Consider the following 72,089-nt stretch of genomic DNA (forward strand, 5'->3'; position numbering starts at 1 on the left):
TATGGGTTTGTTTTTTTGTTTTGTTTTAAATACCTTAAAAACTGCCAAACTGGTGACGTGACATTTCCTCTTTTATCCACAACAAACAGTTTTTCCTCTCGAACTGTTTTTTTTTCCCTGTCACTCCACGCTGCTCTTTTGTGTTGTTTTTCAGCAGTGACGAGGCCCGGTAGCCGCGCAAGCTACTCAGCGGGCTGTTGCTAGGCAACCAAAGAGCGAGTGAGTTGCTAGGTAACCAAAGCGCGAGTGAGTTAGCTGACGCCACCAACGTAGCTTAGCTAGCCGTGAGAGCGGCAGGTTTCCCTCCTGGACTTATTGAATCACCAACTGAATCCAATATTTTAATAAGAAAAACAAACTGCACAGTTTTGACCATTTTATTTATACTATATTTTTTACTGGAATCCAAAGGCACCAGTTACATTTGTGCAAAAAGTAAAGGACATGTGCAGAAGATTCAGTTACAGTACAGCTTTAATATCACATTAAAACAAGAATAACACTGATTACATTTCCTCTGTTAAACAATGTACTTAAAATTTTACACAGAAGTAAGATGTTTTCTTATATTATCTACACATTCTTTTATCCAAATGGAAATATAAAACTGTTTGTTGCAACAGATTTTAATATTTTAGCTACTCTTATGTGGTTTACTGAGCTAAAGATGGTAACATGTGGTTGGATTTTCTTTTAAAATCAACGAACTGGTCAAATTTGATCAACACTTTCAGATTCCGCTTATTAATCTGAAAGTGTTGATAAGTTCGCCAAAAATCAAACACCTGCTGAATTCTAAAGTAAACAAATGACTTACTTATAGAATGTTGTTTTTCAGTTGTGCTTTAGATGTCACCTAGTCTAATTTACATTACAAAGCCTCACAAATTGAAGTATTTAGAAAAAGCAGCTCAGCAGAAACTTAGATGTTAAGTGTTAATATTTACGGCTGATGTTCTCGGGGTAAACATGCAGCCCTGCCGCGCTCATGCCTGCTTCTTGGTTCGCAGCGGGAGGTGAAGAGGCGACGATTTTCGTGAAAATGCAGCCGTGAGTTTATCAAAGAGAAGCACTGAGCTCATCATACCTGAGACAACAGGGAGAAAGAAGATAAAAATAAAGTAAAAAGGATTAAAAAAGAGCTGCATACAAAGCATGTGTACATGTAATATGTATTTAGTCATTTTGATTCTGTGTGCAATGAGTCTTGAGAATCCAGTATTTAATCAGTTTATAAGATTTATGTCAACACTTTGCTTGTAAGCAGGCAGGGACACAAAGCTGATTTTAATTTCTTTAACGTTGCAAAGATTCAGCTGAATAATTTTATATGTTAATGTGAAATAATGCATTTCTGATAAAGAAATAACAAAATTGAACCTAGAGGTGATAATCACACAGGTTGCTGTACTTCTAAGCCTTATTTTATCAAATATTAACAGTGTTAAACCCAGTATAAAGCAAAACAATACATGAAGAAATAGAATAATTTGGAGTCTTTTGCATTGAAAAAAGGACACAAATGCACAAAAATATAACACATAAAGACAAATCCATAAAATGTGACCTTAGTTGGTGAAGTTTCAGACTGTTTTCCAATTGGTCTTACCCAGAAGTGGACCCAACCAGTACACATAGCAGTACTCCAGGAATGAGTTCCCACTGCAGGGGAACTGGGTGGAAAAGGCCAGTGCCGGGTTAAACACGGCTCCGGTCACACCCCCGCCTAAATACAAACACACACTTATCAAGGAGAATTTATTAAATTACGCACCAATTTATTCAGAATATACAACCAGTAATATATGGAGGACCAAAACTGACATAATAAAAAATAAAAGCATATTTTTTATTATGTCAGTTTTGGTCCTCCATAATACAGGGCCTGTATTGCTGATACTAATACTCATACTGATATTTAACTAAATATTTAGCTCAGACTTAAACATTTAGATAGGAACGAAATATTTAATTTGAACGCTAAATATTTAGTTAGTTACTCCGACTTCCTCCCACAGTCCAGAAACATGACCGTCAGGTTAATTGGTCTCTCTAAATTCTCTCTAGGTGTGTGTGTGTGTGTGTGCATGGTTGTGTGTCCTGTCTGTCTCTGTGTTGCCCTGCGACAGACAGGTCACCTGTCCAGGTGACCTGTCCAGGTGACCTGTCCAGGTGACCCCGCCTCTCGCCCGGTAGGGACAAGGGTGTTAGAAAGTGGATGGATAGTTAGTTAGTAAAATAATTTTTCTATGTTGAATTAAATATTTAGTTAGGAACTCTGACATTTATAAATGTGTGAATAATTTGATGAAAATATGACTTCTGAAAAATAAATACCCCCACATTTTAAATAAATAAAATTATTGCTGTTAATTGTTCACAGACGGGACCCCATATATAACAGCGGATAACAAAACAAACCAACCCACCTGCATAAACCGCTGTTGTTATGGCAGCAGCTACTGCGGGCACGCGGTATTTCTCCTCCACAGACTGCGTGTGCGTGATGACAGTCTGAACAGCGAAGGCGCACATCAGCTCCACCGCAGCAGCCTGCGGGAGAGATGCGTGGATCGCGCTGACACACCGGAACCCCAGCAGCTTATGGCGGCTGTGGAGTCCCGACATCCCCGCACCCCAAATCACCGGCACGGCCGCGCGCGCCGCCACCGCCGCGGCGAACTGGCACGCGATCCGCCGCACTGCGCACCCACCCGATAACCTCGCGCGGTACGCGTGCTCGAGCGCACCGCAGGGGTTACCCACGGCCCCTCGGAAGGTGAGCCCGTGAGCCACTGACGTCACATACGTCAAGGTGAGCGCGAGCTGAGGCGGGATGCCGCCGGACTCAGAGAGCAGCTTCAGCTCGTGCGTGCAGCAGCAGAGCTGGAAGGTCGACACGAGCTCCACCGCGTACGGTGAGAGCCCGGTGTTCCCGAGGCCCCGCACCAGCAGCCTGCGGGCCACGTCGCTCAGCAGGACCACCACCGCGAGCACCGACAGAGACACGGCCACGTCGGCAGCCATGGATCCGGTCTCTGGGCGCGGGGTTTTAGCCGCGCGGTCCCCCGCTGGAGGTCACCGAGTTAAAAACGCTCCTCAATCCCGGAGGATGCGGGGTCCATCCGGGACAAAGTATTCTTCAGTCCCGGTGCTGCTCACATGGTGCGGAAGTGACTGAGCCCGTTTCTCTCCTCCTCCTGCCCCTCCTGCCTCACCGCTGCTCATTTTCCCAATCAAACCTCCTTCAGCGCAAACAAACATCCCTTCACTTTTCAGCTGTTTAAAAGACAAATTAATCCTCTAATTATTAACAAGCTTCATCACTTTGAGTCTGTTGGTCGACTTTCTGCTTTACAGATCTCACAAAACCAGGGTTGTGTGGTAATTAGTTACATTTACTCAATTAAAATTACTTGAGTAACTTAAGAAATTACTTTTAGGAGTATTTTCACTGTACTTTTTACTTTTACTAGAGCAATTTTGTTGTGATTATGATATGATTATGAAAGGTTAGGATAATTTTGCTACTCTTACTTGTGTAAAGTTTCTGGATACTCAATGTGAGAAACTTAACTGAATGAAAAACAAACATGTTTTAACAAAAAATTCACCAGACATAGACACACCTGCAGTTTTGTTAAAGTTTCATAAGTTTTTTTTATTGAAAATAACTGATTTAGGACATTTTTTGCTTGATTTAATTTTTTGTTACTTATATGAATTATTGTAATATTCATCCTTAAAATACAAAAATGTTCACTTTATATTTTGATCTATCTGATTATGTAATTTGTGAATATTAAATGATTGATAATTTGATCAGTTACTCAGTATTTGAGTAGACTTTTTACCAAAGACTTTTTTTCTTGAGTAATTTCTTGGACAGCTACCTTTTACTTTGACTTGAATAAAAATATGTGGAAGTTCTACTATTACCTCAGTGCAATTTTTAGGAACTCTGCCCACCTTTGCACAAACGGAGCTATAATTACACAAAACTGGTATGTTCTATGGAGGATGGATCCTGCCAAAATTTGCCAATATATAGAAAAATAGAAAATAATACATGGCTTGATAGTGTGATGGTGTATTAAGGTCGTTGTAAACAGAAAAAAGAGGAGTAAATTTCCATCAGAAAACTCTGACATTTATAGATTAATCTAGGAAATTTTCTAGAAAAAAATGAAAATTGTGAGTTTGAAAAGTTGAATATTGGCTTAAAACATCAGAAAAGTGTAGCTCAATCTCAGAAAGTTTTGAAAAACAAAACTTGAAAAGCTTCACAAGTTTACAATTTTGACTTTTGAAACTCAGAAATTTCCGTGTTTTATTTCGAAAATGTCTGTTTTTTGTAGCAAATTTTCAAACTCAGAAATTTCCAAGTTTTTTTCAGAAAATTTCTGATTTTTTGGCAGAAATTTAGTCTTCTTTTTTATGTACAATAACCCTAATACACCATCATATGATAGAGTAATTAATATTTATTTATTTAGTTTGAACAGACAATAAAATGTAAAAACAGAAAAAAATAAAATAAAACAAATGTCGATTGACATGCATTATTAGACAATGTGTTCGAATTGTTTTTAACGATAAGTATCTATGATTTCCTGCCTCTCTCAGACACATCAACATCAATATCCCAAATATTGGATACAAAAAATAAAAACGTTCAGAACTTATCTTATTATACATTATAATGAACATTAATATGTATTTGTCGTTTCCAACAATATTTATTAAACATGATCACTACTATTTGATTTTCCATTTTATTTCCAATCCAGCTATTAAAACTACTTTTCTTTTTTACTTCTTAATTTCTTCAATTTTTTTATATTCGGTATGTAGTAAGTTCATTTTTTATTTACTGTAATTTCATTATTTGTTTCCTCATTTCATCATATCAAATATTATTTATTTATTTATGTATCCTATTGTATCTTGATTTATTTTCTCCTTTATTTTCTCTTTGCATTCACCTTCCTGTTTTCTCCTTTGTCCAATTATTTACATACTTCTTTTTTCATGTTTTTTTTTAAATTGGCAGCCTCTGTGTTAAATAACTATTTGTGCCTTCAATTATATTGTTATTTAATAGGAAGGTAATACATTGTTTAGCAGTTTAATTACCTTGATATGCACTCCACCTCTCTTACCGCCAGATGTCACTACCTCCCCAATCTTTAATCTGCATCATCAGTCATGGACTTTTATATTGTCTATGGTCAAAGTTCTAACAGATTTTAATATTACTTTATTTAGATCTAGTTTTACTGGTGTGAAAAAAGACATTCGGCTTGTAATTAATGGAATTAATATTTAATCAATTTATGTTTTATTAATTGTGTAATTGTTAAGTTATATTTTCACTCAAGTTGAGCGCTAAAATAAATGAAGTTTTATAATTTTTCTTCATTTTCATTTTGTAAGGATACGTTGTAGTAGTGTAGAAGTTTCCTTCATGATCTGCAGAGAAAGAAGATTTTTACCGTCTTTGAACCAGTTGATTTTTTTTTACACAATTAAATTCAAAAGTTACACCTGAACGCAACGCCATCCATTCTAATCTGTGGTAGAGCTGAAATTTCGGACATTTCGTCATCGACTTTGAACGTAACACTGCTGAATCTTTACCGGCAAACTTGGACCCGCCCCGAGTTTAGAACGAACATCTGTATCAGCCAATCAGAAGCTTGAGTGTCTCCTGATTGACCAATAACGTTCTTGGAATCACGTCACTGCAGGCGGGTCTTTCTTTGCAGCAGGCTTCGCTAACAATAGCCTGGGCTCGGCAAGTTTTATCGTTAAAAAGGAGCAACCAGGAGGGCGACGGAGCGGAGCAGGTCTGAATCGACAAATAGGGAGAGAGACGGGGGAACAGAGTTTGTTGGATACATGAGACGGTGTGACACGGTGACGGAAAATTACAAAAAAATCATTCAGGGATTTGTATTTGCTGACAGACCAAGTGGTGAGTGATCTTTTTCTACTTTATACCTTACCGTTAAATTAGCCGTTGGTGCCACGGGCGCGTGGTGCGCTGTGATTTAAGGGGCTAATTTCCCTGATAATAAGATGGAGTTATGGCTCACTACACCACACTGGGAGCACAACATCATCTTTTTGTTCATTATCTGCATCCATGGCACCCTGCTGGTTCATGAACATCCACTTAGTGTGGACTTTAAGTCTGTCACGGTGAGGTTACACCAGCCGGAGGCGTGGGTGGTGTGATTATTTTTCTTTATATTACCGGGTTACCTCCCAGATCTGAGTTTTACTGGAGAACTGGAGCCATGGCAGGCCGAGTTCAAATGAATGAATGAATGAACTTTTCTCTTTTTCATTGCGTATTTGTTATCTCCTGGTTTTTCCAGAGAGTATTAATTAGTCCATGTGGTTTAAAAATGGGATCTTTTAAAAGAGAGAATTTAATTGCACAGGCATTTGTGTTTTACATACACATCTTTTGAGGAAATACTCCAAAATAGACAATTAATAACTTTAAATATATCATAAATTATAGTGAGTTAACAAAAAAGCAGACAGCCACCTTGCAAGGAATACTCAAAGGATTATTCTTTGAGTATTCCTTTTTTATTTTGCTATATTAAAACCACAAATTTCAGTGTATTTTATGTGACATTTATGTGATAGACACAATGTGGTGCTTAATTGGGATTAAAGTAATATACAGTCTTTAAACTTGTTTTTAATCTGATATTTTTTTTAATTTGGCATTGACAGCAGTAAGTGTTTTGGGGCAAATTTCTATCAACAACTGATATTTTTGTCCATTCTTCTTCCTTGCAAACTCAGCCAGAATGGATGAGATTCTCTGTGCAAAGCATTTTTTGAGTCTTGCCACAGATTTTCAGTTGAATGTTGGTTTGGACTTTGACTAGATCATTCTAATTCATTGATTTGCTTTACTCTAAACCATTTCATTATGGTTCTAGCAGTATTTTTAGGGTCTTTGTCCTGCTTTAAGGTGAATCCCTGCACCAGTTGCTGGTCTTCTGCAGACTGGTTTTCCTCCAGGATTACCCTGTATTCATCTTCTCAACTCTGAACAGCTCCCCTATACCTATTAAAGAAAACTATTCCCACAGCATGATGGCACCACCATCAGGGTGATGGTTTTCTGCCACACATTGTTTTCCTTGTACAAAAAGCTCAATTTTGACCTTATCTGACAAGTAGACCTTCTTCCTGTTTGCGGGGTCCAAATGAGACTGCTTATTGGCTTTCACCAGTGACTTCCAGATTTGTACAATGGACAACCAGTTGTTCTCTTGATATCAGATTTTCTTAAGAACAGTCATGTTGTTTTATTTTTGCAATTGTTTGATAATCTTTCCCTTTTCAGATGATTTCCAGAGTTCTATTAGTATTTCCAAGCCTGTGACATTGTCTTCTTGGGTCTTCGATGCTGTTTGATGATGCCTAAGGGTTCATTCACACCAGCCATGTTGAGTCCACTTTAATCAAACTGTAGTACATCTGCCCAGAAAGTCTGGTTTGTTTGTGAAAGTGTGAATGCGTAATTTAACTCAGATGCCGACCAAAAAAGCGAACTCTGGTCATCCTACAAACCTTGGTCTCGGTTCGGTTGAAGTGAACTCTGCTTTGGTTCGAATGCAGATGTGAACACAAAGCGGACCAGAGGCCGCTCCAAAAGCAGGAAGTGGACTGCAGCGCAGGGCGATCTGCGATCTACTGGGTAAATACAACTAAAACAAAGGTGCAATTTTAGCACTAGGCTAAATGGGAGGAATGGCTTGTGACTTTTTTTTTTTTAACCATAAACAAAACAGAAAGCGTACAACCTCTAAAATCCGACTCTACTCCATTTTTGTTTACATTTTGTAAAGAAGGAAGTTGTGCTCAGTGTCTTCTTCAGAGGTTTTTGTGTCGTTTCCTTCAGTGGTTCTTGGCGGAGCACCACCGCAGGCGAGGAGGGGAACAGGTTTTTCAAAATGTTTGGATCATTTGACACAGAGCATTGTGAAAGAAAGCCATACCACTTGAAAATGTAACAAATGTTGCAATTTTGGTCCCCAATCAAACAGAATCTACTGGACTAACAGGTGTGAAAACACCTTGAGAAATTAAATTACTCTCAGGTGGACTCTATTTAATAATTAGAAACTTGATTTTATTGACGGTTAACAGAATAAAGGGTTCTGCATTCCACATTTTTAAATTTTTTTCTTTGTGAAAACCATAAAAGCTATGAAGTCTTTGTCCGTCATTTTAGTTCTGAATCGCTTTTTGTTGGTCTGTTGTGTAAATATTCCAATAAAATACATTGAAGTTTGTGGTTGAATTCTTTGGCAAGGCACTGTGTATCTGGAAAAGTGTCCAATTTAAAAGGTAATCAAACATTCCTGTAAAGCCAACGTGTTACTTTACCGTAACCTCATTGTGCTTTTGCACGGCCTGCTGTGTCTTTGAAGGTAGAGAAGCCGTTCTCTAGGTTTCTAGGTTTTGTGCAACACTCTGCACAAGATGCACTAACGCTCTTCTTTCCACAGGGCTCAGCAGAATCCTTGTACATCCTCACAAGTTAACTCTGAGGGTTTGGCCGCTCTGCTGCACATATATCTGCTGCGTCGCATTGATTGGAAACAAACCAGGATACTTTTGGCATTTTTATTAGATTTACAAGTTAGATCTGCTGTTATTGCTGCTTCCTGACCCTTTAAAGTCAGCCAAAGCCTTTAGTCAGCTGACACATTTTCTCTGAGTGCATACTCACTGAGGCAGATGATTCGCCTCAGCTGTTCTAGATTTGGGTTAAGAATGAACAACTTTAAGGAATGATTCTGTCTTTTTTTTAGGTTGTTTCCTTTATAAACAACAAAACTGTTAGACTGGTATTTCTGATTTCGCCAATGTGTTTTTAACATCTGTATGCCTTTTGTAAAAGGTTTCAATCCAGCAAAGACCTCATAGGACCTAAAACATTTTCTTCAGCTGTTATTTCTTTGGGAGCCAACATGTTGGTGCTAAAATCCTGTTTTCTTTTATCTTGGTAATTATCGTGGATTAAACTATGATAGAACAAGCTGTGTCTTTATGAGCGGCTGTCTGAAGATCCAGTTAAAAATAGCTAATTTCTGAAAGTCACAACTGATTCATCTCTTAAACTTTTGAGCATTTCTATTCCTGAATGATTCAAAGGTCAGAAAGTTGCAACTATGTTGTTAAGTGAGTACATACACCAAAAATAACACTGTTCCAGCTCTTAAAGGGAGTTTTTTATTGTAAACTTTTGCGTTCTTCTTATTTTTGGACTTTATAACAGCATAAACATCTGAAGATATTATTTGCATGCTAGTTGTTTGAAACCACTTGCACCCACTGGATAACATGCAAGTGCTTTTGGAAGTGACAGTTAAAGGGTATATAGAAAGGGTAAAGGAAAGTTCATCTTTCTACACTTCCTTCAATCCCAGGGTTTTTGGTAGTGAGTCAATCAACCAGTTATCAAAATTTCCATTTGCTGATGCATTTTCTGCCTATAAATGCCTAAACATACATGATGTTCTATGAATCACTTTCTTTGAAGGTTAGTAAAATCAGGTAAAGGTCCAGGACATATTCTCTGATGCCTAAGCAGTGACAATCAACATGTAAGACATCTGTGAATCCTGCAAATGGACAGTAGCTAGCTATCATATTATCTTCATGCAGGTGACAACATCGTTACTTTCAGAACATTCTTCTAAGTGAGCTCACCCATCCATCATGGAACAAATTGACTGAGTTGAGTCATCTCTCCCTCCCGTTGCTGACCAGTTGTTGCCTGTAAATGCCATCAATTTAAACCACTTATGCCTTTCTTGTCCATTATGGTCCAGCAGTTGCTTTGCAGTTTTGGTGTTTTCTGATAACAGTCAACAGAGTCACTCCTATGATGCAACTAGTGCATCCACCACTTAGTCCATCAGTGACCGACAGTTTTCAGATGTTGTTTTCAGGCCGACGTCACTCGCTTGGAAAGAAACAAAGTAGGAACTAAAACAAGGGGCTGGTACCACTCTACCATTACCAATGGAAAACCCTTAGTCCCAAGTAAAACTGCGTTGAACCAGGCTGAGTGAAAAATGTTCAATTTGTTCAAACATGATTGGACCATCTTTACTCGAACTGCAGTCTAGGAGTGTTTTCACGCCTGGTAGACTCTGTTTGATTCGGGGCCAAAATGTAACAACATTTGTTACATTTTCACCTGGTGCGGTTCTCTTTCTCACTGCGCTGTGTCAAATGACCCAAACCCTTTGAAAAAACTGTTCACCTCCTCACCTGTGGTGGCACTGCAACAAGAACCACTGAAGAAATGAACGACATGAAAACCTCCAAAGAAGACATTGAGGCAACTTCTTCCTCCATGGAATGTAAACAGAAATGGAGCAGCATCAGATTTGAGGAATTGTAGGATTTATCTTTTGTCTATTTCTCCCGCTCGCGCTACTGGGTCGTTAGTTTTGGTTGTATTTACCCAGAATGCCCTGTGCACTTCCTGCTTTGGAGCGGTTTCCAGTCCACTTGGTGTTCACATATGAACTGCACCAGAATTCATTTAAACCAAACCGAATCCTAGGTTTTTATATGGACCACTGTTAGGTATTTTGAAAGTGTGATTACCTGTTCACACTTCCCCAGATAAGCTGAACTTTCCAAGCAAACAGACTGGAGTTCGACTAAAATGGATCAAGCAGGGCTGCTGTATGAATCTAAATCTAAAATTAACTTTTCAAATCACACAGGAAATGGAAAAAGTTGGCCAAAACGCCTCGACAATAATAAAGTCAAAACATCTACTTTGATAACCCATTGAACTTTTTTTCTCATACAATCATTTCATTCCATTCTTACTTAATAAACAATGTGAAAGTTATAGATTTTGTCTGCATTTAAGGCTGGAGTCAAATGTTTTTAGAACCTGGATAATTTTTATTGCAGAACCTTATAGCTGAAAGACGGTGCAGTATACCAGCACACGCTTCAGACCTATAATCTGTACATGTAACCAGTGCTGGTTATCCTGTAGCTCCTATCAGCTTTACAGTATTTTCAAACAAGCGAACATCAAGGACAAAACCTCTAAAACCGACCAATGAGAGAATCCGTACTTCAGGAACATGCTACCCGGAGCGCGGGGTTATGGCTTAGGGCTGATATCGGCCCGGTTGTTGCCATGGATATCTGGGTGTGGTGAAAGGAGTGTTTTATTGTCCCATGTGAGGCATGAGGCCACACAGTTGTCGCTCTGACACGGCGGCGGCAGCATGAGGGAGGGCTTAACGACCCATTTGTCTCCTGCTGCTGTGACTTGGTGTCTCCAGGAGACAGCAGACTGTTGTCAGAGCTTGTATGTGTTAGCACTTCACGATTCTGCTCCACCTCACCTGTCATTGAAGATATTTTTAACAGTTTGGACCCTAACGAGCCGCTTATTGCAAGGTATGAACCAGAACAGAAGAATTTTGTTCAGTTCCTGGTATTTATAATCTCCTAATCTCTCAAGATGAAGGCAGGTTTGTTGCTGCTGAGCGAAAGGAGAATGGTTATCATCTGTTTCCAGTCTTGTGATATTTTTTTTTTCTCCCCCCAAATGCCAAGAAAGCCACAAAAACGGTGAACAAGCATATTTCTCTGCATGTGTAGCTATTCTTCTACATGCAGTCTGTTTTATATTACTCATCAGCTTGCTCTGGTTTTTAAGATGAACATTTCAAAACATAATTAGATTTTAAGTGCAGAATCATTTCCACAACTAATACTGACACAATGCTGTAATTACCACTGATATTCCCTTCTGCTGCGCTCACTTTCAGACCAACATAAATAGCAGGATTGGCTGTGCAGCAGCAAAAAGCCAGCAGCTGAATAATACATAGACTGTCTGCTTGGAAGGCTGCTGGCACGGCGGCTAGACCAACCCCAGCACCAAACTACAAGCTTTCTGCTCATTTTCCCCCCATGAAGCCGCTGGACCACATGAGTACAGGTGAACGTTTTGATCCGGGATCAGTTCTTTTTCCCCACTTGAAGTAAATCCACTGCACTGATGAGAAAGCGGATAAACAGCCAGGTTGGGTTGGGTGTGTAAGTTGGAAATAAATGGTTTGATTCTGCGGTGGGCGTGTTTATCATGCGGATACATTCTGCATGAAAAGCAGAACTTTAATTCAGTTTCATTAAACTGAAAATAGATGGAGGCCCTTTATTTGTTATCTAGAGGGGCGCCATATGATCTTGTTTACAGTAAAACCAGTGGATTTCTTGACACCACTGAAAACAATTATGTTGCTAAAAACCGAAACACTGCCAGGCATTAACTTTGATGGAGATTTTCCATGTGACGGATGAAAAAAAGTGAACAAAGTTACTGATCAATAGGAAGTGTGCACAAGCTTTTGCTTTTTACAGCTATTTTCATGTTACATATTTTTGGTGTTGGAAAAAAATAAACAAGATTGTTCTTGTTGTTAAACAAGATTTTTAGTTTTGCACGTTTGAGTTCTTAAAAAAAACAACTTTTTAACATCTTGTAAAACTAATGCTCTGATGAGACACGAGTTTTTCATGTGTTTATTTAAGCATTTTTATTTACACCTGGCAGCTGATTTCAGACTGGCTTTTTATTGGACAAAATTGGCTTACATTTTTTATTTATTTATTTTATTTTATGTTTTCTGACAGACTAAACATATTGTGATTCTTGTATACATTTATATATAAATACATTTGTTAAGAACAATAATTTAAAAATTATTTTGAAGTTACATATTTGGCCAAATCCATTTTTTAAAAAAAGCTGAAAATGTGGAATATTGACTGTAATATTGTTTCTGAGTTATTTAAAAATATATATCATGATTTAATTCTTTGGACATATGGCCGCCACCCTTCGCTGGAACTAATGATTATTTTAGCAATTGATCACTGTATCAGTTAATTGAACTAAAAAATTGGCACATTTTTATTGGCACATTTTTTATTTAGCCACTTAAGTTTATTTAATAAAGTATTAAAAATACATAAAAAGATGCAGTAAACAAATCATTAAATACTTTTTTGAATAGGAAAATAAAATTTGATTGCATAAAATGTAACATATTTAATTTGTAGCAAAAGATTAACCTGCAGCTAAATAAATATTTCTATTTATTTAGAAACTTTCTGCTTGATTTAACATTATTACAGTGTATGACTGCTCAGTTAATTTTTCTATTAACTGATTAATAATTAGACAGCAAAAGGTGATTTTTTTTTGCATAATTTGAACCAGGTGAAACTAAAACTATGACATTTGAGTTCTGGGTAAAACATATTTACAGACAAGGCTGTTTTCTTCTTGACCTCAGATGCGAAATGTCTATATTTTTTGTACAATTTTGGCTTGATTACTGCTCTGTCTGTGTTATTCAGCCATGTTGACATCACAGAGCCAGACCGGTATTTAATAATTTAGGTTTTAAAGATGGTGGAGTCGTCTGCCTGAGTTTCTGTTGCGCCAGAATTCCTGTTGCTTCTCTGTCAAATTCAGAACATTGGCCGTCAAATTTCTAAATCAAATTTTTGTATAATTTAACATTTTTAAACAGAACCTGTTGGATGAGACTTGAATAATAAATGTATAGGAATGCAGAGCCGAGGCATAAAGAGGGTTTAGCTTTTTGTCACGCCCTCCTTCATCAGCCAGCTGTTTAAAGCTGAATTTCTCACTGCTGATGTATCTCATTCACACCCTGCTGCCTTGCATCCCTCACAGATGTGCTGTAATTCTTTTTTCTGCTTTATGCATTTCATCATCACATGACTTCATACTGTAAATGTTTTTTGTTTTTTTTTGTGAGATAATGTAATCTGCAGAGAGAGCAACACGACCCTGTCCAGAGAAAACCACAGATTAGCCAATTAAAGCACACAAGGTGAACGAGTTCATACCCAATCTGTGTATTCATCTAAACTCATGACTCCCACTGCTGTAAAAACAACGGTTCATTTCAAGAGTTCATCCAGTCTGTCATAGACTGCACACATTATCTTCAGCCAGTGTAATAATTATTGATATCGATGCGTTTAAAGGCGATCAGATTACAGGGTTCAGTTGCACTTAAGCTAATAAAAAATGTAGAAATTTTCATACCAACAGGTTGTATGTATGTCAGTTGCTAATAGGTAGGAGTTTTAAATGTTTGTTAAAGTAAAGCTCATCTAAATTGTTTTAAAAATATGTCTCATTGCAGTTTAGAAATATAAATACTGTCATGAAGTGGGGGTGAAGATGGTGAGGATAAAGCGGAGGACCCAGGTGGTTGAGTGGCGATGATGGGTTAATGATGAAAAAAGGACAAACATCCAGGCAGCACAGAGGAGCTAAAGCTAGGAGCTAGTCTCTAGTAGCAACTGGTAAACAGTAATCAACCGACAGCAGACACTAGACAGCTTAGACAAGGACCTGACAGAGAACAAGAAACAGAGGTGGGTATAAATACACAGGGGGTAATAAAGGAAACTAGACACAGCTGGGATCAATCAAGGGTAGACAGGGCAACACCAAAACTAAACTGACACAGAAACCTAAATAAACACACAGAAAAACTCAAATCCTTACAAATACCCTCAAAGCCCATAAATAAGATTCATCTGACTTTATTTTAAACGCCTCCCTGATAGTTTAACATTGAGTCTTCCTCCATCAGTAATAGCATCTACAATGAAGAGTGGTGAGAGCTTACAAAAGATCCGGTCAAGCTGAAAACCATACTATTCCTAATTTCTCATAGTAATGTTTTTGTAATGAAGAAATACAAACCGGACCCTCTGTGTGTTTCTGGTTTGACAGTAAATTGGACACACAAGGGATATGTGCAAACAACAGCGATGGACGACCGGGAGTTAATTTTTGCTTTGAAACACAATCTGATGTGACGCCAGAAAAAACTATGGTTGTGATAAAAGGAGTTAGGGTACCAAGGCTAAATAACTCCTTTTGGTAAGGCAAAGATATTAAAGCCTAAAATATCATCTCAATGCTAACTATATAGCCGCAGCACAGATGTCTCCAATGCTAATGTTAGCATCCACCTTTCTACAGAAGTTCCATGGATAATCTGGGATTCCTAAAACACTGGAAAGATGAGCGGATATAATGACATTTTGCGCCAGGGGCTGAAAAGGGAGTTTAATTTGAAAATGCTGGTTATTTTGTACCCAAGCTCCTGAGTTCCTTTGGAACTTGTGATTGACCTAATGAATTTTGGTGTATTACAAACAGCAATATTTTAGTTTATAGGAAAATACAGCATGTTCAGCTAATCCTGAAACTTTCTTGCTATGTTTAGCGTCAGTTCAGAAAAAAAAAAAACAGCATTGGAAAATCGGAATCGGCAGGCCAGGCTTTTTAAAGATTGCTAATTGGCCAGAAAACTGCCATCAGTGCGCTCCTATTATTTTAACTATATGGTTTTTGATTAAAATGCGCTTAATTGCAACTAATTACAGACCCGGCAATTGATTAAAAATTTTCATTAAGTTTCACCACTACTTAAATAGTTTTAACTCTGAAGCCAGCCGGTTGATGAGTGGCTGTACTTCGTCATCCACTGCAGGGCTGAAACTGATGGTGATGAAGCAGAAACCTCCCCTTTGAACAAGGACATTCCCCAGATCCTGACCCGGTCAGCATGTAGCAGCTGCCTGTTGTAGTGCCTGGGTGGGGAGGATGCAGGAAAGACAACCTTTTGTTTTGACTCTTAAGGAGCTTTTCAGATCCGCCACGGTCCAGCCGCATTCAGCCGGGTCGTTCGGGTCATGGATGGTGTAGCGCAGTCTTAATCCTGTCTGATGGAACCCTATAAAGCTTCTGGATTTATTACTACCTCTCCAGACCCGGTTACTACAGCCACAGTTCACTTGGCCAGAACCGCCGTTCTTCCAACAGTTTCAGCCCATTAATCTGATTCTAATCAGCTGCTTTTCTTTTTACGCACTGTGGGAGATCAGTCTGTGTCTCTGGTTGGATTCCCACACTTGTTCCTGGCTCTCGTCCAATCAGGAGACTCCTTAGCTCACAAAACTGGCTTCTGTCTGTCTGTCTGTAAAACTTAATGCAGGTTACAGTCAGACATTTTGTTTTTAAACCAGTTTTACAGCAATGTGCACAGCCACTTAACTCGATCAGTCTTTATAATAATCTGAAGGTGCTATAAAAGTACTTTTACCAGCAGATTGCTCTTTGTTACTGGTGCTGATATGATCCAACCTTTGGTCAGAACTTGGAGCAGAAGCAGCGCTTTCTTTCCAGTGACTGTGGATTCTGAGGAGTGGCGGTCTTGGGTTTGGAGCAGCATGTTGTCTCTTACTTTATCAGTTCAGCTTTCTGTTGATTCAGAACATTAAGTTAAACCAGTTAAATACATGACATTATGATGCTGTCTGTTTTTAGCAACGTAAATGTTGCTTTGACCGGCCGATCAGCAGATTGATGGAAACATAAAGTGGATGGAGCCGTAAAGTTTGGGTCCAGGTTCGGCTGAGTCGAGCAGAATAACGGTGTGTGTCAGATTTACTCACTGGTTGTTTTCTGGGTTTCATGGAGGGGGAGTTCCAGCATTCTGTACTCTGATATTTTCAAATACCAACATCATGATATCACTTGTACAGATACCACCCAGCACAAACCTTTCCAAGTATCCCAACACTGCAAGGCAGATGGTCTCTTCCTCTTTCCCATTTTTCTCCTCCTCTATTTTGTTTTCTTTTCACAGCCTCCTCTGTTCTCTGCTTTTTCTTTCCATGTATTTCCCCTAATCACTGCTCTGTCTGTATTCCTGCTGCTTTTCAACAATAACTTCTGTCTATTTTTTTATTGAAATGTCTCTCTTCACTTCTTAAGACTTGTTTTTGTTGTGTATTTGTTTTATTCTGTGCGTAGAGGAACTGTATAAATACTCCATATCACAATGAAACATGGGAAGTCTCTTTTTCTGATTATTCTCCTCTTAATGATCAAATATGTGAGGTTTATTACCAGTCGATCCGATACAGGAAAACAGCTGAGTTGACTTAAAATGTTTCTTTTTTTAAATTAATTTAATAACTCTGAACTCGTACAGCACACTTAAATATACCAACAGCTTCACAAGCTTGGCCAAACATGTAAAACCAACACAACTTTAATTTGTTAAGTCAATCAAGTTTATTTGTGTAGCACATTTCATCAACACGGCAGTTCAAAGTGCTTTACATCTTTAAAAAAAAAAGTAAAAATCACAAACATTTGTTAAATATTACTTATGGTTACGTATTTTTATTTATTAATTTTTAACACCTTGGGTGGAGTAACTTGTCAACAAATAATCAATTTCCCTTTGGGGTCAATAAAGTATTCTATATAGTCAGTAGATGTGAAAACCAGTAACAGACATTACATTTTATGAAGTGCTGTTATTAAAATCATCACTAAACCTCAAATATGTTGGATAATGTCCCATTTATTCCAGTTCAAAAGCAACGTTAAGCAGGTTTTAGTCTTTATTTAAAGATTAAAAGTCAGTGCAGTTAGGAGTGTAACATCAAATGTAAAATAAATAAAAAATAAACTGACAAACAGGTTTACCACCTTGGTCAAACCTGTAAAAAATAAACTGCAACAAACCTTTCAAATGGTTCAGAAAGTGGAATTATGAATCCTAAATATAATGTCAAATAAATAATAAAGTATGAAGCTGATCAGAGCACAAAGCGTAGAATTAGACTGAATAGATAAGGCCTTATGGGTCCATCTAGAATGTTTTTCAGTATCGGGATCAATACAGATGTTCGTATCGGATTGGTGCGTCTCTGTTGTGCTGGAGAAATTTTCTAATTCTTTTACAAAAATTGTTATAAATTGTTTTGAATGGGGGGAAATGAATTTTGAATCAAATTGTGACGTAAAGATTCCCTCCGTTCTATCTGAGATTTTTCTCTGCTCTGCCTCTCGGCGCAGGATCCGTCCTCCTCCTGTTGTCTTCCCTTAAGGCGATGCTTCATGCCGAGTTCTCAGCTTTAACACAACGTCATCAACACCTTTCTTCCCTTAAGCACTTTTAAATATGACCAGCCAAGAATGTCAGCTTAACCTCTGCATGACCCTGTTAGTGCTTTATTACACCATGACACATGAAGCCACGAAACAAACAATAATATGGATATAATAGACTAAGATAACTGTGTATTTGCAAAATGCCATTTTAATACAGAGTTAGCAGTCAGGTTGAATTGCATGTTACTCATGTCATCCAAGTACCTTTTCCAAGCAAAAGAGACAATATTCCACATTCTGTTGTGACTTTATCAGTTGTAAGCACCGCCTCATTTGTTTTTGCCGCTTCGCTTTAAATTTTTATCGGGATATGCGGTTAGAAAGCCGGGCAGATGGAGGTTTCAGTCGAGGTAATGAACATGGCCCATTGTGATCGATTTGGGGGGGAGCTTTGAAAAAATCTTGCTGCCATGGTTACGCATCATAGCAATTGTCTGAAAGTTAAACCAAAAAAAAAGAAAGTGATGGCAACAATCATTTAATCTACACAGCAAACAAACCAGAGGGAATAATTGTTCAGGCAACGCCTTTAAAAATGTATGTAGCCTTTATGTTATTAAAGCTACATTTTAATCAGTAATACTTTTATAACAAATTTATGTCAGTTCAGGATTTCTAGGTTAATGACAAGTTGTCATAACATTTTAAATAATGTCAACTTTGTATTAAGTGTTATGATTTACCGAATGACACTTTATGACAACAGTCATAAATATTCATGAAGACTTACTCATGTTCGTTACAGGTGTTATGTCATGTTTATGACGGTGTTATGACCGTCTTATTCACAACCCGTCAAATAAAGTTACCGAGAATATAGAAGTGAATAAGTTACCTTCTACATGCCAAAGCAGTTCCTTGCTGTTTCTTTTTGTATAACCAGTAGAAAACAGTTATAGCACCAGTTGTTTTTTTTTTTGTTTTTTTGTACCATATTTGAATCGCAAAACAAAAGCAGCAACATCGCTAGCCTTACAGGTGGCAGCATATTGTGTGAGCCAGTGGTGATTAGACTTTAAAAACACCTTAATAAGCCATAATCTAAAGCTGCTAAAGCAACCTTCTGTCTGTGTGTGTGTGTTTTCTCGCAGTAAGGTGTGAATGTGTGGACAGCTGCAGGGCCGCCACTCGCCTCCTGCCCTTCTGTTGACCCTCTTAAACATGCTCTGTACACACAAATGGTCTACACTTGCACAGCTTTGTTTGTTTGTTTATTTTGCTTTACTGTTTGGTGTTGGGTAGATTATCTTTTCTCCCTAACCTGCTGACCTACTCAACACACCGACTTACTGTTGCTGTTTGTCTGGAAATCAGAAATGTAATACATGTACAAACTGATGTAGCTGCACCTCAAAGGGCTCTTTATGTTTTTAACTTGTGTCTGTGTTTCTTTGCAGGCTGCGGTTGAACCTGTCGGCTGAAGAGTGACTCGAACTCAACGTTATCAGGTAAGTTTAAAAGGAACTTATTATGCAAAATTGTAGTATTTTTTTTACTTTTATTTGTCTCTAGTGCTTGTAAAACAGCTCAAGTGCTTAAAAAACACCCAGTTGTTTTTTGGCAATAAGTTAATGTTTATTGGTATCTGGAAAGCAATCACTGTGCCGTTACCTAGCATCCAAAGCTGAGCTCCAGCCCGGTTGGTCAGCTGAATGCACTGTACAATGGCTGCTGGAAAAGATTTTGTTGTTGACTTGTCATCCAGAAACCACTTGTTTCTGGATGACAACTTATTGCTGGTTGTGCAAGAGGCTCTACTAATGCTTTTCAAAGATGTACAGTTGTATAATTGTGCGAGTGTAAACATTGAGTTGGGGGTTGTGGCCGGTAGCAACTTATTTGGATAAAGCAATAACTAAAAAAGCTCAAAATAGGCAGAACTGAGCAGACTAAAATTTAATTATCCAAGAATAATTTTGTGCAAAAAATGTAATGAACATGTTATCTGTAGCCCATCCTAACTTAACCTGCTCAAGGAAGCATAATAGATAATAGATGTGTAGGAAATGTAAGTCTAAAGCCTTTCTGGGGGGTTTGGCAGTAAAATATGGCCGTCTAAAGAGTTTGATGCTGTTCAGTAAGTGTAACAAATCATTGTGGTTGAACTTAGCCTCTGTGATTTATCACTGTCCAATTCAACGTCGCATTAGCATCTTCAGATCGTGGCGTTTCTTTGACACATGCCGGTTCTTAAACACACAGTCATGTTGAAATGCGCCGATTGGACACAGATCACTGGAGTTCATGCCTGTCAATTACAGCATCTGGCTTCTTCTGGAGCAGAATTATGACACATATCAAGTTAATGACTAAAGTCAGATTAAATGCACTATAACATGAAAACTATTGGATTCAGTATCACATGTGGAAGTGGCACAGTTTGAATTGTTTGGGTGAAAAGATCATAATTGGATGGTTCAGACTGCTGTGAAAACGTTGGATGTGGGTTTTATTTCAGCAAAATAATCACATTGATTATTGGTTTATGATCATGTTTATAACTTTTACCTTTCAGTTGATTTCTAAAGTACAATAAAAATGATCTGAGAAGGACAATAGGGGATTTAGCTTGTAATATACTTTAATGCAGTTCCGGTTAATTGGATGTGTTCAAAGGTTACAGAAAAATTCATTGTTTTTCTTAAACTTACTTCTTTTGTTTTGATCACTGTAACATTTACTGACTGGTGTTTCAGCTGCTTTCTGTGCACATGTCTCTCTACGACACAGAGCTATGTAAAGATGGCAGATTACTGGAAGTGGAAATCATTTTAAAGGGCCAGAAACCTTTCAGTTAGATAAACAAAATAATATTCCTTTCTTAAAGCCGTGTGAATCACAATATGTTGGTTTTCACATGGCTCTCTGAGGAATGTAGCCCGTATAAAATCAGACTGTAAGACCTTCTGTTAACTCAGCAACAAATTAAAAAGATCAACATAAAGATGTGTTTTAAAAAATGTTAATTTGCAAAAGATTTAGTAGAATCATACTTAAACTTGTCTAGTAATTTGTTAGTCATCATACATATATGTTGTTGCAATGCTTTGTGACATTTTTTCTAGTTATATTTTATTAAATTTCCCAGTCAGCCATTGAATGCAGCACAGGTTTAGCTGACCTCTTGCACACGAGTGGATGACCAAACTTTTTCTCGGTTTAGTGAGAGGAAACGATTGTTCACCTTCTGTAAGTGAGCTGTAATGCAACTCTGCCTATCTGACTTGATGTTTCCCAGCATGCATTGCAGCCTCCATTATTCATGGCTGTGCTGGGGGGTGGAGTTTGACAGCTGGTAGACTGGTGATGAAGCCAGACCCTCAGCATACCTGTGTGTGTGTGTGTGTGTGGAGGCTGGCGGGGGATGGGGCAGAGTTTCTACACTCTGGGGAAATTGCTATGTATTTTTAAAATGTTTTTGCTGCTTTCATTCCTTCATTCGTGTTTGAGCTTTATGCATACATCTCTATATGAAAATATAAAAACCAAGATGTTTGTTTCTGATGGGAAACAAACATCCTATCAAGTTTCTCTCAAAAAATACTGAAGCAATCTAAAAAAACTGTATATTTTGAGAATGTTTTCTTTACTGTTTTTATTCAATTTTAATAAAACATTGCATTTCAAAAATTATTTAAACCCTTCCTAATAATTATTGGATTAGTTTCCTGCTGCATAATTGAAGTGTGCTTTAGCTTCAGGCAACCCCGCACCATCATACCACCACCACCATGTCTGACACTTTGTGTGACTTTTCCTACGATGTAGCGTAGCTTCAGGGAAAGTATTCTCATTATTAAATTATTTCATGAAGTTAATTTGTAGTTTTGAATATATTTACACTAGGCCAAATATGCAAATTAGGTGATGATGTCATCCTGTGAGTTTTAGCACAGCCAATAGCTGCTTCCTTGCTGAAGAGTAGTCCAGACTGGTAAGTCAGCAGGTGCGTTTCCAGTAGAAATGTGCGCAAAATTTGATTTCACTAATTCCACTAATGTTGAAAAAACACAATTTCTCAATTGAGATATTTCAATGAAATTAAAAATACAATTAAGAATAAGTTTGTTAACACAGTAAGTCATTAAAAAACATGCGACGCCATCATCCTCCTACCACTTCCTGTCGTCATCTTTGTCGGTTCCGCCAGCAGTAACATCCAGCTGTTGGTCATGTGACTCGTGTGATGTGAAATAAAGGGAGCAGTTTAGCAAAATACAATTATTTTGGTGTGTCTGAAAAATTACCTCATCCTAACGCAACAACTTTTTATCAGTTTTTAGTTTTTCTTTTTTAAATTGGCGTGTTTCCATTAAGCAAATTAGTTTTTAAAATTTCATAGTTAACGGAAATGCAGCTACTAAAGTGTGAAAACTTTAGTAAATCTTTAGGCAGTTTTCTTTATAGCACTGCAAACTGGTTTGTGGAAATATGACATGAAATATTGCATCACAGCAGCTGGTTGTGATTTGACATATTGTGCAGCTTTAATTTGTGGTAGTTTATGTTGCTACTTGTCTTTCTTTGTGCTTTTATTTTCCTCTGAGCCCCACTTACCCCTTTCCTCCTCCTCTTCCCCCCGTCTCTCTCATTTCTTCCTCCTGTCTCTCGCTGTTGCTGCTCCACTCTGTCTCCATTATACTTTACTCCTCTTTTGGACCCTCTTTGTCTCTGCCGTCTTTTCACAGTCCGTCTCTGTTGGACCATTAACAATGGTCAGATTCCTGCTTCATTCTTCTTTTCAGTTTTCAGCTTCCTCCCAGATTAAACAGATTGATGTTTGTGTCTTTTTCACAACTTCATTCCTCATCTTTTGCTCCAGACAGGAGGAGTTGGTTACCTTGAAAGTTCTTCTACATGTTCTCCAAAAATAACGTGATGGTAAAACTCCTGAGAACGATAATAATTTTTGGACTCATGCAGGTATTAATTGACCAGACTGTAAAAACCTTTCTTCCATTTTAGGACAGGAACATTAAACATGGTAAATCAATCGTAGCCTCTAAGTGTCCGTATCCCATAAACTTTATAAATCATCCATTATGTTTATGACTCACATTATGCTTTCTGATTGCTCTCTGTTTGTTCCTCTCAGCCATGACAGCACATCAGCAGCAGTTTACATCCATGTTATTGATTTCATTTCTGGTTGAAGAGTTCTTAAAGCCCATAAATTTATCGGATGCTGGGTCTGCCGCTTAAAGCACCGCAGTGCACCATGGAAATGCAACGAATGTCACTATTCTCTCCTCACTTTTCGTTTTCTAATTTTCCACCATAATGTCCAGATTTGAGTTTGTGTATTATGTTGAGTACCTCCTTTTTACAGGTGACCCCCTGGTATTCGCAGGTGGTTACAAATCGTTGACACTGATGAAGCCATCTTAGCACTACAGGGGTTCAGCCAATCAGCACCAACGAAAATGAAAGGTGCTTCTAGATTGGCTGCTTTGGAAATGCCAGCCAACAGCGTGTCAAGAGGCATTGTGCCTAATTATTTCAGATTCACCAAACCAAATTCTCTTTCAAATATTTTAGATATGAAGTATGAAAAAATCTGTAAATAAGCAATTTTTCACAAAAAATTTGCAAAAGACTTGTATAATTAAATTATTTTTACATACATTCATAAAAAAGAATGGTTTAAAAAAGTAACATATAGTTTTCTTTTCATTATTTCTTTAAATATTTGTTTGTACTTTTATGTAGTTTAAGGGTGTTTTCACACCTCATAGCCCGGTAGACTCGATTTGATAGATGACCAAAATTGCAACATTTGTTACATTTTGAGCTGGTACGATTCACATTCACACTGAAAACCATTTGAGCAACCTGTTTCCCTCCTCGCCAGCGGGGGCGCTGCACTCAACAACTGAAGAAGACACCGAGTGCAACTTTCTTTTCCACAAAATGTAAACAAAAATGGAGTAGCATCAGATTTGAGCAATTGCAGGATTTCTTTTTGTCTTTAGTAAAAGTCCACGAGCCATTTCTCCTGTTAGACCTGCGCTTTTATTTTGCTTGTGTTTACCCAGAATGCTCTGCTCCTGCTTTTGGAGCGGTTTCCGACCCGCTTGGCGTTCACATTTGTATTCGAACCGCACTAAAGTTCACTTCAACCGAACCGAGACCAGGGTTTTTAGGTGGATCAGGGTTCGCTTTTTTAGTCCACATCATAGTTCGATTACGCATTCACACCTCCCCAAACGAACCAGACTTTCTAGACAAATGGACTGGAGTTGGATTAAAGCAAACCTAAACAGGTCTGATGTGAATTCGCCCTAAATCCCTGGATTACAAAGCAGTTTCCATGTCAGTTTCGTCCCATTTCAGTGAGAAAGTAACTCCAGGTCCTCATCACAGGCATCCCATATTTTCTTGAGTTCTTGTAGTTCATTTCTAGGAATTGCTTTCATTCATAGATATTAAACAACTTGTATAATGTCTTTTCTAATTCACCAAGCGGACATGTTAAAACCTCAGAGACGCCAAAAACTTGAACACTCTCATCAGTCAGACGGCTCTTTGTCTTACAGGATGTCCAGACCTGGGACATCAGGTGTGCCAGGTGGGGGTCTTAATGTGACCTTGTAGTCCATGTCTGTATTGATTACACAGAGCTGTGTGTAAGTGTGTGTTGTAGCCTTATTGGATTTTGTTTTGTGTCAGTGTTGTTGCGTTTATCTTTTACAGATCAGTATGTTACTGCTGCTTAGTGACCTTTATTTCACATTTTATTTTTCTATTTATTTTCCTTTGTTGGTTTCAAATCATCTTTTTGCACTTTTGGATTTCTTTATGACGAAACTATTTCTGTCTGAGCTGAACATGGTTCTGCAGACAATCTGATTTTCTGAACCAAGTTATTAGTTTTTGGGGGGGGTTTGACAAAAGGCCTGGCTTCAGAGCTTGACTGTTTCATGGCTCAATTTGTGGGAGTGTCGGTTTGATTGGTTTTAGATTTGCAGAAGGAGACAACATGATTCAGAAAACGCACTCTTGAGGTTTTTGTGCTTCACACAAGCTAAACAAAACATACTGAAACCGTCTCCTCTTAATGTAAATTCTTTTTTATTAACATTATTCTACATTTCTTTTTGGATTAGTTAAAACATAATCATGCAATAAAACTTATATTAATAAAATTGAGGCTCAGACTTAGTCTGCTTTAATCAAACTCCATTTTGTTTGTTTGTCTGGACAATCTGGTTTGTTTAGGGAGGTGTGAACGCCAAGCAGACCAGAGACTGCTCCAAAAGCAGGAAGCGGACTATAATGCGCTAGTCTAGTGCTAGCAGAGAAATACCTCATGGTCTTTTATCAAAGATAAATCATACAACCATCGGTTTACATTTTGTGAAGAAGGAAGTTGTGCTCGTTTTTTTTCAGAGGATTCTGTGTCATTTCCTTCACTGGTTCTTGGTGCAGCGCCACTACAGGCGAGAAGGAGAACAGGTTTTGGTAATACTTTATTTGAAGGGGGGTGCATAAGCCTGACATAACGTCTGTCATGAACAGGAGTGTACATGAATGTTTACGACTGTCATGAAGTGTCATTCAGGACATAATGACACCCTTAGTACAAAATTGCACTGAAAGTTGCATTAAAAGTCAATTAAAAGTGTGAACTTTGCATAATTTCTTTATATAATGACACTTTTAAAGCAAAGTTCCATTAATACTTGCATTAAAAGTGTCATTATTTACCAAATGACACTCGATAACAATAATCAAAGACAGTCATGTAGACACAACATGTCATGTCAGTCCCTTAAAATCAAGAGTTATCCAGGTTTTTCAATTGACTTGCTTTGTTTCACACAGTGCAGTGTGAAAGAGAACCGCAACAGCTGGAAATGTAACAACAAATATTGCATTTTTTTCTCCAATCGAACCGAGTCTACTGGACTATCAGATGTGAAATCTCCCTAAAATGTACCGGGACGTCTAAATTCAGCCTCAAGTGACTTAGAATCAGACAAATATATGAGCTTTTAAAACGCCTTTTGCTTCTCTCTCAGATTATTTGCGACGCTGACAACCAGTGCATACATTTACATACAACAGTGCTGCCAGCCGGCTCCAATGCAGTCAGAGCAAGACGATGCCGGGAGGATTCATCCGGCTGTGATTTATGAATGACCTGTTTTACATCCTGAGCAGCAGCCGGCTCTGAATCATTGACTGAAATGATCAAAGAACTACGCTGAGCAAGAGGAGATCCTCTAAATTATCTCAGGAGGAAGTGAACCAAATTGGTTTTCCTCTTTTTAATAATCCACACAGATTCCTTGGAACGGGCGCACGCTGTGGCTGCAGTTGTCCCCTGAAGGCGATGAGCTGAGGCGGGGCTGTACAGATGGCTGTATGGAGCAGGATCTGTGTGTGTGTGGGGGAGTGTGTGTGTGTGTGTGTGTGTGTTTTTGGGGTGGGGTTTTGGGATAGGCTCCATCTCCTACAATAACCCGTATAATCAGTGTGTTACACACACAAACCTGCAGATAATGATCACATTGTTTGCATTATCTTACGAGTCTGCAAGGTGAAGTCTGATCTTTGTGTGGCTGCACCAATCCCACTAATCTAGGCAAAATTATAATATGGATTATTCAGATTGAGTTTCAGCCATCTGCTTTATGCTAAATCATAACTCCTGTAATAAATAGCATTAATTATATATATTTTTTAACCTTTTCTTCATCAAAAGCATTTTTTTCACCTCAGTCACATTTAGCAAATGATGGCTTAACAATCATGCTTTTATTGTTTCAAAGAAGCGTTACTCATTCTGGATTTTTCCGCAGAGCTTTTTAGCAAAGCGGCGCACACAGAAACCGCAGCTTGAATCATCGCTCCATCACTCAGGATTTAACGTCCTGCTACTTTTCTCCATCGTTGGTTGTCGTCTCGGGTGAACGTCGGAAAAATCACATCCTTAATCACTGCCAAGAGCACTGAATGCGCTCCAGTTCCTGGCATCCATCCCAACGCCATTAATCTGAGTTAACAGGTTGGAGTAGCAGGAATTGATTTAGGTTGGAGTAATTAAGGTGCTCTGATCTGCTTGACTCAACATTTTCTGTTCCTTTCAAAATTATCAGCAGTTCTTGAGGACATTAGTGAAATATTAGTTTTGTTTAAATTCTTTATATTTTGGATTCAAGTTAAAAAAAACCCAAACACTGGTCCGCCTACAGCTCTCGGTGTCCGTTCGTTTGAAGTGAATTCTGGTGCAATTTGAATGCAAATGCGTAAAAAGCAGTAATTGGACTACATTGCAGGGCATTCTGGGTAAATGCAACAAAAACAAATGTGAGATTCTAGCGCTAGCGGGAGAATTATTTGTGATCTTTAGCCAAAGGTAAAAGATGAAATCCTGCAAACGCTAAACTCTGACGCCACTTCATTTTTGTTTACATTTTGTGAAGAAGGAAGCTGAGCTCATTGTCTTCAGAGGTTTTTATGTCGTTTCCTTCAGTGGTTCTTGGTGCAGTGCCCCCCTCAGGTGAGGAGGGGAACAGCTTTTTCAAAAAGTTTTGTTCAATTGACAGTGCACCTGAAAATGTAGCAAATGTTGAAATTTTGCTGTACCATCAGGTGTGAATACACCCCAAGGCCTTGAAATGTTGCTTTTTTGATACATTTATGCCTACTTCATGTTGTCAGGCAGGTTCAGTTTAAGTAATGTGTTGTTTTTACAGGCCATGTGGAAACAAGGTTTTGGTATGGCTGCTGAAACAGCATTCTGATTCAGCTCATCTTTGACTAATATTAGAACTATATTGGTCTGAAATCTCTCAAGTGTAACCTAAACAGAAAACAAAAACCCCCAGAAGAAACCTGACACGACTTCGAGTGAAGCAGGAACTGAGGTTTAAAATTAGAGTGAAAATTAGAGACATCTAACAGATTCCCCTTTGTCTGTACCTGAGCTGTAGCATAACACCAAACGCCTGAACTATTGAAGTGTGGAGCTTTTGTATTTGTCATGCTGTGGGAACAAAGATGTGTGTGTGTGTGTGTGTGCGTGCGTGTGTGTATGTGTGTGTGTGTGTGTGGACATGGACATGCCCCCCACCATCACACAGTCTGTTCCTCAGTCACGCATCCTCTCTTTCCTTTCTCTCTTCTCTACCTATATTTAAATTTATTCTGTTTTCATTTAGTTTCTTTGTCACTTTCCTCATCCCACCTTCCTCTCAACACAATCCCTCTCTCCTCATACTTTCCTGTTTTCTCTCTTTCTTTCTTTTTTGTGTATCCTTTATCTGATGTTTGGCCATGTCCTCCTCTTCAGAATCACCATCTGTCTCCTTCTCTCTCTCACTCCCACACAAACACTCACACACTTTTGCCACATGACAAAAGACGTTCTATTTTTGCTCCCCAAACAGCTTTTTTCTGATGTGGTCGTTAACTAATTAAAGTTCTGCATGTGTTGGCTGGATGGATCAGCTGTGAAAACAGCTCACAAAGTTTTATCACTTATGCTTCGTCTGGGATTGGATTCAAACTGTGGATTAATTTATTTTATAAGAAGCTCAAATGAGTTTCTGAAGCGGCGACACAGCGACGGGTGACTGAAGGTGATTATTTTGACTTGTATACTTTAATGAGTGTGAATGAACTTGTCATCCACTGCTGCCAGATTTATTTATTCACAGGATTTCAGTGCATCCTTAAAATGTCTTAAATTCATGAAACTAAATGTAAGTTTGCCTTACATATCTTAACTACGGCTCTTAAATTTTGTCATGTAGGGACTTTTCTGTAAGGCAGAAATTTGAGTCGTACTTGAACATCTTTACTGCGTTCTAACTTGAGGCGGTTGCGGCTATCGCTAACTTATATACCACTAATATACCCTTGCTAGCTAGCTAGCTTTGTGTGCATCTGTCATGGGTGATGGACTCGACACACAGGGAGCAGCAAAATCATCGACGACAACAAAATATTAACATTTTCCAACTTATTTTTCAGTCGATGTATGCTTATGTATGCTTTCAATTCATGAATTGATGCCCAAAGTGTCTTAAAGTGCCTTAAATTCATAAAACACAAAACAATTTAGCCTTAAATATGTTAATCAAAGGTCTTACATTTTGTTCTGGCAGGACTATTAGTCTTGTATTCATAGTTTCTTTTTTTTTTCTCGTGGCACTTTCTGTCAGGCAAAAATTTGAGACATCTTCACTGCATTCTGTGACTCGATGCGGTTGCAGCTAGCGCTAACTAGCTGCTAATATACGGAGCTATATATTTTTTTGACACACAAGGATCTAATATTAAAGCCCTAAAAATGTTGTAAATTCATAATGTAACTCTGCTTACATTTAGTTCTGTGAATTTACATTTTGTGTCATAAATTCATAAAACAAAAGGCAAGTTGGCATTAAATATGTCAATCAGGTCTTAAATTTCATCATGACCGGCGTTTGGTTTTTCTCCTGCAGAGTTTTTCTGTCAGGCAAAAATTTAAGTCACATGCAGACATCTTTATTGTGTTCTGTTACTTGAGGCAGTTAAGGCTACCGCTAACTAGCTGCTAATACGCTCTTGCTAACTAGCTAGCTGTCTGGTTTGCATCTATCGTGTGTGATGGGGTTAAGATGGGTTAAGGCTGTAGAGAGCCAATATTCAGTGGGAGAAACTCCAGAAATTTTGGCTGTTTTAGCTGAAATTTCTGCTTAATTATAATACAGTAGGAACTGCCAAGCATCCTCTATATTTACAGTTTTTTGTTTTATTCAAGGTGTCATGTAGAAGGTCTTAAAAAGTCCAGAATTTGACTTACTGAAACTTTCTGGCTTAAGCCACTCAAGCATTTGCTGATATTTGTTGAATGCAATATTTGTACTGTTAGGATAAAATGATAAACTAGCTTTCTAGAGGAACTGTGCCGACATAGCAAAGGATTTTTATGCTAATACACTTGAAAATCAACTAGCTGACATTGTGAGATTGTATGGAAACAGACTTGTTTCTCAGTGGATGTATTCTTATGAATGCTTTCAAATGTGGTCTGTAAATTATGTTAAAATATACGTTTGAAGTCTGCGCCCTCGGGTTTGAGTCTGCAGACAAACGAGACGGTTTCATTTCTCGTTCTGTCATCGGGGCTTCAGTCAGGATGAAGTGAGATGGTTCGGTCTCCTGCTTCAATAGTTTCTATTTTTGTTGCTTTATCTCAGGGGTGCCCAAAGTCGGTTCTCGAGGGCCGGCATCCTGCATGTTTTAGTTCTCTCCCTGGTGGTAGTAACAACCTTCTCAGCATGTCGGTGTTTTCCTCTCCTAAGGCCTCTAATGAGCCATCATTTGATCCAGGTGCGTTAAACCAGGATCCATTTGTCCTCAACTAGTCCCTCTTAGTCTCTGTTTTGTTTATGTCTGGTATTTATGTTACCTGACAAACCGAATCTGTCAGCACCAGCTAGCGGCTCTGTTGGATCTGGTTGCCTGGAGGTGCATTGCTCCCCTGGGCTATGAGGGAACCAGACCCCCTGCTGGCTCTGCCACCGCAGCTTTCCTAAAAGTCTGGAGTTCAGAAGTTAGGTTTTTATTACTTCAATGCAAATGTTTCAGCTACTAACAAAAAATGACTACGCTATGTAAAACCAGACATTCCTTGTTATCTGAATGAAACCTAAACCATGAAGGTAAGTAAAAATATGTGGATCCTGGTTTTTGCGGCGTTACAGACGAAAGCACAAATACTTTAGATTTCGTCTAAAAATTCCTACACTGCAACAACACACAATCTTCTTACCTTTTGGTATTTGGTCTAGTTTTTAAGTGCAAATACATTAGTGAGTTTGAAATGAGACAAAACTAACCTACAAATAACTTTTCAACACGATACAAGAGCCTGATTAAGTCAATAATTTTTACTATTGATTAAAAACTGGAAGACTTTTCACTTATAACCATGTTATGAGTGAGAAAATCTGCCATAGCTTTTTTAAAATCAATATTCAAGAAATATTGATTAAAAAGCTCAATATGTAGCTTAAATGTAGCTTAAGCTCTGCAGAGCAGAGGAATGGTGAAGGTCACTTTTCAAATCTCCCTTCAGATTCTCCTCTGAGTTTAGGGCTTGACTTTGACTGGGCCGTTCTGATATATGGACATGCTTCCATCTGGAGCATTCCAGTTTTCTTCTTTTCTCTTTTTTCTTTTCTTTTCTTTCACTTGCATGGCCAATAGTTCCCTTGCTAAAATTATGTGCTGCTTTGTGCAACTCTATTGTATAAATGTGGGGGATTTATGTAATAAATGATTCCCACAGCATGATGCCACTACTACCATGTCTTAACTGTGGGGATGGTGCTTTCAGGGTGATATGGAATTTGTAGTCTCCTTTTTCCCCAAAAAAACATTCTCCTCTCCTCTCCTCTCCTCTCCTCTCCTCTCCTCTCCTCTCCTCTCCTCTCCTCTCCTCTCCTCTCCTCTCCTCTCCTCTCCTCCAGTTGCATGGCCAGTCGTTGTCCTGCCTCAATCATTTACTGCTTTCTGTCTCGATCACATAAATCTGGATGTTTAAGTACTTTTGGAATAATTACTTTGAATTATTGAGATTTTGTAACCATTTAGAAGAGCAGGCAGTTTGGCACAGGTAAAAGGCTTTTAACTGAAATCTCTGTCCTGTTAATTTGACTCAGCCGCTGAGAAATACACAAAGAGTCGGTGCAGCTGATTATGTAAAAGCAAACGGAGGAAATTTGGACGGTGCTGTTGCTTATTTAGCAGCCTGTGGGATTCCTCAGAGCAGCTGAAGGGAATCCAGATTCACCCTCTGGTTGTCTACATGTCTGTCCATCTATTGGTCATGTTTCACACTGGAAGTTATGCAAACGCTTTTTATTTTATATGGGCGTCTTAGTCAGATTTTAGTTGTATGTAAGATGTTATTAAATGTTCCAGTAAATGTGTCTGCTGCTGCTGATACTTCATTCCCAGGAAGTGCTGACACATTCCGGCGTCCGTCTCTTTAGATGTGCCGGCATGAATAACGAATGTCTCTATCGGGCCGTGCTGCGGTGGCGCAGCGGGTTAGCACGCCCCACGTTTGGAGGCCTTAGTCCTCGACGCGGACGCCGCGGGTTCGACTCCTGGTCCCGGCGACCTTTGCCGCATCTCCTCACCCTCTTTCCTGTCTGCCTACTGTCGCAAAAAATACGAGCCACTAGAGCTGCAAAATAACTCTTCGGAGAAAAAAAAATAACAATAAATAAATAATGAATGTCTCTATACGTAGGCCGGCACACATTAGATGGATAATGGAATGACAGCCTTTATGCTGCAGCTAAATGACACTTTATTAAATTCACGGATCAGATGTTTTAGAGTTGGTTTGTTTCTGACGTGCTTAATCACATCCTAAGGCGCAAAACTGATTTGTTATGAACGAAAATGGAAGAAATTTGTGTGGGAACCAAAAACATCCCATAATTCAACAGTATTTGTTTCCTGTCTGTTTTTTGGGGGGTTTTCACGGTGCCATCACCCCGCCACCACTATGCCGGCCCAAAATGAAAATGAGTTTAAAACTCTTTCTGTAGAATAAAGGACTTTAAATAATTCATAACATTAATGCTGTTTTTCCTCCTCGGTACTGAATTAAAACGCGCCTGCACGCTTCAGACCAGCAGACAAACATCATTCCTGTCTTTAGTTCATAGATGTGGTCGAACCAAAGTAGATCAGTTATTTGGGTCCTTTAATTTGCAGCACCTGGTTCCTTCTGACCCATTTAAATCGGATGGAAACAGCAAGTTCCTATTTTGGGTTCACTTATGTTTATAAATAAGAACCAGGTGTAATCGCTGTTCTTGTGCACGAGAGGTTAGACTTGGACTAATTTTGTAATCTATTAATTGTTAACTGGAGTATAGAGACTCTAAAAAAACTAGAAAGAATAACACAATCAGAGCAGCAAAACTATACAAAATATATCAAAGTTTTTAATTTAAGATTAAAAAAATCTGTCTAAAAAAATGCTCTACCCAGAAATCTTTAAGTGTCGTAGTTTTAACTTCACCTGGTTCAAATTCTGTGAATAAAGGCCTTTTAAGCACCTTTATCTATCTAATTATTATTTTAAAATAATAAAAATAGTCACCAGATCAGCTCCACTGATCAGGCAGGACGGACTGAGCTTTTCACATGTTGATGATGGAAATACATTCAGCTGCAGATTCATCCTTTGCTACAAAATATCAAGAGCTTACTAAAGGAATACTGTTATTGCAATTTATACAATAAAATGTTTATTTTGTCATTCAAAAAGGAATTGAATAGTTTATTTTCTTCATTTGACATATTAGTAAAGGCTTAAGACGTAAAATGAAAAATCTGCAGAATGTGGCAATTTTCTTTATCCAATTAACTGTCATAATAATCAATAATTAAAATAATTATTCTGTTTCCATTACGAAACCATTGCTGATTGACCTTTTTGTTTTGTTTTTCCCCATCTTGCCTCTGTTTGCAGATATTTTAGTTCTGAGTCTGACTCCTCGGAGTCCAGATTGGGTAATCTGAAGAGGGATGAATTGGGATTAATGGGTTTTCCAGCCCAGATCATCTTTGTAACTCAGAATTGGCCGGATTTGACAGTTCAGATGATTTGAGACTCAGAGAGTCTCTGTAATCATCTCTGCAGGGATCCTGATCCAACTCAGGATATCATCTAAGGTCTCTGACAGCGTGGTGCCTCCTCATCACTCACACACTCCTAACACACACACACTGTGTGTGTGTGTGTGTGTGTGTGTGTGTGTGTGTGAGAGACCGGTGCTGCAGGAGGAGTCTGGCATTTTCCTCACCACGTTTACACTGTCTTGGTACTCCTTTTAAATCACTGTCAGAAAATGTTTATTTTGCTTTAGATTTGTTGCTTTTTAATCTTAAACTTAAGATGATTTAATCACCTGAACAGGTTAAGAAGTTTTGTGTTTATTTAGTTGCTGCTTCTCTTCCTTTTCCCTTTAATGATAATATGACCTTAATACCTTAGTGGCGAGATGCAGAAAGATAAAACGTTCTCCTCTCGCTAACGCATTTGTTTCCTGCTCAGTTGGAAAAAAGCAGAGGAAATTTAAATGTCTCTTTTTTCATGATTTTGTTCAAAGTTTGAGTAATTTGTATAGTCATATTTGGTCAGTTAGAATATAATGTATATGTTCCAGTGAGGCTTATTTTCCTGCGACAGAATATTTGACCCAGAATAAGGAAAAAAGAAATTGGAGAATGAAGTCATGATATTAGAAAATATTTGTACAAGATTAAAGTTGGAATATTATCAGAATAAAGTTATAATAATACAAGAATAAAGTCACAATATTTTCAGAATAATGTTTGAATATTAGAAGAAAGACGTAGTAATTTTATGGGAACACAAAAAAATTGCCAAAAATGAAAGTCAGGAATGTTGAGCATCTTATTAAGTTATACTTTAATATCGGTTTTACAGATAATTAAATTAGCTTGAAATTTATTACAATTGTGCGAACCACTATCTGTGTTTAAGAAACAACCACAAGCTGATAACTATTATCAAAACTAGTTTTCCTCATTAAAAAGACTGATGACTCTCTTTTCTGCTAATACTGCATCTTTATTCTGAAAATATTGTGACTGTTCTTGTAATTAAAAAAACTAAATAATCTCCATCGGATCCTGATATGCCATCGTATTTTTAAGCAGGTGTGTTTCATAAAGTCCACATTGCTGTATTCATATTACGTGACTTTTACGTAAATTAACATTCTACGGAAAAATAAGCAAATTATTGAATACTTCCTCCCAGGTTCCTTTTTTCCATCAACACCGATCGCATCTGTGATTATAAATAGATTTAAACAGAAATATTTCGTTAAATATCTTCTAATTTCTTTTTAATCTAAGTTGAAACAAGTCTGTAGCGTCAGTCTTAGCAATAAAAATCAAGATTAAGTTATTAGGATTTTTAATAAGACGGGGAATCCTTTCAGATCAATAGATGTAACTTTGTATTCAGTTGGGTGTGTGTGTGTGTGTGTGTGTTTTGTAGTAGACAGTATGGGATTGTTTGGAAACCAGGTTCTGCTGAAACTGGCAGGAGTGTTTGAAATTTGAGACATCTGCTGTCTCCCTCTGTGTGTGTGAAGCAGACAATAAAGACTCCATCACTTTCTTCTAAACAACAACTGTCTGTATGCAGATGGCTACAAACACACACACACTCACACACCCTCTCTAAGTGCTTACTGGCCTTCGTGTGCAGGTGACGTTTCCTCTCTGGGGTCATGGTGCCGGATTAAAAGACCCAAACGGTTCTGGGATGGTTGTGAACTTTTACTGCTTCCACGTGTGACTCACCTTCTGACACCAAGCTGATGTCACCGTCTGCGGGAGGCAGGACGGGTTAAAAGTCCACATGGCTTCACGGTTTCAGTCTCCTGGACTGAGGCTCTGAGGAGGTTCAGCTGTTTCTTTCCTTCTGAAAAACTTCTCGATTTGTTTCTTGCTTTTATTTTTGGGGTTAAAAATTGAGCTCTACACTTAAACAAGGTAAGATCTAGAAGCCTTTTGTTGATGCTGATAAGTATTTTTTATTTTTATTTTTGTATTTCAGGATGCAGATCTCTTCAAACAGCTGAAAAATAACATTAGATGTGGGGTAGAGGTGTGCAGATCGATCGGCCACCGATCACAATCGCCTGAAAAAGTGTATGATCGGTGATCGCCGATCACTGTCTCTCGTTGCCGATCACCAAAACCGATCACGTGTATCTGACGTCACAGCCTGCCTGAGTTAATCTCCTCGTTCCTTCACACTGCGCAAACGCGCGGCAACAAATCCCATATGATGTCGTGTGGACCTGTGACGCTCCGAGTGAGTGGGGACGTTTGCGTGTTGCGGCGGGAAATTCAGGGGTGAAGGGCGTCAAAATGCATCACAATGAATCTATTTCTGCGCAGCGCCGTTTCTGCTCTCACACTGAACAGCTGCTTAACGCTGCAGCATTAAGTTAAACAGACAACATATTTTGCATTTATATTAAAACTTTCGCTGTCCTAACATAAGACAGATAATCTCTGAATAAAAAAATCGAGCCCCCTGCCTCCTCCTGTGTTCTGCAGAATTACTCAGTCAGAAAGATCAGAACCAGCACAAAACAACGTGGAGGGTTTGATTCAGTAACTCAGGATTGTTTATTGTGATGCAACCTGTGTTTAACTTTGAATAAATATTTCCTTTTTTACTTGACATTATTTGATAGTGTTGTGAGATTTATGTGATTTATGTATAATTTAGGCTGCTGAGAGCCTTTCTGTTAAATAGTTTTTACTGACTGCAGGTTTTTCAATTGTCTTTTTGACTGAATAACTGCTGTATTGTAGCCCCCAAGTATTTTGCATGTTTATGTCTAAATTAGGTGAATTTATTGCCAGATCTTTTTAAATTTTGCGAGACCATTTAGTATCATTTATACCTAATGCAAAAAATTAACAGCCAATGCAGGTGATTGGCAAAGATCGGTGATCTTCAGAGATCGACCTCATGGATGATCGGTAAATGCCCCGCCAGGCTAAACATAATTTGTTTTTATATCTTGAACAGTGATTTCTTATTCACCAGTAACAGTAACAGCAAAGACTGGTTAAACTGGGTTTATAGTTCAAACTCCTGCACCAAGCTGCAGACATTGCTAAACAAAACAGGATCTAGAAAATCACAAGATCACTTTTGCCTTTTTTAAGACTCTGTAATTGGTGTTTAAGTTTTGTAAATAGTGTCTCCCAATAACACAACGTTGTGAAATTTTCAAATGAGCATTTTTAACAATTACATTTAAAAAGGTGCAGCGCAATCAAGAGCCTGTAAACAGAGTAACAGGAGTTTAGTCTCTGTTCAGTTACTTCAGTCTCTTCTAATAGTATTTTCTCTTTTAGTCAGAGTGAGTTATTTAGTTGGCTTTGACAAATTTAGTCCATCAGGAGCCGTTTCCGTTTATGCGTTAAGGTGGAAGGACAGAAATATTAAGCAGCTTTCCTGTACAAAGAGTTGAAAACACATGGAGAACTTTTTCTTTTGCATTGTGTTTTCTGTAAATGTAATGTTTTCCTCTGTTTGTTGATTTACTCGTGTAGCTCTGACCTACATACATCCTCCTCGTGACTCTCTGCTCACTGGAGCATTTATAAGAGGTTAGCTCCTAGCTTCAGTGTTTGATTGTGTATTTCTGTGTGTGACAGAACCGGTCATTAAGTTGGCTTTTTTTTTTATTTGCCTCTCAGCTGTGTGCGCAAACTGCAGGTTACACTTACACATCAAAGTGGATAAATGTGGTGTTATCTTTCGACCAAGACTCATTAAGCTCTGAGTCAGTACACGCATGTTAACAGAAAAAACACACACTGTGATTTAGTCAGCTTGGTGTTTGTAGATCAAACTGACCGCTCTGAGAAAATGGAAACTCTCTGGGTATTTATTTCATTTTATTTTAGAAGATTTTCCCTCGGAAGGAAATTTTGTTCCATTAACTAAAGCATTGACGTCTGAGATCCAAAGAAACACATTTCCTTTTTACAGACAGGAGGTGCATAAAAATGTAGCTTCATATTGCTACAGATTATTCCAGCTTTTATAGTAAAATAATCGAATTTACTTACTTTCTTATTTATTTATAGCAGATCACGAAAGCTCTCCATACCCAGCTATATGGAAATATATGATTGTAATTTTGACAATCGACCTACTTCAAACTCAGTGGGCGGGGCTAACGCTGCTCTGATTGGTCTGCAGTGGACTTCCTGTACAGGCCGACCAATCAGATGTGAGTTGCACCATATGATGAATCACTGGTTTAAAGTATTTTATGCAGCACTGCAGCCCAGAAATCACATAAGAAAAACAATAATGATAAATGATTTTAACATATAGTAACTTTTAAGCAATGCATTTCACATGTAGTTGTTTATTTCATAAATTGACACATTACATGTATATACAGTATGTATGGGTTTATTTTTTGAATGTTTTTGTATTTCCGTTTTCCAGCCATTTTATGGAAATAAGTTGATGTTTTTAAGTGTCTGGAAAACAAGCCGTTTCAAAAACCTCCCGATTGTGGCGCTACCTGTCACCTAGCAACCCAGCACATTTGGTCAGCTGGTTTTACCCCTGTATGCGCTGTACAATGGCTGCTGGAGAAGACAAGTATTTTAGTTGTTGACTTAACATCTAGAAACCACTTGTTGCACTCTTGTTGGTTTTGCAGGAGGCTCTACTAATGCTTTTCAAAGATGTACCATTGTACAGTCGTGCATCTGTGAACATTAAGTTGGGGGCCGTGGCCAGCAGGTTACTTGCTTAAACAGCTGATTTTGAAATGAGTACAAAAAGCGAAATCTCATTATGTGAGGACGGATTTGTTTAAAAAAAAATTTAACCATATATTATGTAGTTGATATACCTATTCTAACTTTTTTGCCCCCTGTAATTATGAACTAGAATTGTTGGTTTATTCATTTGGCAGATTCTTTTATCTAAATAATCTGCCAAATTAGGTTACATTTCAGCAGCAAGGCAGTACAATGCAGCTAAATCAAAGTTAACAAGGTTGTGATTGAATCCTAATAATTTGGTGAATATTTACTTATCTTGAGTGCTATTTGCTGACGTTTCGTCCTCTGACAGCATCTTCCCTGTGATTGGTCCGTTTCTGTGCAGGAGCGGCCAGCTGCAGCCTATCTGAAGATGTCTGATAATGGGGAGGTCGAGGACAAGCCTCCAGCTCCTCCCATGAGGAACACCAGCACCATGATCGGCTCCTGCAACAAGGACCCCACGCCCCTGAACCACGGCTCCAAGCCGCTGCCGCCCAACCCGGAGGACAAGAAGAAGAAAGACCGCTCCATCCGATTCATCCTCACTGGGAGCGATAAGAGTGAGTGCTCTCCACTCATTTTCATTTTGGGCCACAACAAGATCACAAATGTCCTCAAGGGGCCGGTTACAGCAGACTGTCTGATAGAACCCATTAACAGACTGGTAAAATATTGATAAATAGCTGCATTCAATTAATACTACTTAAAAATAAATATTGAACATCTTTACATTGATTTTATTAGGCAGTAAACGGCTCAGAAACATTTAGTGTGAACAGGATATTAAAATAAACATATGTCTTAATAAAACACAGGAGTCAGATCAGTGTAACACACTTCCATCTCAGGATACAAAAACATGCCGCTAAGCATTCTGGGAAATAGTTCCCACTCCTGGCTTTTTCTTCTTTCAGTTTTTTATAAGTGCTAATCTAAAAACTCAACACAACTTACTACTGTTGGATTATCTTCCACAAACTCACATTTAGGTTCAAAATCTAAAACTCGCTAAATTTATTTGACTTAAAGCCCACAGATGGTAGACACAACTAAAAGTGGCTCAAATGTTTTACAGTTGGTGTTAAATCACGCACTTCCTGTTGAGGTGGAAGGAGGAAGATGTGTGGTTCCTCCTCGCCACCCAACTCGTTGAAACGCTCTGAATAACTCAGTCAATGATAATCTTCAATGTTTTTTTTTCCTCCAGACCCGATGAAGATTATCAACGCGTTGCTTGTTAATCCTTATTAAAGCCGACATGAAGGCTTAACTTTGATCTCGGCAGGTGTTGCTCCGGCTGCACTTCTGACACACACACACACACACACACACACACACACACACACACACACACACACACACACACACACACACACACACACACACACACACACACCTTTCATTAAGCAGTAAACATGTTTATGTTTTATGTAATAATAAGTCTTACCGTACATGAAAATAAGTCTTCTTAAAAAATAACGGGTCTCCTATAGGTTTAATATTGTTAAAAATGAAATAGGGCCGAGTAATTAAAATAAGCATTTGGGCAAAAGAAACAATTAACGGGATTAATAATGAGCAATCAATTATTAGAATAATTACAAACTAATTTAGTAATTGTTTCATTCTTAGCTGGAGCACAGACTCAAAACTACACTAGTATTAATTAAGCTAAACTGTATGGAAAAAAATATAAATTTTCAATTAAAGATTAGAAACTTTCTATGTAAAATAAAAAATCCTGTTAAGCATCTTTTGCTGTCTAATTATTAATCAGTTAATAAAATAATCAACAGATTTTCCCTACACTATTAGAAATGTTATTTTGGCTGCAGATGCATCCATTGTTACAAATGATAAAGCATTCACTAAAGAACTGCTTTCTTGCAATAAATGTTTACTTTCTTTTTAAAAAAAATAGGAATAGTTATTTGTTTATTTGCATTTTATTTATTTTTGGTGTTGCATAAAAAATCTTAAGTGATTGAATGAGAAATCTGCAGAATATTAATTGTCGAATACTCCATTACTAAAATAATCGTTAGCTAAACAGCAGTTTTCAGATTTTAAAGTCTAACCGACTTTGTAACCTTTTCCAGACTGATATGGAACAGTAACTTTCTCAACTGCTCTTGACTTTCCATAAATGTGAATTGTTGCTTGTTGTAATCTTTTAGAGCTGTACGTGAATCCATGTTGTTTGCACAGTTACTGCTGTTTTGTTTTTCATAAGGCAATTTAAACTTAGCAATAACAAATTAGCCGCTGGCCTGTCAGCCTTCATAAGAACACGAGTCAGTGGTTAAACTGTGCATAAACCCAATCAGGAGGATGATGACTTCCTCTTACTATTTTTATTCTCAGAGTAGAAAATAATAGTTTAGCATCAAACTCAAGTTGAGGGAAGTTGCAGAGACTTTTTATTCTGTTAAATAACGACTAAAGAGAGCGCTGCTGCAGAAGAAGTGGAGTCTCGTGATCCTCTTCCTCTTCCACATAACTGAGCGATGAAGGCGTGAAGCAAAAACATGGATGCCAGACGAGCCGTGCAGAGAGATCTGGATGAAAACTGTTTCAGGTGCTTGGGGCTGTAAACCTTCAGCCTGTTGCTTTTTCAGTACATTATTGGTTTGTTAAATGGCTTTTTTTCTTTTTGTGTAATGTTATAAACTGTAGCTTTATCTACCAAAGTAAAGCTCCAGTCTGTGATCCACACTTATATAAATATAGTTAAATTCTAATTCAATTCAAAAATACTGAATTGAGCCCGAAGGGAAATTAAATTCAAAATTCTCCAGAGTTATTGTAGATGTTGAAGCCTGGGGGCAGGAAAGTTATCCAGTAGCAGTCTGTGTTACAGCCAATTTGAAGAAGCCTCTGACTGAACACTAAAAAACCTCTGCTTTTCTAAGACAGTCTAAAAAAAAGACATAAGAAATGGAGATAACCTTTAATATTCATGGTTTCCCACAGAAAAACTCGTTAATCCTGGTGGCTGGGGCACTAGAGCAGTCATCCACCATGTTTTCAGTTAAAATATGTTCATAGTTGACAGGAAATTTGAAAATATCAACTTTGAAAATATGGAACACATTATTAATGCCTAAACATCAACTATAAAGTCTTAAAAATAGCTAAATAAAAAAAACTGAATTAATGAAACAAGCAATGTTTAGCCTGGTGGCCCGCCAGTCTTATAATTCACAGAATATTATTTATTAGTTTTTATCTTAAGATTAAAACAACTTTTTACCCACTAGTTAGAGTTAAATGTGAATCTTAGGATTTACTTATATCATAAAAATCTTTTTTTAGACTAATTCACGCCACATGTCCACATCCAGACATAGATTACCCACGATGCCTTGCAGCCGGCTGGTGGTCCTTGCATTGTTTGTCATCCCATGAGGATATGGGCTTATGATTTCCCTCAGGAATAAATTACAACATATGGCGTCTCCGTCGTTATAATTTTCTCACAAACAGCTTTTTATGTATTTTTTATAATTAATTCTCTCTTTTATTTTCTTTTTTTTCTTCCTCCTTCTTCTTATTTATTCATTTATCACAAAGGTTTGTCCCATGAGGGATTTCTATTACAGCTGATTTAATAACCTGATGGCATCTTGGCCTTTTGAGGTCCAGTTTGCAACAAATCCATCTCAGTTTACGCCAGAAGAAAACGTCTGGGTAATTAAAATATCTTTAAACTGTCCTTGTTCTCTCTCTTCTTTTTTTTTAGCCTATAAGAAGAAGGAACGTCCTGAGATTTCTCTACCGTCAGACTTTGAGCACACCATCCACGTCGGTTTTGATGCTGTTACTGGGGAGTTTACTGTAAGTCTGTTAATATTCCCCACTGAACGCCGCTCTAATTATCGCCTGTTGCTCATTGCTGCGTGAATATTTGTGTGTTTGCTCATGAGCTTGATGGAAGCAGACATACCGAATAAAAGTTTTTTAAAATAGTCTCATCAGACAAAGGCCATCTTGTTGAGCTGAGTCACTTGATCTGCCTGACCAAGCTCTTTTATCTGCGAGTCCAACACTGTGTGCAAAACTAAAAAAAACTCCCATCTCTTCTGCGAATGCATGATTATTGTTTCCTTGTTTGCATTCTGGGTCACAGTTCAGTGATATACTTGCATGCAAAGAGTCCTCACTGTCTGCTAAACAGGCAGCGGCGATTAGCAAAGAGTGGGTGGAAAATGAAGGAAAGGTCAGAGGAGGGATGGAGTGATGGAGCAGAAAGTGAGCGGCTTTGTGATGGACTGATTCTGACAGAAGAGAGCGAGAGAAAGAGCAGGAAAACAAGGAGATGTGACCCAGTTGCTTAACTAAAGTACAAATACAACAAGACTGCTGTGTTATACGTCCTTCCTGGGTTGGACAGCACTTATTCAATAAGTCCATCTCTTATTGTCATCTGCAGACTGTTTTTTATTTTTACTTTGAGGTATTTTCACTCCAGTCTGATTTACCTTAGACTTAGACTGACTTTATTGTCATCTTGCATGCACAGGGTGAATACAGAACGAAATTTTGTTGCATTCGGCTCAGGACAATGTTTTGAGCTTTCAATGTTGTGAGGTTACTCCAGAATAAAATAAAATACAGTATAAAATATGAATATAGATATGAATATAAAATATAAAGTGCAGGACTGACAGTAAAATAGAAGTTATTTAGCTCTGTACATGTGCAAGGTATAAAGTGGAGACCAGATTTTAAGTGCAGTCCAGTTAAGAGTTCAGCAGTCTGATGGCAAGTGGGAAAAAGCTGTTTCAGAACCTGGTGGACCTGCACCGGATGCTGCAGAACCTCTTTCCAGAGGGCAGCAGGGAGAACAGTCCATGGTGGGGGTGTGAGGGGTCACTGACGATGTTTCGGCCTCGGGACACGCAGCGCTGGGATGAAATGTCCTGAATGGAGGGAAGGGGGGCCCTGATGATCCTCTCTGCTCTCCGCACCACTCTCCTCACGTTCTTCCAGTCGGAGGTGCTGCAGCTTCCACACCACACAGAGAGGCAGCTGGTCAGAATGCTCTCTATGGTGCTTCTGTAGAACGTCTTGAGGATGGACGGGGGCAGGTGTGCTCTTCTCATCCTCCGCAGGAAATACAAACGTTTCTGTGCCCTCTTGACCAGAGACGTGGTGTTCACAGTCCAGGTGAGGTCGTTAGTGATGTGCACCCCCAGGAATTTGGTGCTGCTGACCACCTCCACAGCCGAGCTGTTGATGAGCAGTGGAGCGTGGCTGGGCCGGTTCTTCCTGAAGTCGACGATCATCTCCTTCGTCTTGTTTGTTGATGAGTTTGAAGCTGCCTGATTATGAGAGCTTAAAAAAAACTAATTTTAGGGGCGTGCCGTGATGGCGGAGGGGTTAGCGCGACCCACATTCAGAGGCGGCGCGGCCGTCGCGGGTTCGACGACGTTTACCGCATGTCTCTGCTTCTCCCTTTCCTGTCAGCCTACTTTGAAAAAGGGACACTAGAGCCACAAAAGACCCCTTGCAGGGCGATAAAAAACAAATAGAAAAAACCCCTAATTTTAGACAAGTGTCGAACAAAGGAAGACTCAGAGCTGAAGAAAAAAGTCTCCATCTGATTAACATCTTTTCAGGAAGTGGGGCGCATGAAAGTAACCTAATTAAGAGATTTCTCAGAAAATGGTCAGGAATTTGTCTGAAAGGAGCTTAAAAAAACTTCCAGAAAGTCTGGAAAATTATTGAATTGATCAGCGGTTCTCCAACATTTTATTGGACTTTAAATATTAAGTTTTTCCAACAGGACATTTCAAAACTTCAATGCAACAGAACTTGGACTTTTTAATCTACTGCTATAAAAAAAGCATAAAAATAACAAAATCGCTAAGTAAAAAGTTAAAGCACTAATCATAAACATTAGCAGTGCTAATGCTAAATCGTTACATTCAGTTCAAATTATATCTGCCGTTGAAAGACTGCAACACTCAAACACCAATTTAATTATGAAATTACAATTTAGATGATTGGTTTTTTTTCTAGTGTCAGTTTTATTTTGCTCCTGTATGTTTCCTGTTTGAAATAAAGTTGTTTGGGGAAAAAGAAAGAAAGAGAACCCACTTCAAAATAAGAGCATGAACATAAACATCGAACTACTTGAAGAATACACTTGGAGACAAAAAAAAGGAAAGTACCAACTATAGTCAAATAGTTAATTTTTTAAAATTTGTTTTTCAAGTTGACCAGAATCACAATTAAAAAACTTTTTTTTCCACCTCATAGTGAGCAAAGGTAGCTCCATCCTGATTGGCCTGATCAGCACGGCACAGAGGGAGAGTTTAAGTCTGCATGAAGCTGAATGGCTGTCATGCAGTTGCTTGAAATGAGTGCATGAAGTAATAACTGTGTTAAACTGTGTGTGTGTGTGTGTGTGTTTTGCAGGGCATGCCGGAGCAATGGGCCCGTCTGCTGCAGACGTCCAACATCACCAAACTGGAGCAGAAGAAGAATCCTCAGGCCGTCCTCGACGTCTTAAAGTTCTACGACTCGAAGGAAACGGCCAACAGCCAAAAATACATGAGCTTCACAGGTATGAAAACACAACACTTCATTTCATTCACAGAAAGGGAGTCAAAAATGTATTCAAGACTTGGAGAAACTTTGTCATCGCATAAAATGAAGCAGGATTAATCATCAGATTAAAGTGTTTTTGTTTTTACGTCTAACATTAACCTCCAGACTTAAACCAAGCGATGTGCATCTCCTGAACCCTGAGAAAAGTTTTTCTTTTTATCTCCCTGCAGATAAAACTGCAGACGCCTTCAACTCCTCCATCGTAACGGTAAGAATAATTCTGTTATTAGGGTAAATCACAATAATGATTATAAATGATCTCTGTTAATTATTCTCTACTAGTTTGATAGAAGTATATATTTCACCTTCTGTAATCTTAGTAAATATCTTAGAAAGATCTTTAAAAGCCTTAGATTATCATAATTTTACCTTCAAAATTTGCTACATTTTCCAAAGTGTGATCTTTGGGGATTTCCTTCTAACGTCTTGTAACATTTATTTTATTGGATCTAATCAATGCAAATCAAGTCAAATTAAATTGACAGAATAAAAGAAAAATCATAATTTTTATTTTTCCTGATTGAACTGCTGGTTCTCCATTGTGACTTTATGTTCTAGTTGGTAAAAAATTATAGAAATCAAAGAAGAACTCCAGTAAATAACATACAATCACACCATAGAAAGCCTGGTTAGTCAGTTTTATACTGTATTTATTAATAGAGAGTGTTTTTTTTAGGGGGGGGGGGGTCCACTGGAAAAACAAAATTTTACCAAGTATTTTTATTTATTTTTTATTTTTTTCTTATTTCAAGTGTACTAACTCACAAGACATAGGAGCTTGTTTTAAGTCTATAATCCTTAGCATTCATAAAAAAGTTATAGTTCCACTGACAGATTACTTAACTTATAATAAAATACATATAATAAGTGAAAACACCTTTCGGTGCAACTAGAACTGACTAAAAGTTGTTGACATAAAACAAGTTATTATATCTTGTTGAAAAATAACTTGTAAGTTAGTTTAGTCTCATTTCAAGTGTAATTAGATGTTTGCATTGCAAACTAGACCAAACATTAAGACTCTTGCCAAGTATTTTTGGTCTAGTTTTTAATAGGTAGTTGTGTTGAGATTAAACATTGTGTTGTTTTTCCATCATCAAATAGCTTTTTCTCAGACATTTTTTTGATTGGTTGAAAGATTTGCTCATTAACCCTCAAATAGACACCATCTTTTTATCCAAATTGTAAACATTGTCAGACGGACGCCCTCAAACCAAACAGCCGAACAGAAAGAGAGGGAGGCGCTCTTTGAGATGCTCTCTTCCTCCCTGCATTGTGAATCAGCATCTTTTCCTCCTTCCGCCGTTTGCCTGCCTGCCTGCCTGCAGCTTGGCCACGGGCCGAGCCTCGGAGTACCACACAGACATCGGGAGAGAACAGAGCGTGGCTCCAGGAGCCCGACCTGAGCCGGGCTTTCAGGCGCCGCCCACCATGAGGAAGGTGGACAGACGGAGAGGCAGGTTGAGTCGAGCAACAAGCAGAGGAGAGAAGTTGAGCTGAAGATAGGCAGGAGAACGGCAGCGTGATGAGATTAAGAAGCAGTAGAGGAAGCCGCAGTGACAGCAGGAAGCAATGATGGGCCTGGTGTCCATGATCGCTCATGTAACCGTAAAGTCACTGAGGCTCCGCCCATTCCTCCCCTGTGACATCACGCAGAGCTCCAAGGCGGTGTCGGAGACGCCCGCCATAGCAACCGTGTCCGAGGATGAAGACGAAGACGAGGCCGAGCCCCCGCCGGTGATCGCCCCCCGCCCTGAGCACACCAAATCAGTAAGAAACAAACACGCTTCCTTTATCGTTTTCTTTAATTCATGCATCCTTTAAACTTTAGTCGAAAACTCAGCCATAAAGCTGCTTATATACAAAAATATTTTATGTAAAAGCAAAATATATTTCTGTATTTTATACAAAAATATTTTACTACATATTTATTGAAACTGTTGCCTTTACCTTCCCCTTAACTAGAAACAACCAATCAGAGCCAGAAGGCGGGTCTTAGTGCTGTCAATCACCCTCCATTTGGCGTAGAGCCTATCATGAATGCTACGGCTAGTTAGCATAGCCTCCAATAATGACGGATAAACAATATCCGGTATAGTAAAATAAACGGTATAATAACAATAAGTTTTCCCTTTTTTAGCACATTTACCAGCAAGTACAAGAACTTGATTGACAGCGCTAAGACCCTCCTCTTGTCTCTGATTGGTTGTTTTTGGTCGAGAGACAATAATAGTTCAAGGAGAAGGTGGAGTAGATCAATTTTTTTTCACAGATTATCTGTCTCATAGCAAACTTTCATAACATGGTGACAGTTTTAACAAATCTATAAAAACTTCTGTTTTGTATAAAAGTTACATGCTGCAGCTTTAAAACTTTTCATTTGAAAGTTTTTTTCTCACAAAGTAAAGAAAAATAGGATGGTTAAAATTATCCTTGAAATGCCTCTGTGAGGCTCAACAAAATCCTCTTCCATCCATCATTTTAACTCTACATACAAACTATTTTTACTGCAGGAAATTAAATGGCTGCTGTAATTTTAATTAATTTAGAGGAAAGAACATGAAACAAGACGTCAGTTTTCAGTCATATCAGTGTCTTTTTTTATTTATTTTTTTGCTCTGACTGAACATGTTCCAAGTGGAGTGATTGTCGATATAAAAAGAAGACAAAGCCTTCAGTGTTTAGATCAGTCACAGTGAAACTTAGGGTTTTATTTAGAGAAACTCTTTCAAAGAAGCTCTTTGTTCCGCTGCAGTTCAGGTGAGGCGTGTTAAAGCTTTTCCCTTACCGAACCGTTCAGATTTTACCTTTTGTCTTTTTAACTTGTTCATGATAACTGATCTGTTCTGTAGTTATGAAGATGTGTACTAAACATTATTTAAATAAATTGTAACAAGTTGGACTTTTAAAATGTTGCGGTGCAAAATAAAACAATACATTGAGATACCTTTTATTCAGTGTAGCAGTTTATTAAATGCCAAAAATGACTCAACTGTTGTGAAAAAGTAGCAGAAGATTAAAAGAAAAATCCAGTATGTGTGATTTAGTGACACCTTGTGGTAAAATCTTAGTTTAGAAAAAACTTTTAATGTTGTATTTCTATAATCCTCTGGTAATAGATTCAAGGGAACAGCTAGATATTTGGGATAGATTATGCTATTTATAAAAACAAAACAAAAATCATATTGACGCCAATATGTACGCCGATCTTTCCTTCCACACACACACACACACACGCACACACACACACACACGCAGACTGGTGGTGGTGGAGAGGCTGCTTACATGGCGCCGTTAGGGTTTCCACGGCGATGGCTTTTTAATGCAACTGATTCCCACCATCACAAACATGCCTGCACAGACAAACGCAGCCCTGCATTCAGTGACCGACTTTTCTCATCCTGACGGTCCGAAAACCTAAAATATCTGTTTTTTAAAACTATTCAGAGGTTTTTCTGGATTTTATCAGTCAGAAAATGTAACAAAAACTATTGAAAGTAGGTTTAAAGTTGCTTTTTGCTATCAAGATTTAGAAATATTAAGCAAACGTTGAACTTGCCCTAAAAGCCTGGTAATGAGAATTAGTCTAAATTACTGTTTTCTATTTGTTCTCTCAATTTATCTTCAGTTCCGTCTTGATTGAGTTCATTTTTTATCATCCTTTCATAAATTTCTTGTTTCTTGCTAAATTAAAACTCGGCTAAAGATCTTCTCTAAATTACGACGAATTAAAGCCATGCTAAGAAAATTTTAAAAATGGTAAAGTTGCAAGAATAAAGTCATAATATTAAAAGAATATTGTTAATATTCCAACAATATTATGATTCATTCTCATATTATTTCAAATTTATTCTTTTATGATTTTATTCTTGTAATATTATGACTTTCGTAATTGTCCTTTTTTTTCTTAGTAAGGCCCTAAGTACTAAATTGCTGCAAACATTTTGAAGCCTAATTTAGTTTCAGCATGTTATTTAACCTTTTTGTGTCATCAGATTTACACCCGCTCAGTGATCGAGCCGCTCCCTCCTCCTTCCACCAAAGATGCAGCCACTTCCCCCATCATCCCACCGGCCACCGCCGCCGTCACCCCCGCCCCACCTGCAGAGCCGGCTCCCGGCAGCCCCCCCAGTGCAAGCCCCGCCCCCGGCCCGTCTCTGCCCCGCGCACAAGATAAAAGCAAGAAGAAGAAGATGTCTGACGAGGAGATCCTGGAGAAACTACGTAAGTCTGGCTGCTTCTGCTCTGGTTTCACACGGCTGCACAAGACTCTGCAAAAACACAAAATATGACCAAAACATTGTGTTTAGTTTCTAGTCCAAATATCTTATTATACTTTAAATAAGACAAGACTAACTCACGAGTTAGTTAGTTCAGCAATAATATTTAATCTAATCTATACAAATACTGATTGTGCATCCTTATACTACTTTATTGATAAAAAAAAAACCCTGTTCAGTATTTTCTACTTTTTAAGTTTTAGATCATAATAAAGTCAAATTAATTTCAGAAATTATTTCCTGTTGACCGAATAGAAAAATAAACAATTAATTATTTTTCCTGATTGAACTGATATGTTTTGGTTGGTCAAAGTAATGCAAATCAAATAAGAACTCAATAAAAACAAAGTTAATTCATACTAAAGAAAACCTGGATAGTCAGTTTTATACTGTGTTTAGAAAACGGAAGAATCTGCAAAAGCACAAAAACTTACCAAGTATTTTTGTTTAGTTTCTAGTGAAAATATTTTAGTGCACTGTAACACTTTAATTAAGTTAAAACTAACTTAAATATGACTTTTCAGCAAGAAATAGCACATTGTTTTAATTAAATAATTCCTTAATAGTGATGACAAATTACTGGTTCAACTGGCAGATTATTTCACTTATAACATGGAAAAATTAGTTATTAACATAAACTATTATCTATTATCTATTTACTATTATAAATATTGTAGCTGAAATAATCTTCCTTTGGTACTAGTATTTTTTTTTGTCCGTATTAAAGAATTAATGACTTAAACATGATTCCAATTCTTGCTGAAAAGTTACTTGTAACTTGATTTTGTTTTATTTCATATTTACTAAGACATCTGCACTAGAGCCTAGACTTAAAATACTAGTTAGTGTTTTGTGTTTTTGCAGTGCACAGGTCCAGAATGAAAGATGGAGCCGTTTTTCCTGACTGCAGACTGAGAGCAGCTGCTGGTTTCTGTCTTGTCATATGTTGTTTATCACTTTGTTTCCTTCTGGGAGCAGATTCTGAGTTTATTTTAAGGATTATATTGAGCTGCTGCTGACTTCTGCAACTCATCTGTTATTTAAACAACATGAAACAAACTGCATCTCATGTTGTACAGTTTATTTATTGTTTGCTCAATTATATGTACTCAGGTTTATCTGATTTATCTTCCAGTATTTTCTTCCTTAACATTAAAGCAGCTTATTTTTCCAGAAATAAGTTAATCAGGTTTTGACCAAAATGTTTTTAGTTGATCTAATGTTTACGAATCAAATGTTTAGCATTTCTAATTTTCGATCAGAGGAAGCAGCAGCATCGGGATTAAGAGGGTTCATTTGATACTTAGGAATCTGACAATTAATTAAAAAAAATATCATCCCTCATTGTTTCCTCCTCAGTGAGTTTTACCAACTTTAATTATTAAGCTGCAGCGTTTTGTTTGAGCTGAACTTCTGGTCTATTTTTAGCTGTTCTGCCTAACAACTGTGGCAACAAAGAGACTAAAATGCAGCTCAAATAAAAAATGATAAACCTTGCCTCCCCTGATAAAATGCTGTGATGTTTATTAGTGATGCTGTTTGGATAAATCTGTATATTTTTAAACCTGCGCCATGCCTGTTCAGACGTGCTCAGGTCTCCCTCTGCTGGTAAGAGCAGGAAACTGCTTGTCCTTCCGCCTCTGATTGACAGACCTGACCCCGCCCACTCCCGCTCACTCCTCAAATCTGATTGGCTGTTCGTACTCTCCGTCATCGCCTGTGGTCCTTTCCAAAAATTAATCCTCAAATCTTTCCTGCTGTTGACAGTTTTTACTCAACTGCTGTGTTTTTCTGCCTCTAATGTTTGTTTTTTTAATTTAAACTATTTTTATTTTATTTCCCTTCAATATTTGTTTTTTCCTTTTGTTTTGCATGCAGCATTAAAGTTAATGAGTTTGACAGACGTGCTGTAGAGTAGTTTTCAAATCGATAGAAAATCACTTTACTTTTCTATCCAATAAAATCACCTTTAAATTATCGCTAAAATCTTTTTTTATTATTATTTTTCTGGAGGTCTTTATGCTGCTGCTGTTTTTACATCCTCATGAAGTTAATTTCTGCTGCTTTTGTCTTTTCTTGTCTCTCCTCAGGGACAATTGTTAGCGTGGGAGATCCCAAGAAGAAATATACTCGGTTTGAAAAAATAGGACAGGGGTGAGTGCTTTATTAAAGCATGGTAATTACATAAAGCTTAGTCATTAAAAAACCTAAATAATTAAACGTCAACATGCTTTTAATGAATTTCCCTCAACTTTGTTTCAGGCCTAGTCCACACATAACCAGATATCTGAGAACATTAATACATTTTTACGCATTTTGGTGTTTTTGTATCACTAAAAACAATTATTTATAAAACAAATGCCTCTCTGTCAGTACACGTTGATACAGAGTGTTCTGTCATAGTAACAAATTTATTTATTAAAACAGTTTTAATAAATAAATCTGTCTATTATATGAATCAAAGTGAAATTAACTTGTGTATTTTCTAAGATATCTTTCCTGCCTTTCCTTTCCCTTTTAGAGCCTCTGGTACGGTGTACACAGCTATAGACATCGCTACAGGACAAGAGGTTGGTTTGTTTTCTTCTCTTTCAATTTGTAACAAAAGCCAAACAACAATACTTTAAAAAATAAAGTTATCCTTGAGAGATAATGCATTTCTGATGATTACATTAAGAAAACCAGCTACTTTGGATATTTTGCCAAGCAAAGTAGAAAAACACCACATGAATAAAATGTTTGAAAATGTACAATATTCACTATAAATTAGATTCAGTTGAAATTAAAAATAAAAATCTAGTTTGAAGTTTCTAATGAGACATGTAAAGTGAATGTTGGTTAAATTTATGCTTTTAATTAAAGCAAAACAACACAAAGAAGAGAAAAACTGCAACCTACTTAATTTCTCGAAACATCCTGGATAATTTTATAGCTAATCCGTCACTTTCTCCCTCAGATTAGCCCACTTCTCTCCATAAAAACTTCTTGCACCTCCTCACATGTTTTTTTTGTTTTATTCAATGTTTTTCTTGTTTTGTGTTCTTTCCTCTCAGGTTGCCATTAAACAGATGAACCTGCAGCAGCAGCCAAAGAAAGAGCTGATCATCAACGAGATTCTGGTGATGAGGGAAAACAAGAACCCAAACATTGTCAACTACCTGGACAGGTTAGCACTCACAGCACAGCCTTAGGCTGAGAATATGTGGGAAGGAGATGGTAGCGAATGTTTTAGCTGTTAGATTAGGCTTTCTAACATTTTAAAGCAGGTAATGCGCCTCGTTTTCAAACATGGACTCCAACTAAAGTTGTTTAGGGTAGATGTAGCACCGTTAGCATACTCACATGTAATATACCAGTGGAGGGCTAAACCTAAAGCACTAAACAGTAGTTCCGCTAACATTAAAACGCTACACCTGGATGGTATTTAGTGGAAGCTAATGCTAAAGTTGGAGTCAGATACTTATTTCCGCTAAAGTTTTTTAGTGGCGATAAGTGGTAAATTTAACACAGTTCACATACTTGCATCTACTATACCAATAATGGGAATGGCAAACTAAAATGTTTGCTACTCTAAATCTAAAGCACTAAAACTAAACTCCTACACCAACATGGTATTTAGCGAAAGCTAACGTGCTAACTGAAATTCAAGTTCTACCTGCCCTGGAAAGACTAAATGTTTTTTTAATGCCCTCAGATGTTATATTTATGTTTATCTTTTGTTCTCTACTTTCTACGTTTTATTTTACTCCATTTATGTTTGATGTTTGAAGTAAAGTTATTGGGATGAAAACAGAAAAGGAAACGGATCTTCACCCACTGCAAGTAGTTTATATTCACGCTCTTATTTTGAAGAGTTTTTATCGGTTGAAAACCAAAGCTTCAACACTGATGTCAAACTTTATTCACTTTAAAGTTCCCAGTTGTGACGTGTGTCTCAGGAAGTGATTTACAGTAAAATGTTGCTGTTCAAGCTCCTACTTCTGCAGGGAAACATTAAAAGATAGATCTAGCTTTGAAGTTTGAGGTAGTGTATTTGTTTTTTGAGACTCACTGGGGTTTTTTCTGGTAAAAAATCCTTTATTTGTTTCATTTTTTCCAAACAATTGACCTTTTTGCATGTTTAAAAGTAGAGACTTCATTAACTATTCTGCGACCTCTCCAGGAGGTTTCAGCGTCCAGAAAGTGACGGATCCAAACACACGGCCCTGATGTTTCCCTTTACGCCCACAGAGCTGCTCTGTGAAGTTTCAGGAAAACATCCAAAGAGCTGTTTTATCTTTTTTCCTTTTTTCTTTCCCAAACTTTGAGCGGTAAACATGCGTATGTGGCATGTCTGGTTGCCACAGCAACCTGTCTGATCGCAACACACCGCGGAGTCTGGTGCCGACGCTGTCGTCTCCATGGAGACAGCATTTCCCTGTCGTTGTGTTTTATGTGTTTGTTCTCGACTGTTAAGCGGTTCAGCAACATAAATCTGCTTGTGGTCGTGTTTCGTTGCGGCGCGGTGACGCTGGATCGCCGCTTTCTGGCCGAACGCCGATGGATCTTTACAAGCTCAGAAAACATTTAAATATTAAAGCCAGAACTTTTCCACCGATAATGTCCAACATCAGAACAACCTACTGTTTCCTTTTGAGAGGTGATTTAGTTTTTTTATTCTCGGAGGTGCTGAGACAGATAAAAGCTTATTATTATCTTTTTGATAAAAAATTATTATGATTATTATTATGAAGACAAAAATATGAAAACACAAAGTTTACTTATAAAATGTAGTTGATGTTTTGCTTTATAGAACATTTTTTAATTTATTAAACCCAATTTGCTGATGATTTACATTTAAACTGACTCACTTTCACTATTAAGTTACATATAATTTTTGTAACATTTTATCTTCATTTGGTTTTAACTAGTCTTATAAGGTAGTTTTATACCTTATAAGGCAAAATAAGGTTATTTTTATTATTATTATTATATTCTGCCTTACTTTGACTTTAAGTAGTCTTGTGGGTATGTTGAACGTTGCCCCTAAATAAAATGAATTGTCCTTGTTGTTATCATTGCGTTACAGAAGCTTTTTTTTAACATCTGATACTTTCAGAGCAGCTCATTGTTCTGTTTTGTGTCATGGTGCAGCTACCTGGTCGGCGATGAGCTGTGGGTGGTGATGGAGTACCTGGCTGGAGGTTCGCTGACCGACGTTGTCACGGAAACCTGCATGGATGAAGCTCAGATTGCTGCCGTGTGCAGAGAGGTAAAAAAATAAATATGTAAATCAGAGGTCGCGCTAGACGTTTTTGTTCTCCGTCATTTTGGCCGACAGCATTAAAACAAATCTGTCATTTTCTATTTTTACCTGTCAAATTATAATCGTATTAACATTAGGCTATTTAACTGCATTTTTATGCGGTTTAGTTAATATTCACCAGATGAACCGTGAATCCAGATCCATCACATAAAGCAGATGAACGCATCTAACATTTTCTCCGTAGTGACAAAAACCCCTGACTGTGGCCCCAATAACTTATAATAAATTAAATTAAACGACTCCACTTAAATTACAAGCATTTCACCTGCTGGGCTCTGAACGCTCAGCCTCACGAGTTCCTCCTGCAAGCTGTTAGATTAGACTTTCTAACATTTTAAAGCAGGTAATGCTCCTCATTTTCAAACACGGATTCCAGCTAAAGTTGTTTAGTGGTGACAAATGGTAGATATAGCACAGTTAGCTATGCTATGACAGTCGGATCTGTCTGATCCAAACCGATCAATTGAGTTTTTTACCCTGTGCGCGGTCCGGACGTTGCGCTTTTACGAGTATTTTTATTTTTTTTATTTTTGCGTGGTTTTGCTTCCCCGATACGGACAGATGTTACGTCTGCCGCGCTCTTCCAGAACGTTGCTCTCTTTCTGGGTGTAGGAGGGTAACGTCTTCCAGCTCCATTTGTTAAAACCGCAGGTGAGTTAAGTTTAATTGTGAGCAGCGGCGGAGCCGCGTCCGCATTGGTTTTGCAGCGCACTGCGCATGTTACAGTATAATTAACTTTATTTATTTCTTCAATATAAACTGCCAGCTCCTTTGTTTAGACTATAAATGGATTAATACAACATGTTTCTCTGTTCTGTGTGAACTAGAGACTGGAATTCAACGCGCCATTTTAACCAAAGGTTTGAATGCGCTTCCTAACCAGGCGCTCCAAAGTCTCCGGTCCATAACTCTTCAACACTCCCGGTCAGAAAGACACATTTAGTTCAGTGTCCATGAGATGATATTCAGAAAAACAAATTTTATTAATTGATTTTAGTCTCTGTGATAAACACTTTGCATAAAGGCAGTAATATCTGCCCATGCACCAGTCAAGGGTGTGAATTATAACCTGTCAAAATGTCAGACGGGCTCCAAATTTTCCTGTGGTTTAAAAAAATAACTAGTCAAATACGGAAAATATTCCGTTAACGTGACCTCTGCTATAAATACTTAAATGTCAAGCGTTAATTTTCAGTTAATTTCATGTAACTATAAATGTTCTGTATTTTGTTTATGTTCTAATTTTAGTTTATTTTTCTGTGCAGTGTTTGCAGGCGCTGGAGTTCCTCCACTCGAACCAGGTCATCCATCGAGACATCAAGAGCGACAACATCCTGCTGGGCATGGACGGCTCCGTGAAGCTCAGTCAGTGTCGCTCCTTCACTTCCTGTTTCCTGTTTCACAAAACAACTCTGCTCTATTTCAGAGAAAGTTTCTCTTTCTAGAGTTTGTTTCCTTCATTCTCTGTCCATCTTCCTTTCTTTTTGGTTTGTTTTTCCCTTTTTCTTTCCTTTTGTTCTTTTTATTTCATTTTCATTCTTTCTTTTGTTGTTTCTTTTCTTCTTTTTGAGTTTTTTCTTTCTCTTTTCAATCTTTCTTCTTCCATTAGTTCTCTTTCTTTATTTTTCTTCCATCCTTTCTTTCTTTCTATTTTCTGTCCATTCTTATTTCTCTCTATCTTCTTCCTTCCTTTGTCTCCCTTTTTTTTACATTTTATTATTTTGTTGTTTAAATTTTTTTTTCATTCTTTCTGTTTTTTCCTTTATTCTTTCTCTTTTCCTTTCCTTTTTCTTTCCTTTTTTCTTTATTTTATTCTTTTGTTGTTTTTATTTTTATTTTTTTTCCATTTTTTTTCTGTTTTTTCCTTTATTCTTTTTCTTTTTCTTCATTTCAATTTTTTTCATTATTTTCTTTTTTCCATATTTTATTTATTTCTTTATAAATTAAATAAATTCATGAAGAATTTATTAACTTTAGTACATTATATTTTATAACTAGTCTTGAAGACCTGAGAAAAATTTGGGTTTTTTGGGGGGGAAAATGTCTGGAAACCATGGAAACCGTTACTAAGGCGATGCCCTCTCATAAATCCCAGCTCAGGAAAATGCAGCCTTTCATAATAAACAGGTGTGGAGGGAAAATCACAGCCATGCAGCGAGTGGGTTTACAGTGGTGGGTTTATTTGCCACATTAAACATGGGAGTTTATTTACCTGAACTTTTGAAAGTTTTTCTGAGGTCCGGCTCTCTCTCTCTCTACTTCCAGCCGACTTTGGATTCTGCGCCCAGATCACTCCGGAACAGAGTAAGCGCAGCACCATGGTGGGGACTCCTTACTGGATGGCTCCGGAGGTTGTGACCCGGAAGGCTTATGGACCCAAAGTGGACATCTGGTCCCTGGGCATCATGGCCATCGAGATGGTGGAGGGGGAGCCGCCGTATCTGAACGAGAATCCCCTCAGGGTGAGAGCCGGGACTTCAGACTCGACTTAAAATCAAGTTATAAGCATTTTTTATGTTTAGTTTTAATTATTTTTTAGAAGAAATACAGTTACACTGTCCTTCGAAGGGGTTAATCTGTGATATTTTACTACTTAACATAAAGATTTTTAGCCAACAGAAAGATTTTACAGCTTAAAATAGTCAAAAATGACAACCACATCATAAAGTCAGGAGGATCTTTTATTATTTAATGATTAGATTTGTGGTTTACTGTCTCAAAGTTGAAGAATTGTGTGAATTACTTAACAAACACCATGACTAGATCTATCATGATAACAAATTTTGCTGGACGATAAATTGTCCCAGAAGTTATTGTGATAAATATGGTTGTTTTGAAACCATTTTCAAAAAATACAATGATTATGGCATAATGGCAGATTCTCAAAGATCAATAAACTTTAAATTCTAATGTATATTTAACACTGGAACTGGAAGACATTTCAAATATCCAAAATAAATAAACAAAACAATAAATAAAGTGAATTATGAAGTCTCTGTAAACAAAAAGAAGCTGGTTGAGACCAAAACACCAAACTGAAGATTTTATCATCCAGTTTTTGGCAGAAAGAGAAAAATAATAAATCAGGCAAATAGAAATTATTTATCTTCTTTCAATTTATCATGCAATTAATTGATTTATTGTTTATTACAACATAATTTATCTCATTGATGCCCCAATGTAGTTGAAGGATGTGCAGAATTTAATTCAGCCATTACTAGATCAACCACTAGATGGCAGTAAAGTAAAGCTTCTACAACGTCAAGCCTCTGTTTGCATTCTGGGAAAAAAAACCTTAAAAATGTTGATTTCCCTCATCCTTAAGGCGCTGTATCTCATAGCAACCAACGGGACGCCGGAGCTGCAGAACCCAGAGAAACTGTCAACAATATTCAGAGACTTCCTGAACCGATGTCTGGAGATGGACGTGGAGAAACGAGGATCCGCTAAAGAACTACTGCAGGTACAGCCGGGTCCGGTGTGTTCATGAGAAAAAACAAAACCAAGTAAAACTAGAATGATGCTTTAAGCTTTTCCTGCCCTCCTAAATGAATTACTAATCATAAAAATAAAAAATAAGGTCCTCCACTCTTAATGTTTGGGAATAAGCTGACAAGTAATTTCCAACCATTTTTCAGCTGTTAGTTTGAATTTAAAATAAAAACAGTAAAAGTACAAAATGACAGCAATTTATAGAGCTCTGTTTACATATTAGATACATTAACAGGCTTAATGGGTAAAAATATAGGTGCAGGTTGTTTACATAGTTAAATTCCTGCAATATGTTAATTTAAAACAACTGAACACCAACGAATCTGAACATTGTTTAATTTTATTGGTTTTTAATGTTAGACAGAGGAAACAAAAAACTGTTTTCATTTTCTGTAATTTATTCTATGATGAAAGCAATCCAAGCTAGTGAGTTTGTGCACAAACACAAAATTTTAAAAAGTATTTTTTGTCTAGTTTCTAGTAAAAATATCTTACTTGAAATGAGACAAAAATAATTTACAAGTAACTTTTCAGCAAGAACTGTGAGCTTGTTTTAAATCAATAATAATATTAATGACAAATGTTAACATAAATACAGTGCAGTTATGAAATAATACCATAGTCCAATCCAAAGGAATGTGCAACTGAGCAGGAAAAGTTTAAAAAGTTTACTAAATGTGTATTTGTGCATTAAAAACAACAATAAAAGTGTGCAAACAGAGCAGAAATTATTATAAAAAAACTACACCCCTCAGAGGAGTTTTGGCTAAAGCATGTTTACAAAGTAAGTTTTTATTTTGAATGTAAATTTTATATATATTCTGAGCAGTTCTGCTCTGAATATGTTGTTTTTTCTCACCAAATTTCTTTTTCTGAATCTTTATCCAGTTAACTCCAGTTAACAATTATCAATTATTTCAGTAATTGATTAATCACGATTAATCTGATTGATTTGATTAATTGTTTCAGTCCTAATTGTTAGAAAACCTGCTGTTAAATAAAGTAGTGAAAGTCGCTGGAAATCAATCAAAACACTGAATAAATGTATCGGCTTGTTATGATAATATTGTTTTGTAGCCATTTTCAAGTAACATAATTATAATGGTATAGTAGTGCTAATAAACTTTAATTTTATACAGAACAGACCAGGCTGAAAGTGGGAGATAATTTAGATATCTAAAATAAAACAAAACAGCTAAATCAATAAATAAAAAGGAAATGAAAACCGAAAACCTTCAAAAAAGACTAATCATCAGAAAGGAAATGATTGAGCTTATTTTAGTCAATCATGAGATTAATTGCTTAATTGCTTATTGCGACAGGATTATAAATGCATCAGAATTGTAAAACATTCACAGTAGCCACATTTGTTTTATTTTAAATGAATGTTTCTGTCTCCCAGCACCAGTTCCTGAAGATGGCGAAGCCGCTCTCCAGCCTCACTCCTCTCATTCTGGCAGCCAAGGAGGCGGCGAAGAACAACCGCTAGCTGCCGCTGCTCTCGTTTGTCGTCATGGTTGCGTGAGTCTGAGGCCGCCGGCCCGGTTACAAAACCCTCAGAAGGGCTTGAGTCGTTCTCTCTCTCCTCCTCTGAGTGTTTTCTACCTCGGAGCTGCTTTATTTGCCCCGTCTCCTTCCACCCCGACCGCCTCGCAGAGAGGAAAAGCCCCTAAACACTCCACCGGACCCGGGCGAAGGGATCGAGGGCGTCTCCAGAGCCCAAAGACGGCGGCTCGTTTTTATTGTTTTTAAATCAGGACCACGTCGTTGGACGTTTTTTATTTTGTTTTGGAAGCGGTTCCTTTTCCTGCTTTTTTATGAATCAAGTTTAGTTGTTGCGTGTCTGTCACCGTGGACCGTTGGGATTAGAATCATGTTGATCGCAGCGTCGCCCTGTGCGGAGCCGGTCGGGTTTGGTACTTTGTCGTGTCTTTGTTAATGAAACACTGGTTTGCCCAGAGCCATCGATGGACGAGGTTCAACATAAAACCTGATTATCGTCCTTCACTGGAGCACCAAAACCACAGGTTGCTCCTCAACAACTTTACGTCACCTTAAGCTATTAATTCTATGGTTTTAATACATAAATTATCTTTTTTATTTGTCATCTCACATATAAAAAAGTATTCTGGATTTCTTCTGTTTTTACTTTTTTGTCACAACAAAATGTTTCAGACCATCAAACTGTTTTTAAAATTAGACACTGATGAACAGAGGAAACACAAAAAGCAGTTTTAAATGGCAAAAGCAATTCAAGAAGTAAAACCAGAGTTAGTGACAATCAGAGTTGGTTAGTAACTAGTTACATTTACCTGGGAAACTTTTTTGAAAAAAATTACTTTTACTGTACTTTTTACTTTTACTTGAGCATCTCTAATAAGACTATTTCTACTCTTACTTGAGTAAAATTTCTGGACTTTCTACCCACTGAATTAAAAACAAACGTGTTTTAACCAAACATTTACCAGACACAGACACACACCTGCAGTTTTTGTTAGAGTTTCATAAGTTTTTTATTGAAAGAAACTGATTTGGAAAAAATTATTTCCCCTGATTTTGTTATTTTTTTATTGTTCAGATGAGTTATTGTCATTTTTGTCCATAAAATACCAAATTTTACATATAACTAAAAACGATGGTTCATCTGATGATGTAATTTTTAAATATTAAATGATTAATAATTTGACCAATTACTCAGTACTTCAGTAGATGTTTTACCAAATACTTTTTTATTTGAGTAAAAATATGTTGAACTAATGCTGCTCTTACTTGAGTACAAATTTTAGGTGCTCTACCCACCTCTGCTAATAACTGGAAATCAATATTTTACATAATTTTGAGGGCCACATTTGGCCACGCCCCTTTGTGCGTATTGGCTCCGCCCACTTTGCTGGAACTTTCCAGAAATTGTCGGGGGGCGGGGCTAGTTATATTAGCTTCTTTCACATAGAGGCCAGGTTGGTTTGCATTGTTTTGTTTTCTGTTGTCAAATAAAATAATAATTTAAAAACTAAATTCAGTTCTGATCTGAAACAGAAACGTGACAAAAACACTGAAGAAATCTGTAAGGGGGCAAATACTTTCTCACAGATCTGTAGATAGAGCTGTAGAATTAAAAAAGGGTGTGTTTTTTTATTTTATTTTATTATGTCTGTAAAGGAGGAACTGTCCATCTGTGGCTCTGGGCGTCGGTTTGGGGCTCTGGGGGGAATGTGCATGAGAACCACCTGTTCTTTGTTTTTATACGGTACTTTTAGAGTAAGAAGTGACAGATGAGCGTAGCGACGATAATGAAGGATGCTTGTGTAGAGATCATATCTGAATCCTATTTTCAGAAGACGAATAAACGTTGTTTTTCAGCCCGGAGGAGCCCTGTGAACAAGAGGTGTATATTTTACATGCAAGAAGGAAAAAACCGTTCCACCTTTTGTTTACAGATCATTTTTTATATATATTGATCAGATCATTACACGTTTATAATTTTTAGATAAGAAGTTGAGCATCAGAGAATCTAAAAACTCTGCAAACATCTCCTAAACATTTATCCATAACTGTCTCTGACTTTATGATTTCTTACTTTTTTTAAATTGTTTTTTAGGTACTTCTGGCCTTAAACTGTTTCAAAGGCTTAAAACTTGTTTTACTGTCTGATGGAAGTGACAAGCTGCAGCATTTTCAGTCGAAACTCCATTTAATTTGAACACAACTTAAAGCTGAACTGTTATTACTAAATATTTCAATGCAGCAAATCAGCAGGTGCAACAAATGTAAACATTATCCGCTTTGCATCAGAAAAAACAGGCGAAAGTTTAATGATTTAATGTTTAATAACTGGCTGAAAATGTTGCAGTTGTGTTGTGTCCAGGTCTGAATCCCCATAAAGCTCAATTAAAAGGGCTATTCTGTAGTTTTCCATATTTAGTTTGAAACCCAGAGTCACGATGCAGGAGCTGCCTGTCGAAAACACACAAACTGCAAAAACACAAAATCTTACCAAGTATTTTTTACCCAGTTTCTGGTGCAAATAACTTAATATACTTGAAATAAGAGAAAGCTAACTTACAAGTTACTTCTAAGTTTTAAATTAATTTCTTAATATTGATGGAAAAAGTACCGGTTCTATTAGCAGATTATTTCACTATTAACATGGGGAACATGTTTTATTATAGATTAAATAGCGTATTACGGCCAGCGTATAGGGGGGAAAAAAAGTACATCTCTGCCAAAAAATCTTACTAATTTTCTAGAAAAATCGTAGGATTTTCTGAGTTTGAAAATTTGCTTGGAAAAAAAACAAATTCTAAATTTAATCTCAGGAATTTGAGAAAAAAAAGTGGAAATAAAAGTTGATAAACCCCGGCATATTCTCAGTCAGTTGGGTTTCCAAACATCCTTTATGTATTGACTTTATTTTAATAAAGCACAATTCTTTTCACGATTTATTTCACTTTTGATTCTCAGACATAAACAATAATTATCAGTTTTTTCAAGGTTTTATATTTCCAAGCAACCATTTGCAGGTCTGAGCAGATTAGTCTTCAGTGTAAATAACCATGAATGTGTTTCAGTAACTGTCTTATGTAAACTTAATGGCCTTCTAAGGCTTATAAAATGGCGTTCAAACTGCTTACGAGTTGATTTGAGTTGAAAAATATTTACTTTTTTTCAGCTCCAGTGAGATTGACTGATAAATTCAGCAGATTGGAAGAAATTCATTTCATATGAATTCAAAATGAAAGTCTTCAGAGATTTCATCAAATCTACGAAAGATGCTGACCGCTTATAGCGCTCCAGATAACCCCACTTTTTAAAACATAAAGCAGGACTATCCTCGGTGTCCAGACGTTTAGCACAAAATCACCAAGTTGAAAGCACACAGCGGCCACAATTTATTAGTTTTTTTTATTTTATTTAAAAATGTAAAATATTTGTTTTATTATTTATTTACATTTTTCAAATTTATATCATATACTACAGAAATATAACCAAAATATTACAAAATGTTAAATAATTATTTGGCAAATTATTTTCTTTTTATCTGCTTAGCAACAACTTAACATGATTTTATTTAAAATGTCTGGAAAAGTGTCTCAAAGTTGTACAGTTTCAAAACTTGTGGGTCAAGAAATCAATTTTAGTTTATTCCAGGAACAAAAATGAGAATTGTCTTTGAAAACTCTGAACTGTATTTAGTCCATTTTAATTATTGGGGGCAATAAAATGTGTTTTGGAGTAAAAAGTCGCTGGAGATTTGTGGCTCTGCTCACGTTGTCATTAAAATGAAAGCAAAAATAAAAAACACTTATTTTGTACATACAACAAAAGAAAAAAACAAATCTGGATCAGCTCCATTTGCTGGCGTAAACCAAGCCCAAACTGGGTCCAGGAACCACACAGAACTTCTCCAAGGACCGCAAATGGCCCACGGGCCGTACTTTGGACACCCCTGCTTTAAGTGCCGACATTAATTTCCTGTCACCTGATGTATAAAAAATAACACTAATACACAAAAGAATAACACTAGTAATGTCAGGTACTGTCCACACAACAGCGCCACCTGCTGGAAATCCTCATGATAATCTTCATAAATGAGTTTTGCACAACAGCAGCAGCTTTGATGGGGATTCGGACTCGGTCCAACGTTAGGATGACAATGAGAAGATCAAACCAAGTCTCCAATCTTTACTGTATCAGAGAAATAATTTATCTGTCTGTAGAAATTGTTTTTGATTTTTCAAGACAACTGAAGAAGAACAAATAAAACGGTACAAAAACTGAAAGATGTGGCTTGTTTTCTTTCCAGAAAGTCCAGATAAAAATGGTGCTTAAATCCAGATTAGTGGCAGAAACTTCCAGTCACAATGTTGAGCCAGTTATTTTTATATGTAACATTGTTTCCTGAGCCTCTAAACCCTTTAAGACAATTATGTAAACTGTTGTTCTGTAAATCCGAGAGAAAAATAATCTAAAATCTCTCACTGTGGTTTCTTTCTGTCCCACTCTGAGGATTTCCACTTTAATTAGCAGAGATAATTACCGTTCGCCCGCTTTCATCTTCGGATCATGAGGCGGTGTGTGAGTCAGTGTTGAGGCCTCCGGTGGATCCGGTCCAGGTTGTTGCGTAATTCTGAACTTTCATTAATGTTTCAGCTGAGTGAACCCAGGCCTGTTGGCGTTCACATCTGAAAAAACAGGCAGCACATCAGGAGGAAGCGGCCGACCGGGTAATTCCTCGTGCGGCGTGGCGATTTACACGTGCTTTTATCTAATATTACATCACTGGAGTTGAGAAGTTGTAATTTTATCGTCCTTTAATGAACAGGTAACTTATTGGACAAATTCACAGAGAGGCATAAATAGGAAGAGTTTTAAACTATATTAACGCTGCAGCCTGAAGTGACCCAATTCTAATTTCTTATATATATATAATTTTTCTACCTTAGCGCGAACTGTATCGGATCTTCTCACGACAGTCTAAACAACACAGATCAGATGTTTTATAATGCGACCCAGGTCACTGGGACATCCGATCTTCAAATCATTTTCAAACGTGATCTGAATCTGAACAGCCAAGTCTCATTCATCCAACATCCATCATTGATACTCGACAAACGTCACTATTCTGCGTCCTGATGGCACAAGCGGAGAAGAAAAACAACAACCATGGCGGATTAAGCTGCTAAAGTGCTGCTCTGGTCGGACAGCAACTTTAAAATTGTAAGCTATGCTCCACTGTTAGCATCCATGTTTACTTCCACAAACACTGAACACTTTAAAAAAAAAATTTTTTTTATGGCGGTTGGCGAAGCACTGAGCACGATATGTGACATCACTGCGCCCGCTACTGCGCATGCGGGGCACAGCGGTTCACCCAGGAGATCACATACAAGTTGCATTTGGATATGTGAACGACCAAAAGAAATCAGAGTTCACACAAAAATGGGAATTGAACTTTTTAAGCTCGCAGAGTGAACGTTTCCCTAGCCTGTTTTGTGGTCTCTGTAGTTATTTATTACTGGGTTTGTTTAAATAAAGGTAACTTTAGCTTTCTTATTTTCTGTTATGTTGAGCTGACCCATAATAAAACAGTTGTGTTAAATAAATTCATTTTTAGCTAAAATTAATCTTGTAATCAGCTTTACATCATGTTATAATGTTATGGAGTGTTGCTTTGATTCTTTGAGGAATCCTTTAATCTCCATGGCAACCATTGAGCTGTTCAAAACGCCTGATTGGACCCAACTCTGCCTTCACGGGCGAAGCTCCTCCCACTCTCAACTCCTTCAGACTAGCCAGCAGCAATTAGCAAACACCTAGAGGAACTAACTGTGCATCTGCAGAGCTCATTAGCAACTTCTCCAATTTTAAGGCGATAAATTATAGTTATGAAGTTAAATTTTTTGTTAAAGTGGCACAGAGTGAGATTTTATAACATAATCAAGTAACTGTGTTACCTTCAGTTGTTCTAAAAATGATGCATATACTGTATGTCAAATATGACTTAAAATAATGTTTAATATTATCATTCCACCAATACCGTGCTTCACAGTGGAATAGGAGATACTTGTGCTGAAATGCTGTTTACCGGGGCTTGCAAAAACATTAAAATGTTTTTTAATATTTAATGTTTGCTTACAAACTTAGGATTTTAACAAACACAAAGTAGCACATAATTGTAAAGGGAAGGAAAGTGATGGGTTTTTTACAAATGGAAATCTAAAAAATGGGTTTGGGTTTTTATTCAGAACCTCTTTCTTCCTTCAATTACTGCTGCAAACATTTGGAGTATTTCTCATATAGGCTTCTATATCTAGATTCTGATCTATTTCCATTTTTTCATCAAAAGAAATGTTCTCTGTTGGATTTATGTTTGAACTTCTCTAAAGTTACTGGTGATTTTAGTTAGAGCTGCACCGATTGTGGTTCTCTGGCCGATCACCAATTACAATTTTTAAAATGCCAATAACGATTTTGGCCGATATTGATTTGTTTTTTGTTTTTTTGTCTGAAAATAGCAACAAAGCCGTTGAGTTGGTGACATTGGAGTGACTGGAGTTAACTACAAACATGCAGACATGATCTGGTGGGCCGGTCTCAGTCCAACTTCTCTCACTGCAGAGTACAAGAGAACAGTGGCTGATTTTTAGACCTGTGCTGATGTAGATCAGATCGGTGGATAAAATCGGTTTCACATGTAAATATCGGCCGATCAACAATCTCCCAAAATTAAGGAAATCGGTGCTGATAAATCAGAAACCCCAAATTTTAAAAGGTAAAGGTAAAATTAGCCTTGAACAGATTTTCTCTATTTAGTCTTGACTTTGACCAAGTTATCCGTCAGTGTGAAGGGCGTCCCACAGCATGATGCCGCAACCACCAGGTTCCACTCAGGGTGATGTGTCTTCATGCCACTTTTCCTGCTTATGTCCTGCCACAACCTCGTTATACAGTCTAAAACAAAGCAAATCCAATAAGAAGCGTGAAAGTTTATTAAAACATGACGGAGCCCTGCAGGATTTTCAGTGAAAGCTTTTGCAAGGCGTTGTGTCTCTGTATGCCTGGTAAAAGTGTCTTCCTGTCTCCACGCAGTGCAGAAAATGTGAGCGCTGCTGCAGCCAAGCCCCCCTCCCTTCCTCTTCATCGCTCGGCGTTACATAACGGCCTCCACTGCAGAGGAAGAGCACTGCAGAGAAACTCTCCGGTCTCCAGCTCCTCAGAGGACATCACATGCGTCCACATTACATGAAGGGCCTGGGGACGCGTCTCTGTCCCCCGAGGCAAGCCGCGTCCCCACATACGGCTTCTGAATGCGTTTTTGAGACAAACTGATGCCGAGGGAAGAATTTTAAACAGGCTTTTACGAAATAATCCAAAAGAGCCAGGCGTCAAACCGTTTCGGTCCGTTTGTTGGATCCGATTGTGTGGCTTTAAAAAAACTGAATAAACTGGAGAAGGGAAGGAAAAAAGTAACATGTCAAACTAAAAAATAAAAACTAACTACAGCGTCTGAAAGTCACATGATATAAATTCACCAATCAAAAATGTGTTCAGTTGAGAACTCAGAACAGTTATTAAGTTAACTAAATAACTAGCTTTTATAATTTTAGCTCCAAAATGAATATTTAATTAGTAAGCTGAATACTTATTCATAAAAAGCCATCTACACATTTAGTGGCTTACTAACTAAAAGAAAGCTATTTAGTTTAATTGAAAGGCTAAATATTTAGCATCAAAAACTAAATATGTAGTTGCTAATTAAATATTTTTTTTCAAAACTAAATATTTAGCGTTTGACTAAATAATTAGCTTGCAAACTGACCTTTTAGTTTTAGATCCAAACTAAATATTTAGCAAGTATTTAGATTTAAATATTTTGTTAGTGAGAAATATTTAGCCTATAAACTTAATATTTAGTTTTAACTCCAAGACTGAATATTTATCAAACTAAAATGTATAATTAAATATTTCGCTTAGAGATAAAACTAAACACTTAGTTAAACTAAATATTTAGCTTCAAACTAAATACTTAGCTTGCTAACTAACTAGTTTGGACCTAAATAGCTGTTGTATAAATTCAATATTTAACTTGATAACTAAATATTGAGCTTGCCAGCTAAATAGAATTAAATCTTTAGTCTTAAAGCTAAATATGTAGCTTGCTGATTAAATATTTGGCTTTAATCTGTGGCATTTATAAATAAATGAATAACATCCGGCATGTTATCCATTGCTTATAATAATTAATAATTTTTTAAAGTCAGATTTGAAAATGTGACTTAGAAAAATGAGCCCTGTATGTTTCTCAGTCGTGCAGGATAACATTTAAGCATAAAAACGATGTAAAAACACCTTTTATTCAGTCATAAAATAGGAAATCTGGGTCCATATTTTTGTGAGATTCCAGGCTGAAGGGAAAAGATTTTTTCTGACTGACTTCAGTTTCCTGTGGGAGGGCATCTCCTTTCTTCAGGTTGCTTTGTGTGGTTTCCGTGGCGACCCCCCTTTGCCTCACTCACCAGATTCAATGCATTACGTTCAAAGGTGCTTCACGTCTCCATGGCAACGCGCCTGCGTAGGAGTTGCATCAGTGGAGACGGAGGATGGTGGAGGTTCTGCCGTCAGCGTGGGTGGATCCGTAACCTGCAGTCTGTGGCGTTCACACCTGGGAGCTGCCCAGTTTGACACCAGTCTGCTACTGGTGAGCTGCCAGTTGCTCATCCACTTAACGTTCTCACATTTTGACACATTACAAAAGAAGAAAATTGATGTGTGTACTCAAGGTGTTTATCTGCAACTTTATCGGATTTTAAAATAAAATAAAAAATTTAAATTATAATTTTTGGTATTTATTATAAAAAAACAGATTTGTTTCATTTTTCCAGCTCCCCCCTTTATTTAAAAAAAGATACAATGTCTTTTTTTGTAAAAACAAAAAGTGATGTAACAGAAGCAGATAGTTTAAAAAGTTAACAGCAATAATGTATTTATTCTGTCATAACAGAAAACAGTGTTCTCGTCTTTCACCATAAATCAATTTGTTGCAACTTGAATAAATGAAATTAAAATTTATGTCTCAATATAAAAATAAATGTTGTTTGTACCATTATAAACATTATAGTTCCTAAACAAAAATATTTATTTAGTTACAAAATATTAGAAAATAAAATATTTGTGATAAATGTTGGCGCTGTCGTTCAGTAAATCTAATAAATAAAAATATTTATTTGATAGATTAAAAATTGAAACAATATAATTTAACACGTTTAGCTTCAAATGATTGTTTCTCTTCCCACTAATTTACCAGTTAGGATTCAAAATGAAAATGAAGTTGATTTTAATCTGTTGTTTGAGAATTCATAATGCGTTTAATATAAATATATATAAATTGGGTTTATTAATGGTGCTTTAATTCTGCAGAATACAACACATTTGATGTCTTTCACAAGATGGATTAATATTTTACACAGAGGTAAACCCTCAGCATCTGTTTTCCACTCCAACTAAAACTTGGTTGCAGAAATGTTCAGTCTGTGAGAGTGATTGAGATTCGGATCAGAACCGGCCCGCCGGTGGCTATGTAACACTTTAAAATGCAGCTTGACACTTCAGAGCATCTGCAAAGTGTCTTCTGCTCTGGATCAGCAGGAAGTTTTCTCTCTGCTGTAATGTATTGATTATCACAGCACAACACCTGCTGCTGCTGTAAAACAGAGACTCATAAATGTATCATCATCATCATCAGCATCAGCAACAACAACAGCGGCGGCGGCGGCGGCTAATGATGTCTGCTGCTTTCTGCTGGTGATTAAATTCTGTTTTCACACTGGGGTTGTCATTACATAACAAAACTAATATGGAAATGGAAAGTATTTAAACGTTTATACTTGATTTCTAGCTAAAAGGTGAAACGATGTTAGTAGATTTACTCTCATGTAGACTGCAGTTTAGTTAGATACGGAAAGCTTTCACTGTGCACATTTGATGTTTTTAATCCCAGTTCTATTAAATTAATCTATTTCCTCAAAATTATACACACAAATTTCCCATTATGATAATGTGGAAAATCGCTCAAGGGATTTTTTCAAATTTATATAAAAAAAGAAACACACAAAAAATTACATTTACAGAAGTATTCAGCCTTTCCGTAAAGGGATCGTATTATATGTTTTATAGTGGCATTTCATAACACTATCAAGTCACTATGTTACCTTCGGTTGTTAATATGACTTAAAAGAAATTTTACTTCCTGATTTTACATCTTGAAATTGGGTCGCTGTCTCTTTAAAGGGCAATATTATGTAAAATCAACTGTTTTGAGCTTTACATCATGTTATAATGTTATTTCCTCATTGAAAATAATATGCAGTGTTGCCTTGATTATTTTGAGAAATCATTTATTCTCCATGGTAACTTCCCTGCTCATCTCCTTCAGACTAGCCAGCAGCAATTAGCAAACATCTGGTGGAACTGAGCATCTGCTGAGCTCATTATATGAGCTACTTCTCAGTGCAACGCTGGCAAAAATGTTAACAATGTTTTTCCAGCGTAGGACAGAAATGTAGCTCAAAGTAGTCGTACTGAGAAACTACAGTACAAAATAAAATAACATTTAAAAATGGTATCTGAAACTAAAATATTGATCTTAGCACTCTAGTATTTATCCTATTGTATCAATATTACCAATATTTTAGGTTGATCCACCACTAATTTCTGCAGATGACAGTTTTTATAAATACAATAAAAGGTTTTTATTATATCTATTTGTTATTATAAATATATTATATTACTTTAAAAAAATTTTTTTTTACTAAAAATATATTTATAAAAGTCAGATACTGCAGCTTTAAGAGTTAAGAATGATGTACTAGAAGTGAAATGGTGTTTCTCCTTTAACAAGCAGGACTGTTAGCGGTCTGCTGCTCTGGCGCATTCAGGCATCCTAAATGTAATTACATAAAGACATATGACTGCTTTCCATATAAAGACATATGACTGCTTTCCAAATAAAGACATATGACTGCTTTCCATATATTCCCTCATAATATAGAATCTGGCTGCGGTGACGTAAGCAACAGGTTGATTGGAACGTCTCGCGCCCGCCTCAGTGCCTGCAGTTCCTCTCTGCGGCCACCCTGAGCGCGTGCGCCGTGTTCCGTCCTCACTCCGGGAGCTGCACTGCTGCGCGAGACCGCTCACTGCAGAACGGCTCGTGACTCGGAACGGCGTTTAAAAACTCCAACGGCCGGAAGATAAAGGCGCCAACGGCCGGGCAGGAGACGGAGCGGGACGGAGCGCCGGCCGTCAGTTACCCGGCAGCTGGTAGGAAACATGTCAGCCTCGTTGGTTGTTGTGTCCGTTAATATCTGAGCTGAATATCTGGCAGACAGCGGCTCTCTCTGAGGTTTAGATGGATTCTGATGAATTTACTTTGTTTTTCGTTCTCATTTTCTTTATTTAAAGGACAACCTAACAACCTAACACCCCCTTTTAGGCATAAAAGTCTGTTTTGGTATAATTGCCATAAATCTCTGACATCACCACCAGCAGAGTTTAACAGCTTTATGGATAGATGCTCAAATACAGGATAATACTTTGTGTACTTTTGTAGCAGCTCTAGATAACCATTGCTGGGTGACACTGAATCATGTTTTTAACAGAAAAAACATTAATTATTTTTCCTTCCAGGTATTTATATATATAGATATATCTATCTATCTATATATATATATATATATATATATATATATATATATATATATATAGATATATATATATATATATATATATATATATATAGATATATATATATAAATTTAAAATTAAAACATTGTGGATTGGATCAGGACATCTAAAATGATTAAAAATGGCTTATTTTACTGTTAATAAAAAAGTCAAACTTGGTTTTATACTTTCTAACAAAAGTACACAGATTGAATAAGGATGAAAAGTGACCAACCAGAGACAAATCCCCTCCTATTTGTATGACTTTAATTGTTATCTGAAGTTACATTTATTTTATTAACCTTTAAGGTTTCCCAAGATTCCATTTTTTATTATGCTCTTTTTGTTTCCCTGTTATCGTTAGATCTCTCCTACTAATATTACTTTTATTTTATGCCATTCTGCTATAAATTACTGCCTGTTTTAGTGGGATTTGTTAGACTTTTAATTCTGTAAAAGTGATCTTTTGCAAAAATCTGTGCTCTGTTTTTTTCAATGTTTAGTAAAAAAAAAAAAGCAAAAGTTAATAAGATTAATGGTGCTCCAATCATCAGGCAGTGATTGGATTTTTTTCCGTTCATTACTTGCATCAAAAATGAAAAGCAGTCACTTTTCCTGCCTCAGCGCCTCAGCATGCGTTATGCTTTCTGTATTGTAAAGTCAGATGAAAGATGGGAACATGAGCTTTCAA

The 72,089-nt window shown here is 37.3% G+C and overlaps 2 protein-coding genes across 3 annotated transcripts; one reads left to right on the plus strand and one right to left on the minus strand.

The window, feature by feature from the left end:
• Positions 1 to 363: 363 nt before the first annotated feature.
• Positions 364 to 3,618, minus strand: aqp11 (aquaporin 11). The gene is made up of 3 exons (XM_023350887.1): positions 2,430 to 3,618; positions 1,610 to 1,726; positions 364 to 1,087 (listed from the first exon to the last, which is right to left on the minus strand). Exons 1-3 carry the CDS (start codon positions 3,025 to 3,027, stop codon positions 987 to 989), a joined length of 816 nt encoding a protein of 271 aa, XP_023206655.1. The 5' UTR covers positions 3,028 to 3,618; the 3' UTR covers positions 364 to 986.
• A 2,163-nt stretch (positions 3,619 to 5,781) lies between these two features.
• pak1 (p21 (RAC1) activated kinase 1) lies at positions 5,782 to 60,329 on the plus strand. 2 transcript variants are annotated; one of them, XM_023350787.1, is made up of 16 exons: positions 5,782 to 5,977; positions 19,510 to 19,560; positions 38,829 to 39,045; positions 42,228 to 42,322; positions 44,909 to 45,056; positions 45,271 to 45,308; positions 46,757 to 46,870; positions 49,096 to 49,324; positions 51,471 to 51,534; positions 51,902 to 51,950; positions 52,434 to 52,546; positions 54,514 to 54,631; positions 55,951 to 56,050; positions 56,951 to 57,147; positions 58,011 to 58,148; positions 59,580 to 60,329. In XM_023350787.1, the coding sequence occupies exons 3-16, from the start codon at positions 38,856 to 38,858 to the stop codon at positions 59,664 to 59,666; spliced, it is 1,680 nt and encodes a 559-aa protein (XP_023206555.1). In that variant the 5' UTR covers positions 5,782 to 5,977; positions 19,510 to 19,560; positions 38,829 to 38,855; the 3' UTR covers positions 59,667 to 60,329. The 2 variants fall into 2 exon arrangements, with proteins under 2 accessions (XP_023206555.1, XP_023206556.1); XM_023350788.1 differs by lacking the exons at positions 5,782 to 5,977; positions 19,510 to 19,560 and adding an exon at positions 28,300 to 28,698.
• The last annotated feature ends 11,760 nt before the right edge of the window (positions 60,330 to 72,089 follow it).

Source organism: Xiphophorus maculatus, chromosome 18 (assembly GCF_002775205.1).
Source record: "Xiphophorus maculatus strain JP 163 A chromosome 18, X_maculatus-5.0-male, whole genome shotgun sequence".
Classification (NCBI taxonomy): Eukaryota; Metazoa; Chordata; class Actinopteri; order Cyprinodontiformes; family Poeciliidae; genus Xiphophorus; species Xiphophorus maculatus.

Coding starts and splice junctions, on each gene's coding strand:
- pak1 (XM_023350787.1), top strand. CDS start 38,856: ATGTCTGATAATGGGGAGGTCGAGGACAAGCCTCCAGCTCCTCCCATG. Junction 46,871..49,095: donor GCCCTGAGCACACCAAATCA/GTAAGAAACAAA, acceptor TTGTGTCATCAG/ATTTACACCCGCTCAGTGAT. Junction 54,632..55,950: donor TTGCTGCCGTGTGCAGAGAG/GTAAAAAAATAA, acceptor TTTTCTGTGCAG/TGTTTGCAGGCGCTGGAGTT.
- aqp11 (XM_023350887.1), bottom strand. CDS start 3,027: ATGGCTGCCGACGTGGCCGTGTCTCTGTCGGTGCTCGCGGTGGTGGTC. Junction 1,727..2,429: donor AACAACAGCGGTTTATGCAG/GTGGGTTGGTTT, acceptor GTTTGTATTTAG/GCGGGGGTGTGACCGGAGCC. Junction 1,088..1,609: donor CTGGTTGGGTCCACTTCTGG/GTAAGACCAATT, acceptor CTGTTGTCTCAG/GTATGATGAGCTCAGTGCTT.